At 39.6% G+C, this 72,089-nt stretch overlaps 2 protein-coding genes across 3 annotated transcripts; one reads left to right on the top strand and one right to left on the bottom strand.

The window, feature by feature from the left end:
- Positions 1-750: 750 nt before the first annotated feature.
- On the top strand, positions 751-4,230 carry LOC131225401 (dormancy-associated protein homolog 3). The gene is made up of 3 exons (XM_058220928.1): positions 751-922; positions 1,485-1,652; positions 3,807-4,230. The coding sequence occupies exons 1-3, from the start codon at positions 808-810 to the stop codon at positions 3,905-3,907; spliced, it is 384 nt and encodes a 127-aa protein (XP_058076911.1). The 5' UTR covers positions 751-807; the 3' UTR covers positions 3,908-4,230.
- Positions 4,231-19,088: 14,858 nt separating this feature from the next.
- Positions 19,089-42,136, bottom strand: LOC131224786 (proteasome subunit beta type-3-A). Of its 2 annotated transcripts, XM_058220152.1 has the most exons (7): positions 41,985-42,135; positions 41,695-41,876; positions 41,498-41,605; positions 26,286-26,375; positions 22,532-22,616; positions 20,244-20,338; positions 19,089-19,438 (listed from the first exon to the last, which is right to left on the bottom strand). In XM_058220152.1, the coding sequence occupies exons 1-7, from the start codon at positions 41,988-41,990 to the stop codon at positions 19,390-19,392; spliced, it is 615 nt and encodes a 204-aa protein (XP_058076135.1). In that variant the 5' UTR covers positions 41,991-42,135; the 3' UTR covers positions 19,089-19,389. The 2 variants fall into 2 exon arrangements, with proteins under 2 accessions (XP_058076135.1, XP_058076136.1); XM_058220153.1 differs by lacking the exon at positions 26,286-26,375 and having other exon boundaries at positions 41,985-42,136.
- Positions 42,137-72,089: the final 29,953 nt, after the last annotated feature.

The following is a 72,089-nucleotide window of genomic DNA, read 5'->3' as shown; positions in this document are numbered from 1 at the left end:
GATCCACAGTGAGTCGCCACCACTGTATCACATGCCGAGATGATCCTATGATTTGAACAGTCCACTTCTCAATACCACCGTAGATAAGCTACAAGCCCATAATCAAGCTTCAGTCCATCTCTCATTTTAGATCTGAAATCGGACCAGTGAGAATTTTATTTTCATTATTCTAAATCATCCACCGATAGTCATAATCAAAATCATCCATTCATAATAAAAATTTTAAAATAGATTTTATAGAATGTATTTAAAATTTTTTACGGTTTAGATCATCGTACCACTCATTATGTGGGGCCCAGCATAGGGAGACACACACTGGATACTGAGTCGCGACAGACGCAAAACGAGCTGTAGTTACACCCGCGCCAGAAAGCCGCGATAAAATATAAAAAACGGGCCCTTTGCGTTTGTCGTTATCTGGCGGCTAAGGACGTGTCATTTTCGTGATTACCCACACATCATACGGCAACCTGAATGTGGTTCGGATAAATACACAGGGGCAGTTCCGGAATCTTCTCTATATAGAACGGCCTCTTCACGTGACGCGCTCACGCTCCGTACTAATAGCGCCACGTGGCTTCGTTTCATAAATCTCGCATTCTCCTTTCACATCGACCTTATCCCAAGACCTGTTGTCCAACCATCCGCCACGTCACCCACCCGATCAAAATGAACGGAGTAGATCCTCGCTGCCTCGTCAGACCTGCTCGACGTTTAACGTCTATCCACTATAAATATTTCTACCAGAATAGTCCTTTACCCTTTGCGGATTTTCTTCATCTTCGGAGCGTAATTATTCCAAAAACCATGGGCCTTCTCGACAAGCTCTGGGACGACACCGTGGCTGGCCCTCGGCCTGAGAACGGCCTCAGCAAGCTCCGGAAGTACAACACCTTCGGTGGCCGGACGAGCGCAGCCAAAGGTACGTCTGCTGACCCGCAACGCAGATTGCCTGATGTCGATAACTAGGTGGGGTCCACTGATGTTTGTGTTTCAATCCACACCGTACATCGGCTTTGCCAGCTCATGTTAGGACATGAGGCCAGAAATTAGGCAGTTCCAATATTCAGCTGGGCCACACTACAGGAAACATTGGATCAGGGTAATGTTTTTGTGGTTTAAGTTCATCCCCGTGGGAATGACCTTATGAACGGTTTGGATGGCATATAAGTATCACAGGAGACACTGGGGAAGTTTCGACGGTAGGAATTTTCCTCCCTAGCTTTTCCTGTTGTGTGGCCCAGTTGAGTTTTGGATCCGCCTCTAGTTTGGGTTCATGTTCTACTATGATCATCTGTCAAAACGGATGGACGGAGTGGATTTCTCACGAACATCACGGTGGGCCCCACCTAGCTTCCGACCACAGGAGCTTCCTGCGGTCGGGGGTCGCAGGCAATCCGCGTCAACGCACCCGGCGCACGTTAGATCTGGTCAGGTGCCCTCCTTTCCGTTGATCTTGGAATCTGTGTTCTTTGACGTGGCAGAATCGGACGGTGGGAGCGGGAGATCGTACGGCGAGGATTTATCCGACGACGCCGTGAGGGTTACGAGGAGCATAATGATCGTTAAAGCCGCCGGAAATCCGTCGCCGGGGAACGGATCGCCGCCGTCTTCGCCGGCCGGATCTACCCCTCCTGTCTCTCCGTTTTCAGGTAAAGCGATAATCTTTTTCTTAAATGACGTAAATGCCCTCAGAGGAATATTTGGTTTCTCCGTTTAACGTGGAGGTTCTAGAAAGATCTGTGTGATTTGGAAAAAAAAAGGCTTGAGGGTATTTTGGTCATTATAGTCATAGGTTGATTTTTATTTTTTTTTCTGAAAATGACAAAGATGTCCTGCCTACGTAATTCTTGTCTCCTTTGTGCATGGAAGTATCGAAGTTGGAGCAAGGACTCTCTAATAGAAGTGGATCAAGATGATCTGAGCAGTTGGAAATTAATCCATCTCTGCTCAAAATGATTCGGCGGTTCAGGTTGCTCTGAGCGGGTAGAAGACATAATATCTGAGCCGTTAGTTTGGATCTGCTGCGATTGTAGTCGTGTCCACGTATAAATTGAGTCAGACCATCATCTGTCCATTGATTTGGACGGCGTAGAGCTCCTGGTTTGAGTCTACTCATCCTACCCTTTGATGCGTACACCCTCTCTCAAGGGTGGGTGCGCTGCAAGGCTTTGCAGGTTAAGTTTAAACGAATTGTGATGTGTTCATGACATCTGCTCCGTCCATCACGTGAGACTCTTTATGTTCTCATAGGTACTCAAAAAATAGGTGGACCCAAAACTTAGGTAGGCCACACCACATGGAACAAGGATGCGGATTGCATGGTGACCCTAACACCATGTAGATTAGAGGTGGTGGGACATGGCAGGATTTAATTAGGCGACCTTCGTTGTCTGAAATGAATTGGTTGAGTAAGATCTCAACCTAATAACTTTCAAACACGGTTCTTATGACCATGTTGTTTTACAGCAGCACACGGCACAATCAAATCCCGTGTTACGTCCCAGCACCAGTGTTGGGTCATCACATAATCTCAGTCCTGGGATAAGTTGGAATTGAGATACCCACCATAAGTAGCCTTCTAGATGTTATGTGGGTCCCACCATGTTTTTTTATGTCATCCAATCCATTAAGAAGATGCACCCCACACTCCAAAAAGCAGGCCATTCCAAGACTAAGGTTGACCACACTACTTGATTTTAAAAGTTCTAGGCATGATTTTAAACAATGTGACCCATAGAGTCTTAAACCAGCTGGTCTTTGGGGGGTGAAGGAGAACATGAGGAGCTGCACATGATGTACGATTGCATGTCAAGAACACATTGCCATGGGTTTCATACATCACATTGTAGCGTAAGCTTAACTAGAAAGCTTTGTGGTGGATCCGGCCTGTTTCTTAGATTTAAGATTGGAATACTACTATCCAAGAGCAGATAAAATAGGGGTGCATGCATTTGGAAGTAATGATAATAAGAGAAGAAGGATTTTTTTACATATAACATCCTTTTCTTTGTTATACATCAAATAGCTAGCTCACTCCTTTTTAAAAAAAAAATATTACCAAATAACACTTATTCCCATGCTTATATTTTGTTAGAGTTGATTATTAAAAAGGAGATAATTGAAAATTAAATTTGACCGTTGACTATATAAGAGGGTGGTTGTAGATAAAATAGGGGTGCATGCTTTAGAAATAATAATAATAAAAGAAGAAGATTTTTTTTTACATATAATATCCTTTTCTTTATAATACATCAAATAGCTCACTCCTTTTTTTTTTAACATTACCAAATAACACTTTTCCTTTCAACTATGGTCAAAAAACATCTTATGCTTATATTTTGTTAGAGTTGATTATTAAAAGGAGATAATTGAAAATTAAATTTGACTCTTGACCATATAAAATGGTGATTTTGCCTTTGACTTTGTAGAAGAGAAATTCTCATTTTCCCTCTACACAAATACAAAAAGATTATCCATACGGTTTTGATCCACCATTTGAATGGCCTATATCAAATGCCATAGATGACCGACCATTGGATGATGTGGAGCATATGGCTATGTTAGGGCCTACATGACCAAGTGATTTGTATCTCGCCTAAAATGTGGAGAACAGAGGTGCCTAAGGTTAATAAATTTATTACATGGTTTTTTACTACATTATATGGAAAAGGGAAGGGTTTATTTGAGAATACTAAAAAGGTAGGGACGTTTTGGAGTACAAGGGAGGGGGTAAACAAAAAAAAAAAACCGAGAGTATTGTGCCACCACCATTTTTCTCTCAGACAGTCTTCATCGTTGATCAGGTGGGGGGAGAGATCCGAACCGTTTTCGCAGAAAATCGACGTCTGATGCTTTTGCCAGAGAGAGTGGATCCAGAATCCCTTCTCCTCCTCATGACGTGTGACCTTTGAACTTTGTACTGCTAAATGCAGATAGCAGTTTGAGAAGAATACACAGAAAGAGTTAAGCATGATGTGAAAGAAGAAGAGTCAAATGGACGGTCAGAAGTGTTTGTTATTATACGTGCGTAAGTATGTACGTGTGCATGTATTTACGTAGTCATGTGTATATCTAAAGGTTGTGTTGTTTGACTTCTGTGATGGTGTTTCCCAAAAAAAGGTAGGGTATTTGTAGGGCATGCGCCAGTGGCTTTTTTGTAATATATACTATAACAGCTGCGGATTGGGTGTGTTTGGAAAATGGAATGGTTGAGATGTGTTTCTAAAATGGAATGGTTGAGATGTGTTTCCTTTTTTAGAGAGAACTGATCAACTTACAGTTGAAGCACCCCAACTTGTGGTACTATATCATCCATGCCAGCTTGTCTGTAGGCCCCACCATGAAGATTTACCCGGCTGCTTGTTCGATCATCAGGTGGGCCACACAGATGGAATGGATGGACAATTGACAGTTTGAGTGGATTTGCAAATGTGGCCCACCTAGTTAATGGATCAATCTGATTTTCCACAAGGGAACTTTTATGGTAAAGGCCTACCATTTTCATGGTGTTGATTTCTTACAAAAGTGGTTTTTGTATTTTGGTATTTTGGCGGGAAAGTGGTGAGTACCAGAAGTTGTGGTACTGTTGCTCGGTTGGTGGTCAGTTCTCTTCCTTTTGTTTAAGTGGGGTGGTCCACGTCGGATGATCCAAGCCGGTGATGTGATGGGTCATGACGTGGACTTGAAGGTCTCCATTCAATTGGATGTGGGTCGTGGTTGTATCTGTCTATTTGTTGGCATTGCAGATGAAGGGTCGGGATTTTCCCATCCCGGTGGGCCACGCTTGTTGGGAGTGAACCCAAAAATCAGGCCAATTTGCTCCTGAGGGGGCCACGATATTGTACGGACGGTTGTAAACCAATAGCTAATACATTTTTTTTTCTAGCCGTCCGGTTGTTTTGTATGTTGAGCCACCTAAGGTGGAAGACGTACGGCTTGATTTTTAGGTCATAATGTCTAAAGAGCTTCTCGTGTGAGAAAGCTTAGGTATCTCAGGGCTAACACGTGTGGCTGCGTGTGAAAGTGCAGGCCTTCCACACGCGTGTGGGATTAGTAAAGCCTCTTGTATTAATCGAGGAATCTGGGAGGACGCGGATCCTCCCATGTGGGCCGGATCTCCTTCCTTATTTTAATACTACAACTTATAAAACATTTTTTTATTCTTTTTTGGCGGTTTACTAAATGTTGTAGATCTATGAACATTTGTGCAAGGTTCTAGATTCCTGATGATGTTCTTTTTTGCATTGACAAATATAGGATACTTTGTTAGGGGAAAAAATAGATAAGTTGGATAGGTCGACCTATGGAATGGACCAACTCTACTAAACAGCATGAGCCCTTCAGCACCTGAACCCTGGGGGATATATGCATCTAAAAACAGACCGACCCCCCAGAGAAATGATGCAACTGTAAAGACACTCAAAGAGGAGGCAACCGTAAGTCTACTCAAATGACCAATTGTAGGTTGTCCATAAATCGGCTACATGTCCGTTATAGGTCAGCCATAGTCTGGCTAAAGCTTGACCAGAACTTGGTTATAGGTCGGGACAACCTCCGAGAGAAGGCATATGCCGGTTCCATAGAAAACTCGGTAAACAACCTATCCTCGAATCATAATCAGAAGATCCCTCCAACAGCCCGAAGATCTCTCCAAAGATCTTCGGATGATCAGATCGGATCCCAAGAAGTTTAGGATCCAATAGGAATCCTAAACGGATTTCTAAACAAGATTCATCTCCGACGTATCAAGGAAGACTCCCTACAACATACGTCTTCCCTCTCCTATAAATAGAGGTATTCTCAGCCGATGTAAGGTACGCGCTTCTACGCCCTAATATTCGACTGGTGACTCTTTTTCAAGAGAGACCATACCCTACTAAAGACCCAAAGTCCTGACTTAAGCATTGGAGGGTTCCCTTCACAAGCCAGGGTCTCCTTTGCTTTTTGTTCTTCTCTAGGCAGGCTTGAGTGGGTTAGATAGGAAGGGTCCGCCGGAAAACTGCATCAACATACTTCTTTCAAAGGGCTCATTCAAGACTTACTCAAACTATTATTCAATAGAAAATAAAAGTTTCAATGTCTACTCATCAGGAAAAGGCAGGAAAGAGAAATTTTTTATGGAATAATCCAGTCTTATAGAGATTTGTAGAGTAAATTTGAAATTGATGTACCGTATAACCGTATTTTTGGCCATTCGAGAAAGTCAATGGGATGGCAACATGTAGTATTGCACAAGAAATAGGAGGTATGAAAATATCTTTAAAATACTTGGAGCACTTTTTGCATACTTATAGCTAGTGTAAATTTATTTTTATATGTCAATGAATGGTCAATGAGTGAAATGGTTGAGTTATCCAAAAGTCTAATGAGTTAAGAGAGATGTAGTTGAGCAATTCAAGATATAGAAGACAATTAAGAAATGAGAAATGGAATAAAGCTTGGCTGACAGAAGAGGAACATTCACAAACTAGAAATATACAAAAGGAAAATATAACAAGAGAAGGATTTAGAAAGTCTTTTCGACTACTGTAACTGTTGGAGTAACAAAAGAAATCGGATTGCGTACTGAGTTACTTAGTACGCTTTTATCACACTGAGTAAACTCAGTTGGGCCCACTGTGAGTGTATGTAGTTTATCCAAGCCGTCCATTCGGTTTTTAAGATCATTTAAGGGGTTCAGCCCAAAATTTAATCATATCCAGAGCTAAAGTGGAGCATACCACAGGAAACAGTGGCAATAATGATTTCCACCGTTGAAACCTTTCTGCACCCCACAATGATGTTTACTTGTCATCAAAACTGTTCATAAGATCATACAGATATGGATGAAGGGAAAACACAAATATAAGCTTGATCCAAAACTTCTGCGGCCCCCAAGAATTTTTTAACGGTAAACATTCAATTCACACTGTTTCATGTGGTGTGGTCTATTTAAGCTTTGGATATACTTCATTTTGGGGATCGAGCACTAAAATTATATGGTAAAATGGATGTACGGAGGGGATAAATTACATAAATCATGGTGAATCTCACAGAGTTTACTTAGTACGCTTACTCAATATGCAATCCGCTTCCGTAACAGAAGAAGCATCTGAGAGAATTAGCTGCATAACAAAAATTTATAAATAGCAGGGAAAATCCAACAAAAATCATCTACCGGCCTCACATCAATGAAACCAAACAAATGTAATCAATTTACTTTATCTCAGCTTATCCTAAGAATAACAATAATCCAATAGCAGTAATTCTTAGCTATAGTCTTTAATTGTAGTCTAAATATAAGCTCATACGTTGGATTTGTCCTTTATCCAATATTACGTAGTTCTTTCAATAGATGCATTCTTACAGTCGCTTCTAGTGACGGATTATGAGTTTTTCCTTTTGTTTAATTGCACTGGTATTCTGAAAAGTCATTTCTTGTGGTAGGCAAAGCGTAACCCATTTTTGGAGGAATAAGCCCACCCTTCGATTATCGCCTGATCATTATAAAATTCTGCAAGTGGTTGAGTAAACGACCAGTCTTCTCAAAATCTGGTCATATATATTCATATTGAACGCATCTGCTTATTTCGGCGCTTGAGGTCAAAGTTGATCGGTTTGGATCGGGCTGCTTTATCGATTTTGGCACACCTGCACACATGTTACATGTGACAGGAAACAGATCAAGGGACAACAAAAACCACCATAGAATTGTATAAAGATCTTTGGGCATTTCCATGTTCTAGAGAATTTTGGTAGTTAATAGTATGAAAGAGTGTACAAATTTTCTATAGTGGTTTTGGTTGTTCAATAAATTATAGATGGCATAATCTAAGCATTGATGTATTGAGTTTAGAAAGCATAGTTGTATCTGAAAGTTATTCTTCAGGTTGAAATCCTTCCTTCTTAGTGCAAAATATTCATTCCCATTCCACTTAGAGCTGTACATCGAGCCGAGTTGTGCCATGCTCAGCTCAGCTCAGCTCTGCCCCCACTATAATCCCAACTCGAGCTCAACACGTTAGCTCGCCTTAGCCCAATGGTTTGAGCCGAGTCGAGCTTGGATCGAGTCGAGGCGAGCGAGCTGGTCGAGTCAAGCTGAGCTATCTTTAGTAACAATTAAAAGCTTAAAAAGAATATATAAACGATACATGTAGTTTAAAGAACAGTAAATCCAAAAGTATAATCCATTCAACACCATCAATATTTTAGAAATATATGTTTAATAAAATATAATAAATGGGGAGGGATTTTTTGCATGAAGAGACACAGAGAGAGGTTTCGAACTTTTTCGAGAGAGTGTGAGAGGGATGCGAGCTCTACTCACGTCTCAAGCGAGAGCAGGAGGTGATCTGAGTCATCCTTAATCCTTTCAATCCAATTGTTCTTGGAAAACGAGCGCAAATGGTGCGCAGATAAAATTTTCATATATATATATATATATATATATATATATATAAAGAGAGAGAGAGAGAGAGAGAGAGAGAGAGAGAGAGAGATAGCTAGTTGAGTCAAGCTTCGAGCTAAGACAAGCCGAACTGAGCTATTTGTTGCTCAACCTCGACTCTTTTTTTTAACGAGCTGAGTCAAACGAGCCTCGGCCCGTCTCGATTCCCCATTTCAAGTCGAGGCGATCCGAGCTAAGCCGAGTCGAGCTAAGTGAGCTTTTTGAGCTGGCTCGGCTCATGTACAGCTCTAATTCCACTCTCTTTTATTCTCTTCCAGTACAATTATTCTTGGTGTCTAAGCAAGTTAAAACTAGGTTGACTCAAACGAATACCACTGCATAAAATACTAAGGATTAGCAAGTTGAAACTAGGTTAACTCAAGCGAATACCACTGCATAAAATACTAAGGATGGCAAAGAAAATAACGTCAAAATGTTTGTTTAACCCCTCCATTTCTTCTTTGTTGGCTAGCTTCAATATGAAATGTCTTGTTTTGGGGTCATAAGATTCCAACCTAAAGTTTGGGCTAACCATAAGTGATTATAGTTATCCAATTGTTTTGGACACCTGCCCAAATGAGAAATGAAAGGGCCTGATCGCTATGGCATAAGATCTAAATAGGGCATCTATATTTTGCACACTTGTCACACTAGCATGTGTGATGAACTATAGATAGCCAGAGCTACACACGTGGGGGAGTGCAGTGAAATTGCACATGGTGTAGGATAACATGGCTACGCGCGGAAGCTTAGCAGAACTATGGAATGAAGGTTGTCCTAGAGAGGGGGTGATTAGGACCAAATAAAATTTTAGCCAATTACAACACAATTGCCTAGCTTTAGAAGGAAGAACTACATTATAGATCATAGCCACCCATCCTGAAGCAATTCGTATCTTTTGCTCCTAGATCAGAGCCTTCATTACTACTGCCATATGGTTAACCATCTGCTGGATTTTCATTTCCAAATTCTTTGAAGGAACACAACTCAGATATGGGAAGAAATCTCTCCAATCTACTTCGATGGCACCCATAATTGGATCAACCACTAACACAATAAAAAATTCCCTTTTTGATAGCTTTGTTCGGAGCCCTTTCGCGAAATGGAATCTTCTATATACTTACCCAAAGCCTGCAAAACCCATTTCATTTGAAGTACTCTAGTGTTTACCTTCTATATTTTCCGTAGAAGCCCAATTCAAAGATTGCTTCAAGAACTTGTTTTAGAGCTACGTGAAAATGTTCAGCCTGGAACATTTCTCTAAGGCTTACTGTGCGAAGAGGATTTTCCTTGACAGTTAGAGACGTTCTCTATCATGGTGTCTCCATAACTACAATTTCACTTCTAATCATATTGAAGAACATGGACATATGTCTTGATTCAATTTCAAGAATAAGAGAAACATATAATTCAATGAAGTGAAAAGGCAAATCAGCATGTTTCTCTAGTGTTCATGTGAAGTTCAAGTTGAGTAGCTCTTTAGCAAGAGGAAGAGAACTTTGTAGTACTAGACCTGAGCATATGCTCCCAAAACGCTCATTAGTATATATGGTTTCACTATCTTATGTTGCTCACTGTAGTCACTCATGGCAACCATGGATTTATCAGAGGTGAGTAATGTCAGTGCCTTTGAAAGCTTCCGTGTTGAAATAGATGAATATCCAGTCACCATGGCCTGTAAAATCCATAAAGGCAGATCATTATGACAAACAAGGCTGGTTGATTTTATAATCCGAAAATATTTCAAAAAAAAATGGGGGAATTTTTCATGATTTATTGTCAAGGAAACAAAGAAGTAGGAAAAAAAAATGGAGAGAATGTAGAAGCTATTCAAAATCATTTTGAGGTTTATTTTCACCCTTATGCAAAGCATAGTAACAAATCTTGTTCTCCAAGAATTTCTTGGCTTCAAATTGCAATTGCACTACTTTCAAGTTGGACTAGAAAGGAAATTAGCTACAATCTTAGGAATATTTTCTCATTGTGAATGATAGGAACATTGATGTGATTCAATCATTCCTTCTTAACTGAACTGAACCTTCACAAACTGATTTCAGTTTCGCATCCTAATGCAGCCTTAAGGCTGTATTTGGATGCGGAAGTGGATTGAATTGCTGACCTTCTAGTATTCTTTCATAACCCATTCTCTGCCTTGATTTTGTCAGTTTTTAAAACTTTAGACTCCAAAGCCTTCCTCCAAATCACCATTTTAGAATTTTCTACTCTCTAGTCTCATCAACCAAGAACATGTGATTTGCTGGCAAAAATGCAAAACACACAATGAACCTTATCATCCAGTTAATTCATCTCCAGAAAGTGAGGAAAGGCAAGGGCTCAATTCCAGCAAATCACATTCAAGACAGCTTCAATTAGGAAATAATAATAATGTTTACTATTAAAAGACTTCCTCCTTGGAGCAGCATATATACAATTTAGAACACTCAATAAATAAATAAACAAGTAAAAGTTATAAACACCATACCTAGATTAAGGCATCTAAAGCTAGACAATGAAGATAGAAAAAGTAAATAAATAAACAAGTTATGCTCTAGTCTTTTTTCTCTGACTAAGAAGAGGCATGATGATGAAATCTATGAACATTAACAACCCAGCACCCAGGATATCAAAATCTACCAAAATCTATTAACAAGCTTCCAATTTTCATTTTCAGCCACAAATCTGAATCTTGATTCCTTGCAGTGAATACAAGAAGCACGTCAAAGCCACGCAACAATCAGTGCCCAGTTACACAACTAAATCTGATCAAAATTTTGACAATTTTTCAACTGCAAAACATATGTACTCAACTGCAAAACATTTGTACAACTAGAAGCATTGGGGAAAAACATCTAAGAATTATTTTCAGCACTTTTTTCCTATGCTTTAACGACGCTTGCAGACCGTTGGTAATCTCAAGGTAATTCTAGTATGCCGCTAGAGACGGTTTTTGACCGTCGGAAATGGTCAATGCACCCCAAAATTTGATACTGAGATGGTTAATAAACGCCACAATGTAGTGGAGCCAAAGGATTTCTCCGACGGTCCATAACCGTCGCAAAACATGTCCTTTTTCATAAGTTTTACGAAATTTCAATGATATAACATGTGAAAAACTATAGAATCGTTAAGTTCCATAAGTGGTACACCCGTAAACCCTAATTGATCTTAAATAAATTATATTCCAAAAATGAGAGACCCAAGCTTAGAGAGCTCGGAAGCAACTTAAAAGTAAAAGTGGGAAGTATTAAAGAGATCTCCTCTCATCACTTGTCTCTATCACATGTGATGTGTGTGGTTTACTTGGTGTGGATGTGTCTCCAATGACCTTACATCTTAGTTTGACATGAGTAGCACTCAAGGAGAGACTTCCTTATTGAAAGATTGGCATTGACAAATGATTCACTTTTTACATCACGTGTGCTCTTCAATCAAGTAAAATCTAAATTGTTCGTGTTTAGATTTCAGGATTTTGAAATATGAATCATCAAAGATGGAGATTGTAAGACTTAAATAATAATTTTAAATTTTGAAAAATCTTTAATTCCGCTGCAATTTCAAAAAAATTTCCAATACAACTCTCGTAGAGGCATAAAGAAATAAATTTTACACTATAATAAAGTAGCAATAGATCTTTGAATGTTTCTATGTTCTAAAGAGTTTTGGTAGCCAGAGTATGAAAGAGTGTGTGACTTTTCCTTGGTGTTTTTTACATTTTGATGAAATACCACATTGTATAATCCAAGCCACTGATGCAGTGAGTTCAAAAAAATTTCTAGCGTGAACAAAGAAGAATGTCCCTCATTTGAGACTAATCAAAATGAAATCTTCCCTTATGTTTTCATTTCACTGTCTTGTGTTTTCTTGAATTCTCTTCCAAAGTAATTAGTTCTTGGCATCTAGCAAGTTGATACTAGGCCGATTCAAGCAACAACTACTGTAGAAATAAGCATACCAAAGAGTTAATGAATCCGTGTCAAAGAAGGTAACTTCAAAATTCTTGTTTCACCCCTCCATCTGTTCTGTTTTAGCTCACTTGAGTATGAAATGGCTTATTTTCGGACCATAAGATCAGGATCTAAAGTTTGGACTAATCACAAGTGTTTATAGCTGTCCATTTGTTTTGTACACTTAACCAATTGAGGAATGAAAGGGCTTAGATCTAAACAGGGCATCCATGTTTGCACGTGTCACAATAGCATGTGTGATAGACCACGGCCAGAGCTACATGCCTGTGGAGTAGCAAACCTCCATATCTTGTATCAATATCAGAGATTGCAATAATGAATTCTTTTAGTAATTAATCTTCAGCATCATATGTTATATTTTAATATTAGTTAGCTCAATATGATTAAATTGTAGTCGCCCACTCATCACTTAGAAATACTAATTGCATTAGCCTTTGAGATCAAATTTAGATAAACGTGTGCAAGATCACGCTCGCTTATCAGGTGATCTTGCTTCTGTGTAAAACCCATGTGTCTAAAATCAGGTAAATATAACTTTCAGGTGGGCCACGCATTTATGCAGAATTCAAACCATTCTTTGGATTTTCTTAGCTGTGGGTTGATGATTATATAGCACTAGGTTTTTAATTATGGCATCTACCATCAACCCAACATTGAATGGACTGGATATTCACCTTGTCAGGTATCAAATAAATGATGACCATGTTGTGGGGATCAAGTACAACCCGACATTGAATGGACTGGATATTCAACTTGTCAAGTATCAAATCAATGATGGATTCTATTTGGGAGGTGTATTCGCACCCGAATCCTGACAGAATTAGTTGTGGGGATCAAGTACCACCATGTTCTCATGTTGCAAATCTTGTTTATTGTTTCCCAATTTTTTTTGAATTTCACAAGGGGTTACCTATCATCAATCTGAGTCATTAATTCATTCATACAACTACGAGCAATCTATGGTGCAAGAATCGTGCCCATGGTATGATCTTAATCCTTTGAATGGAGCCAATTTGTTATATTTATGAGCCATAAATCACATGATTAGAATCATCGTATCAAGAATTACTTTAGAATTGTAAGAAATACAAAGTGGGGTCTATTTGGAAGATGTGCTAAGATGATGATTGGAACTAGTTTGATTCTCATATCAATCTTGATTGTCCATTTTCATGCTATTGATTAGAAGCTTAGGATCACCCAAGTAGCTTGAATTTTGCACCATGGCTTGCTTCTAGTACCAGTGATCGGACCGTTCCGATCAACAATTGCGTGTGTAACTCTAGCCAAAGAATCATGTTATTTTGGAAGCCACATACATTTATGATAGCCCAATTACACACCGTGCACATTTCGAAGTCACACGTGTGCGCAATAAAAAACTAGGTGGTCCAAACCATGCTCTAATTTGTCCTGGCCCAATTTGAAACCTAGATCAATAGGCCCGACAGATCGGATTCAGGTCTAAGTATTCAAGAATTGGAACCAGACCGGAAAGGACACGGAACCAGCAAGACGACAACCCGGTTAACCCATGAAGGGGGTACTATAGGACCCGACTATGATTTTTAGACCCAAAAGCTTTTGTTAATTTTTATAAGTATCTATTGAATCTATATTCTATTAAAGTATTCCAAGGAATGCAATTTTAGGAAGGAACAAATAAAATTTCATTTCAGATGGTCTCCACAAAAAGGTTTTTCCATTGAAGCAAATGCATATTGATTTTTTAAAAGTTTCTGATGAGTGAGCCTTTTTGCTCCTATTTCATTGAGTGGGGATCAAATAAAATGACTTTTACAAAAATATATCCAAATACACAATGCCAAAAGGGCTCAAAATGGTGTTTGGACATCAAAGGCTCCTTTTGAAGTTCCATCCAAACTAAGGTACAAATGGGTTGGGTCCATCTGAGGAGTCATTGGACCCCACCCAAGAATAAGATAAGTGGTATGTATTTGAAGTTGGACCCATTGGATGGGGCTACGACCACTGGTTTAATTACAGAGCCCACGTTAAACAAGGAACCAATAGTTAGACCATCCAACCCAACTTAAACCGGTTAGTTCCTTATTAGTCCAGACCCAATTATTGAGTGGATTAGATCTCAAGAATACCCACTGAGAGTTCATCACTCACCTGCACACCTGCGCATGTGTGCACCTTTTCACACATTTCATGGGTCCAAAATCCGAACGGTCCATGTGATGCAGCACCCCATGATACCCTTTAGGGACCAATTTTTACCTTGATCCAAAACTCTGGTGGGCCATAGCAAAGAGAGATGCAAATCAAGGGAGGAAACTGTTTTATTTTTTGATGCCCCATTAAAGATTTGGATTAGGGTGAAAGTTGGTCCCTAGGGTTTCATGGGGTGCTACATCAGGTGGACCGTTCAGATTTTGGACTTACACACGAGAACCCGTGAGAACCGATGTGGAGCTGAGCATTGGGTTTGAAACTTGTGTCTACTCTAACATACTTGTAATGAAACAGGAAAATTTCTGACGTGGCTAGATAGAGGATTATCCAAAAATCACATCGAGAAGATGATGGTGACCGTTGACCTTTTCCGTTGAATTTCGAGTACTCAATATTCTAGTTTTAACCGTCAATTTATATCCATCAATTGGATGGTCAGGATTTCTTGATCAGTGTAACTTTTGAACCGTTGCTCCATCCATGATGTGCCCAACAATTTGGATGGTCTGGACAGGCGTAGCCGTAAACGTGGGTGCCGGATTTGAGGGGGATAGGTTAAAGAGGTGATTTGGGGTCACGGTGCGGATGTGGGACGTGTATGGTGGGCCACCTGACGTGTATGTGGGCCTTGGGAGGATTTTATTGGTGGATATCCAATCACTATTGTTTTCCTGTGGTGTGGTCCACATGAGATTTATATCCCTCTCATTTTTTACCTAGAGGTCTTAAATGATATGTAAAAACGGATGAACGGAATGGATGAAACACATACATCATGGTGGGGTCCACATAGCACCGACCATCAGCCACCGGGCTGGTGGCAGGGGGAGTAGCCAATCCGTCTCCTTCGGCGAGTGCATGTTCTCAGTGGACCCACCACCTTATTAAGAACGCGGATGAGTACTGAGATGGCTACAGTGTACTTAGTAAACCTTGTGGGGCCCACAAGTGATGTATGTGTCTTATCCACGTCGTCCATCTGTTTTTCCGTATCATTTTAGGGTATGAGCTCAAAATCAAACCATATCCAAAGCTTAAATAGACCACACCATAGGAAACAATGGGGATAATGACATCCACCGTTGAAACCTTCCTTCGGCCTACAGTGATGTTTATTTGTCATCCAACCTGTTCATAAGGTCACATAGATGCATGAAGGAAAAAAAAACAATTATCAGCTTGATTCAAATTTTCTATGGCCCCAGGAAGTTTTCAACCATAGGTGTTCAATTCAAACTGTTTCCTGTGGTCTGGTCTATTTGAGCTTTGGATATGCCTCAATTTTGGGCACATACCCTAAAATGAGCTGAAAAAATGAATGAACGGCATGGATAAGACACATATATTACGGTGGGGCCCACAACGTACTGATTAATGGCCTGGTCTCGCACACGCACGACTCATTGGCACGTGTACCCGTGATCACCACTTCAAGCTGTTGATGCTAGTTGTAAATAAAAAAGACTGCGATTGAAAGTGCCCACATTGAATTTTCGGTGCAAATGACATCACAGCCGTCCAATACTATTCCCTTGGTCAGCAAATGGTGGGCCCCACAGCTAATCAACCATCAAGTGATTGTCTTGAAATGCTGCGATGTCGACTCATACCAAAAATCAGATTATCCATCATTTCTAAATGGAAGTCATCTTCAGGTAATTGTGACGTTTTTGACGTGAATGAGGAGGAGATGCATCTAGATACTAAGGTGGGCCCCACATTTTCAAAGCAGGGCCAAGCTATATAGTGTGCGTTTGTAAAAGCTCACTAAGTTGTGTTGCAATTCATAGAGCAGACAAGTCACATGAGCGACACATACCAATCTAGATTACCAAACAAGGGGCCCATTGTAGATGGAGCTTGGCCCAAAAATCACACTGATCAGACCATCCTAACCGTCCAATTGTTCTCCATAATGAATGGTTAAAAGAAAGCAACCAAAGAGATGAAATTGGACTGTTAAGATCGTGGAATGAGTCCGATCTAAGGGCTATGATTTAACCATGATTGGACCCACAATCTGGATGGCCAGGACTGGCAGAGATGGATGGCAGGATCGGTGGCAACTACTAAAGTAAATTGTGACTGAAGCAGATTTTAGAACATCCTAGTCAAGATATCTTTAATCATCTTGCTCCTAGTTATTGGGGGACTAGAATCCTGTGCTAGTTTATCACCATTTTAAAAATGGTGAACAATCCAGACGGTCGAAATGGCTGACCTAATCATGGATGGAACAAAACCCAAAGATTACATTGAGAAGAAAGTAACAATGTGATTTTTTTTTTCCTTTGGACCACTCACCAGTTTACTTTCAACCATCAATTTGATTATCAGCAATTGACAGCTACAAACTCTTGATCAGCGTCATTTTGGAAATACGGCCCATTGACAATGTACCCGACAATTTGGATGGTCTGGATAGCCGTATACGAGTGTAGCATGTGAGGTGGAAGAGTCACCACCATTTAAAAAACGGTGATGAACTTGCATAGGAGCGCCATTGGAATGGTTGGGTATGGATAGGAGAGATTTTCTTTGTCACTACGAAGTAATTGGAAGACTTCAATAATTGAAGGAGTCTTCGGTTGCAAGAGAATTGGGTGCAATGGAAATGAAGTAGTCTGCTAAAGAAAGGACATGAATCTTAGTGGGCCCAAAACGAAAGCAAGCTGAAGGGTTGTATAGTTACGATAGTGGCTTATATATCCTACATATAATGGTGGGCCTATCATGCCTTTTAAGATATGGGTTGTTCATTTGGTTATCTCTCATTGCATTTGGTGGGTCCCACTTTACCAATATCCTAACTCAGCGATCAAGTTCTTCTTTTTTTAAAAAAAAGTTGAAAATACCACCGGCCTAAATTCATCAGTATCGTCCTTAAAAATAAAATAAAAAATTTATCTATATATAAAATCCTGGAACCGATTTGATTTGATGGTTACGGTCTATCTATCAATTGCACTTGTGATACATTGGCCATATGCGAAATGTGGACAATCATTTCACCGTCTCCTATTAAACTCACGCACTCACTTTGTATCTCCTCTTTGATCACATGATTCTAGCCCAGCAACCACAGTACAGTGGAAAGGGAAACGAAACTCTTTTAACCTATTCATTTATACCCATTTTTTTTAATGAAAAATTACTACATATATTCAATGTGCACATGGCCCACCTTATGACTGGAGCATGTTAATTGTAGGTCCCACCAGATTAATGGCTGAGATCTCGAACATATGGGCCATGTTGGCACGTGTACCATTAATCTCCTATTCACTCTTCACCATGTGGTTGCCTTCGGATCTACATAACAAGTTGGGTCAGCATTGCCAGACTGGGTGAGGGCCGTCGAGCTTAAAACGACTTGAACCGGAGCCCGTGCCCAACCTGTAAATCGATCAGACCATACATGCTAGGCCCAATCCTGGCCCACGAGTAGATCCTAGCCCAGTCCAATGCCAGGACCGTTGCCATCCCTATCTCAAAGGGCAGACTGGCACAGTCCAAATCTGGGCAACTCAAACCCAATCATATCAGGCCACCCCAGGTCAGCACAGATCATTGCATACGAAAATCAGAACCGTTGATACAGAGAGGACCACCGCAAAGATGGAAAATAGACAAAATATCACCTGATTACGCGCCTCTCCCCTCTCACCAGTCAAGTGGTAAGCTACGCTGCTGGAACTATCGGCCAGTGCTCAGTTTCAAGCCAACCGCCCTATTGGTTGATTGGCTATTTGCTTTTATCGCTCATCGCTTCAGAGCTTTGTTTCAAAATCCCATCACGTTTTAAAGCAAGCAGGTAGGGGGAAGAAATTACAAGCTTTCAAGGAGCCTACTTTCAACTGGGGATGAGAAGGATTCACAGAAGAAAGTCTGAGCAATGCAAGGCCCTGTTTGGTACACGTCTACAAATGAGTTAAATCTCATTTAGTTAAAGAGCACTTTTGTGTTTGGCTCTCTAATACATAATTGAGCTTACGTTAACTGTAATTACATGTCAGAAATCAAGAACTCTAATACATAATTACTGTTAGCTAAAATAAGATGAACTCGTTTTTAGGTGTCTTACTAAACAGGGCCTAAGATTTGAATCACAATGACATGTTTATCAAGAGGCAATCCACCAATCAATGGGTACGAATTGCAAACCTACCCAGTCAGGATTCAGGAAGAACATGATCAAAACTAGGACGCTTTATATCCTTGGGCAACAGCACATAATCTAACAGGTAGAATTTCGTCTGGGAGAACCCTAGAACCCACTAGCATTTTTAAGTGTGCTTTGGACGACCACCATTGGATGGTCAGGATAATCAGATCGGTGTTATCTCAGGGAATGCTCCATCCCCAAATGATGCCATCATTTTGATGGTCTAAATTAATTTAGCCTCCATCCCTCCCAAAACTAATCTGATTTATCATGAAATTTCATAATCTTGCACCAAACACACCCTAAAATAATAATAATAAACAAAGCAGAAAGACGAGCTAATGGATTGAGCTACGAGATAAATCAATATAGTGCAGAGTTTCATGCGATGATGTGTTGACATCATCGTAAACTATGCTTCTGTGCTGAAACCAAACTCAAGCAGGGAAAAATAAAAAGCAAGGCAGCTGTAAGAAAGAAAGAACCTTCATCCCGAATATCTAGTATCCAATATCATATGGGCATGCCGATGACAGTTCAAGAAGCCAAGTTTTACAGGATTGGGAAATGAAGCTTGTGGACTAAAACCATACCCATTCAGGTAAAATTAGGAAGACCTTCAAACTCAGTTAATCCATCCGCCCCTTCAAGGTCTTCTCAATCACTTCCGTTGGTGTGCTGCAGCATAGCCAGCACAAAGATGTTAAAGAGTAATAACGATATTGAAAAATTAGGATGAACCTACAAATGAAAAGAGTTCACGGATTTTAAAAAGGCCGGTTTCTGCCCCTTGGGACATTGCACCCATAGTTTCAAAATCCGAAAACTCAATGTTCATTTAAGCCAGGTCAACTAGAAGACCTGATTCAACTGAATATTTAATAGTAGATTATTGTTATTGTATTTATAAAGAATTTAAAAAAAGTTAAATTTTATCGAAGTACTATAAAATAAGAGATCTAACAAAGTGCTGTCTAGCTCAGTGGTAGAGGTCATCACTACCTTGACAGCAGACATGAGTTTGACCCTAGATCCAGGCCCTTTTCTTTTAATAAAAACCAGTTTCAAGTTGACTCGACGAGTCTTACAAGTCCAAGTGAGTTGGTCTCAGGATCTCGCCGAATATGTTGACTGGGGCTGAGTTTGGAGGCAAGTCAGCGAGTTTTAGAACACTATGGTTGCACCACCAATACCCCAATTGGCTTTTTCCAAAAAAATAAAAGGAGGCACCACAAATCACAGGGCCAATGGTGTGGATGTTGGACACAAGCCCACAGGACACCCAACTTTTTCACAGCATTAAATGCTCATCAGGCATAGGTCTGTCGATTTGATGACTATGATTTACAAGTTATAGCATGGTATAATTCCAATACCAGAAATCTACACAAGATGAGCAATTTTCACAAAATACAGAAAATAACACCGTCAAATCCAGAAATGGAAGTATAAGGACAAAAGTAAAGTGATCTAAAGGACTTACACAACAAATACATGTCCTCCCCAACCACTCAAACAATCACGATCTACCGAAGCTAGCAGTGCTTGAGAGACTGTCTCAAACAGTTCATCTGATTCCTGAATAACATTTCAAATCAGGAGGTCATTTCATTATCCACCAGTACGTAGGGCAAAGAACAAGTGCAATTATAGTAATTAACAAAAAGTTAAAGTAACACGAGCAATTAAGGAGACAACTGAGTTTCTTAAATATCCGGGTGTGAATTTCAATATGACAAGGGGTGTTGGTTAAAAGCATGATAATTGGCCAATTTGATCAAGTTTGAGTAGATACCTCCCTCCCTCCTAGGCCTAACTATTTGTAATCCCAGGTCTTCTCAAAATATGAATTCTTTCACAGCCTCAAAACTAGAAACAGGTTTTGGCTGCAATCTGAAAAGAAAAAAGAAAGGACCTAGAACTCACAAACAGCTTGATGGCTGGTGTTCAGCAAGACTCGAAAAGGTTTTTCCAGTTCTGATCCTGCTTGCTTCTTGTTCCAACTCTAAAGCCTCACAGGCTACTTCCTCGAAACCAGCCATTTTTAGCCAATCTTCCTAAAATAGCCAAAGAATATCTCGAAACAGCTTGATGGCTACTGTTCGGCCAGACTCGAAAAGGTCTTTCCAGATCTGGTCCTACTTGCTTCTTGTTCCAACTCGAAAGCCTCACAGGCCACTTCCTAGAAGCCAGCCCATTTTTAGCCAATCCTCCTAAAATAGTCAAAGAATATCTCAAAACTCTGGCCAGGAAGTGTATTGTTGAAGGACGGACTCATCAGAGCAGGAAGTCCAGTATTTTTTTACTCAAAGCAGTTAGTGAACACAAAATCACTATTGTTGAGCGAGATTGAACATGATCCAAAATCACAGGATTGTAATTGCAGTAGTCTCCCTATATATTCAAGCTTTTCCTCCACTCCTCTTGAATGGGTCTTCCGCTTCTCCTTCACAGGGTGAGAGATATGGTTTAGCTGTGGTTCGCTATTCAGGACTTGATCTGAGTAGACAATCTGCTCGACTTACCATTTGACTCAGGTTCACAATATTATTCAATTCTATTTGTGCCGTGGAAGGAGATTTTGATTGATCGGGTTACTATTCAATTCTATCTTTTATGGTGTGATTAAAAGATAAATCCAGAATTTCTCGATGAAATCCCTACGTATGTTATTTAGTGGGGATGATGATTCGGCTGGGGTTTGTCCAATGTCGTTTATTTGGTGTTATGATGGTGCTCCCTCAAAGGTGGTGGTGTTTGTGTGGCTAGTGGGGAGAAACAAAGTTCTAACAGTGGACAGTCTCCATAGAAGAGGTCTCATCCTACTGAATGTCTGCCTGCTGTCTTCAGGCTGAGGAATCGGCGGGCCATCTGTTTACCAAATGTTTGTTCTCAAAGGAAATGTGGGATAACTTCTTCAAGTTATTTGGAGTGGAATGGGTAATGCCAGGCTCTATTGATGTGTTCTTTTTTATGTGGCATGGTGGGGGTATGGGGAAGATCGGAACGAAAATCAGGCACTTAAGTTTGCTAGCAGGTATATGGGCCATTTGGTTTGAGAGGAATGGTCGATGTTTTAGGAATCACAAGGGGCAGGTAATGGAGGTCGTCCAAAGGGCTAAATCCCATGTTCTGGAGTTGACGCAAGCTTTTAAGATTGCCTCCCATTTGCCGGAATCCCGGCGGGATCTGTAAATCTTTTTTGGGTTTCATACTAGGTAAATATTTGGCTTTGGCCTTTTCGTATAAAAATTTTCAATGTTCAAAAACAAAAAACTTTTATGCAACAAGGGTGCAGTTGAAACCGATACCTTGTACTCTTAAAGGAGGGAAGGGTTAAAGGATATTAGGCATCTACCAGAGGGAATCTCCACTACTGCCGGGTTGAATTTATCTAGTTGAGGCATTCTTGATTGAGAAAAAATGAATCCCTCCAGACAGAAAGAGACTCCTTCCTGTACTACTAGTGAAGAACTAAATGAGAGCTGGTTAGTTGGTTCTTTAACAGTATGGAATTTCAGCTGTGCGTACGTTTCCAATCAGAAACCGATTTGACACCCTCCCTCCCTCCCTCCTTGAATTTGTTTTCAACATCTAGGTTGTTTTTATGTATTTTTAATGGTAAAAGGAAAGATTCAAGAGACTCCCCCGGGTTGTGTCACATGCAGCAAATCAATTTGGAATTTGATGGGGTTGGGCAGTAGTCAGCCCCCAATACTAAGTCTCATAAGCCATGCAAGCAACAAAAGCCTAGCTGAAAACATCACGAACCATGTCAGGCTTGTACATCGATTCACAAGCACCATAAAGTGACTCTGCAGCAGTGCCAGCAACAACAAAGTCTTTCGCAAGTTCCCTGCATATCAGAAAAACACCCTGACAAGTGAGCAAGAAAATATTTTTTTAGCAAAAACTAAAAGTGTCATTAATTTCTGGCTCCATTTGAATAAAGTTGATAAGATGCATGTAGCAAGGCCTGAATTTAAAAAATTGATAGTTGATAGAACAAGGACAGCAATCCACCAAATATCATATTGTAGAAATACAGGACAATAGAAGAGTCTCTTTATAATGTCAGCAAATTAAACCACTTTGTACCTACCTAGTACATGATTGACTAATAGAAGGCCAGGGATATAATACTGAGTGCACATTGGGTAACGTTTCAAAGCATGCCACAGCAATCTTTCTTTCAAATGATCAGCACGATGAGGGAAAAAAATGACAAGAAAACCATCTCATAGCAGTAACAATCAATCATTGCTAGTGAGCAGAACAAAACAGTATTAATAAACTGGATCCATATGTGAATAATGGACAGCAAAAATATCCAGGATTAGCTAACTTGAAAGAACACATGTCAGGAATGAGTTGATAATGAATTCCGGTAATCCTAAAGTAGGAAAACTATGTGAAGAAAACATGTAAGGATCCTTTATTTGGTTTGAGAACAAGAACATAAACATGTAAAGACTCTTTTATGAGTAGTTACGATGGAACAAAAAAACATATATTTGCTTCCCTTTCGGCATTTGTTGCGTATGATGAAAGAAGAACGTGGGAAGTATGCAATTACTAGCATTGTGGCAAGTAGGTTGTTCAATATCGACCCACAGTCTTTTTTTTATTTCTTTTGCATTTCTGAAGAAACTTTACAGTTTGATCTTCAAGGAATGCATCCAAATCAAGATTCTCCCTTTCCGAGTTGCATCAATCGCCATATCAGAGAAAGTTCCTATCCTTGGGAATATTTTTTTTTGTATTTTTTGTTCTTTTCCTTTTCCTTTTTCTCAAAATCTACCTGCTCACCCGACTTTTGCTAAATCCCAAAAACCCTACTATAAACTTTCCCAATTTCCCTACCCAGCACCCCAATTTCTTCAAAACCCCTAAATTTTCCAAAACAAATCCTACTTTTCCCTTTAGCCCAAATTCTACCGTAGTAAGCCAACCCAGTCCTCAACATTGAGATGTCAGTCGGAGGCGGGCATATACGCATACACTCCATGAATTTATACCTACTCGGATTCCCATACTCATTGCAATTATTATCACCCATTTTCAAACTACCTAGAGACCCATGCCAATTACAACCAACCTGCCCATCACCCTAATATTGTCCCTCTATTTACAATCGTTATGGCAATCCCTTCACACCATTCTCATTGTTACCAAAGTCCACTGTCATACAATGACCATTTGGAAATGCCCCTATTGCGAGAAACCATCTGGGGAACCAAAGATGGTTGAAGAATTTAATGTAATAAGAACACTAAAGAAGTACAATCGAGCTCACATGGATTCCTTTTTTGGGGGGAACAGCAAAGTTTTATTTACTGAACAAAAGGGATAAATGCCCAAAAAAGAGGAAAGAATCCAACCCAACAAAACCAACTACACCAGTACACCGTCAGAGCCCAAACTCCCCTGAGGGAATCCCTCTTACGTAAAGCCTCACGTCCCAAGAAAAACAATGGATCTCACTTCATTGTATCTAAAGATTCGAGGAATGACGTGTCACTCAAAATCGACACAATCGAAGATGATACAGAACAAGAGTCCATCATTGCATTCTCTAATAAATCCATGGACAGATTTAGGAACATGACAATGGATCGACAAAAGAACCATTGAATGATTGCCGGCCAAATTGACGGAAAACATACCAGTTGGTCCATCAAAAAAAGTTGACAAGATAAAGGTCATTTTTGCAATACAGGAAAACATCAAAGATGGTAGAGAGAGTGCCTGGACCATGTTAAGCTGTAAATTTGACAGCGCCAGATTTGCAATGAAAGGAGTGGGTGCATAAGGGAAAGGGAAATGGTGTGGAAATTTTATGGTTTGATCTTCAAGAAAAAGAGTACATATCCAAATCAAGATTCTTCCTATTCGATTTGGTTGCATCAAAAAATTTATTTTAATAGAAGGGAATTTCTAACTAAACTGCCTGGATAAGGGTACCTCTAAAGCACTAAAAAGTTAAAACTTAAAAGCCAATTTGCTTGAATATATATATATATATATATATGAGAAGCTCTCAAGGCCAACCAGTTGGACCATATATTACAGTCCACCAAGCAGATAGCTTCCGACTTTTGATGTATGTACGACATCCAACCCATCTAACAGGTTGGCCCTGTCATGAGGATTGCCTTCGGAAAAATTCAGCCACATCGACTTTACAAGTGGGCCACAACTTTGCTATTTATCAATGGTTAGAAATTGTTTTCTATGCTGTGGTCTACTCAATAAGCAGATTGGGATAATGTTTGAACTAGGCAATTCTCATGGATGGGCCAACCCATTTAAGGGGTTGGATGTCACTTGAGAGTTACTAGCGAGCACACATGATTCGCACGGAAATTTACTCGCCGAAAAACGCCATAATTTCAATCCGAATGAAACAGAAGTGGTTCAGTTCCATTTTGATGATTGTCGATTGAACTGAAACCCCTCAGCCATCAAGCTAAATTAGTTGAAGCTTCTCTCCAACCCAACTTCTGTCCAAGACATCTCTACAATCATGACCAGAAAAAACTTGTAATTAACTAGAAGCAAAGAAAAAGGATGACAAGCACTCTAGCATGCACGTGAATACATGCCTGTCCATGTGCTCGTGTCATTTAGAATTCCCAGCGTACATATGTGCATTATTTTTGTAGAACTTAGCACACATACAGCACAAAATCACCAGTAAATTTTGTGTCATTTTTACAATTCTAGAAATACATTATATATATATGGGAAAAGGTACTATGCGCTCGACCTCACGATAAGCTCCTGTGAGGTCAAGCTGTGTGGGCCCCACCGTGATGTGTCGACCATCAACACCGTGCATTTGATGGGTCCCCTCTAAATTATGGGATATCCCAAAAATCAGCCGTATACGGAACTCAGGTGGGCCATACCATCTAAAATCATGTGAAGACACTGTTAAAACATATAAAAGCACTTGGTGGGGCCCACCTGAGTTTTGCATGCTGCTGAAACTTGGTCTGAACCCTCATCCAAGTGGGACACACATAATGGATGGGCTGGATTTGCAAACCACATCTCGGTGGGCCCAAAAAATGATTATGAATGTTTTAATGGTGCACGGCCCCTCCCCACTTCTATATGTGGTGTGGCCCTCACAAGTCACGGATTGACTTGATTTTTGAGACCTAGGCCCACGATGGAATGGTGCATCTGACTGATGGGGTAGATGTTCGAAACGCATCACGGTGGGGCCCACACAGCTCGACCTCATGGGACGGACTCATGAGGTCGAGCGCATAGTACCTTTTCCCTATATATATATATATATATATATATATATATATATATATATATATATATATATAAACCTTACTGCAGTAGATATAAAACTCAAACTAAGAATTTCAATAAAATGTGAATGTTTGTAGTAACAACATTTTTTAAGTTGTATGATACTAAATAAATAGAAATATGAACATTAAAAAATAAATAAATAAATAAGAGAGAGAGAGAGAGAGAGAGAGAGAGAGGAGAAATGGCATACTTAGCACCAATTGAGTCCATTGTACAAATGAATGGCTTGTCATCATCTCCAAGTCCAGCAATTACTGGCTGGCACAAGTATGGCCCAAATCTACAAAATCAAAAAGAATAACATTGCATTCTTTTTAGCTATGCTAACTTTATTATTTGAAACAACCATAGAATAGATACTAGCATTAGACGCAATGATTTAAAAAAGAAGTATAGGCGAAATTGTGGAATTAGAACTTGTAAACTCGGTTTCTCTATTCAGCATACTAAGCCAAGCCCCCCAAATTCTTACAAGCTCTCACCAAGTCGTAACGAGTCATGACAATTCCGACTGCATTGGAATGAATTATAAAGGTTCTGGTCCCTGAGCAATTCACACTCAAGAACGGGTTTTGATTCCTTGATGTAAAAGGCATCTGAAGCCACTTCAATGTCAGCTGTCACTACATGGATGTTTAGGCAAATTTGAGTTCGCATGAATTCAAACACTCACTGAGAAATGAGAATAATGCAAATAAACATAGACACGCACACGCACATTCAAGATCCCGAAAAAGAAAATGAAAATCATCAATAGAAAATCAAATAGAAGAACAAAGGATGAGTTCATAAAATTTAGTGATGACTGATGAGTAGAGCTCGCAAACCAATCAAGTTGAGGATAAAAGCATATTGAATGACTTCTACTCTTTTTTTCTTTTTTCTTTTCTTTTTTTTTTTTCTTTTTTTGGATCACTGACAAAGAAAGTTTATTCACAGAAAGAGAGGAAGACATGCTCATCCATTAAGGAAGTGGAAAACTGTTTCCAGTTACAAGAGATGGCTTAAAAATATCTTCTTTAGCACCAGCATCACTAAAGAATTAGCATCTCCAGAAACAAGAGAAAATATAGTAGGCCCAGAGGCAGACCTCGAAATGATCCGATTCAACATAAAGGCCTACTCCCACACTCTACTTGAGGCTGTTGTCCATGAAATATAACTTTTTGAACCGCCATGAGGACTTATCCTTTGTGAAACCACATCCAACTCTACATGTTTATTCATCTGCATCTTCGTCCAGCAAAGTCATGTGTGATGCTAGCTAAAAACTACACTTATAAATAGATTACAGGATCAAGGATTCAAGATTTTGAGGCTAAAATGCTATTTCCAAAGAGCATTTTTTAAACCTGTGGAGAGCGCATGAGCTTTCAAATCCAGCAAATGGCACAAAAACAGGACACGTCACAACTGTCCACTGATCCAGACCATTCTCCAAGAGGTCCTACCGTGGATAAGCAATAAATTGAAAAGCAAATGGATTGGACAACCTGTCCATCCACAATTTGTAGAACTTATCCCCTTCAACACTCAACAATTCTAGTATTCATTTCTACGATCCATTTCGGGTCGCTGGTTGAACTTCTAAGATACGTCAGCCAGAGAATTTCCTACCATTAGCCCATTGATGGACAGGCCCACCAGATGAACAGTTAAGACCCAAGACTACCATTCCACGTCTGCATGACCATCGGGCACACACCAGCTAGATTTTCCCCACAACTAAAAGGCAGTATACTTCACAGACTGTAAAATTCACGCTATAATACCCCGCACAAACATTGTTAGCTTCTTTTTTTTGTCTTATTAATTATTGCCTATTTCTTTAAAAAAATAAAAAATAAAATAATAATAATAATAATTATTATTATTATAGCTTATTTCTTTTTCTTCTGACTGATTTAAGCGAGCTTTCCTTGGTTTGGACAAAGAGGGAAGTGTCCCATTCTTTTCATTGATAACCATTGGTTTGGATTCTCTCAGGCTATTTTGTAGCTTATCTTTTGTGGTTTTTATGCAGCAAAAGGAAGAGCCACAGCCACCGCCAGAAGCAAGCAGCTATTCTTCGCACAGCTAGGAGGCTAGAAGCAAGGGTCAACCAGCAGTCTTCCATGGGTCAAGGAAATAAGAAGGGAACTGGAAGATAAATGTCTCCTTTGTCAACTAAATTTTCATGTTTATTCTATAGCATCAGTTTACATTTCTTTGTTGTAGTCCATTTTTTTCTATTTATATAAAATGACTGATTAACTTAATACCCTAGTTTTTCGAAAATGTTGGTGTTCTTTTGTCCTTATCTTCCATCATTGTCATGATTGTTGCTGATATTAGTACGGTTTTGTTATCATTGCTATTATTGTCACCATTATCAATAGAGCTATTTCATAGAAGGATATATTCTTTTTGATTTAATGACGTCAAAGGTAGTCCTAAACATATGAATCTTCTTTATTTACACTAGTAGCTAGCATGGGAAACTGATTGGGAATATGAGTGTTGTAAAGGCAAAAAATTAAAATTTGTTTCTATTGAGGGAGGGAGAGAGCCCCCATGAAGCCTTTTTTATCAACTAAAATGGCAGAAAGAGAATGTTGTTTGTTAATTCAAAATGTGTAAAGTGTTCTTTGGTAATTTAAAAACACTTTTTTGTCATTTCAGTCCCTTGCAGGGTTATTTGTACGCTGGTTCCTTAACGTATTTAGGTAGGATGTTTTGTCTTCCATTGACAGTTGTCTAAAACACCTCGATAGCAATCCAAGTAAAAACTTGAACAGATAATTAGAGTTGTACACGAGTCAAGTTAGCTTGGTCAACTCGCTCAACTCGACTTTGGAAAAGCTCAACTCACCTCGGCTCAAAATTGGATTCAGACCGAGTCGAGCTGGTTTTTGGAGCTCGAAAAAATTTCGATCCAAGTTCAAGCTTGCCTGAGCTCGAATCGAACCTCAACTCGAATCGGCTCAGTGACTCGATTATTTTGATATTGATGTTGCTCGCCGAGTGTTTGATGAAATGACTCAACGAAGTGTTGTTTCGGGTGCATACGTTCTCCGCAGGATCAGCTAGTGGCGAGGAAGGAATGGATACAAAACAAATCACTACCCAAAAAAAAAAAAAAAACTTTACATTATAAAACTTCCCTCATTTGTTGATTTTGATGTTGCCCGCCGAGTGTTTGATGAAATACCTGTAAATTGGTGTCACTGTTTTGCATTCTGTGAGAAATTGAAGATGCATTCTATGTGTTTGAGAAAATGTCGCACAGGCTCGAACTCGGAAGGCAATGATGCAATCAGGATTTTGATGGGAAAAACTTGAGACAAAATAACCTACCCACCTTAGGCCCACCTCTTGTTGCCTGTTTCTCTCAAAATTGATCGAATGACATAGGCATTGGATCAATCGCTAGAAAACATGGATGGTTCTTATTTATTATTCTAGAGAAGGTCTAGTCATCAATATGGCCCATCCATCATGTAGTTCTGCATCTTTGATTGCCCATCCTGGCAAAAGTCACCTTATCCATCATCTAATCGGTGGCCCGGAAAATTAGGGGTTCTTGTTCCGCATCTTTAATTGCACATCCTTCTCAAAAGTACTTGATCCATCATCCAATTAGTGGCCAGGAAAATGAGCAGCCCGTGCCCATCTCTCTCAAAAAGGCTTTGTTTTGATGGTATACTTGTATGATTAATGGATATGAAAATGGATTATCCATATTAACTAATACTTGAATAGTTTGATCATTAAAATGGACTGTAGATCCTCTCAAAATTCAATTTCATCGGCAGATAGGTGGCTAGGAAAGAAGGATGGTCTACATTGATTATACCATATTTGAATCATTTATATGGACCGTTCATCATGTAAGAGCCATCTTTGGTTGCACATCCCTCTCTGAAATAGCTGTGATCGGAGGGGATTGTATAGCCCATCTATCAATGGCCTGGAAAATCAGTTCTGTACTGCATAAGTTTTGAGCTTTGATCTACACTGTTTGGTGCACTGGCACCCGAGGAATGAACCAAGCCCTTCTAATGGAAAGCTCAGAACTCATACACGTGTTTTATTGGCATGTGCCACGTGTGTGGGTTGAGAAAACCTCTCATAAGGATAGATACTTCCTCATCCAAGATTAACTGTAAAATCTAGTCCAAATTGGAGCAACGAAAACCACTGAGTTGATGGGCCGCTTCAAATTTGTCCACTAAGAGCATGCATGAAAGCAGCAACTTGTCTTGTGTTCTGCAACTTCTTCTTTTTATGAAAAACAAAACATCCATCTCAGATCTCATCACTTTCGCAAATGGGACAGGCTGCCTCCATACAATGATCATATAAGGATCCACATCCAGGCCTGCCTCAACCCACTTAGAGACCAACAGCTTGGACCAGGTTAAGTGGCCAGCCTGTAAATACTAGAGCCAAAATGTGAATACGTCAGAACCGGGTTGGTCTACTTGCTAGGCCTTTACACAGATTCAAGTCAACATCCAGCCAAACTCAATTCTCACTGTTTCAATGCAAGAAAACTTTCTTTCTCACACAAGTTGTTTTGATAAGATAGACTATCCATAAGGTTGAGTGCTGGCGGCACGTTATTCGTCGGATGGTGAAGAAATTTTATAGGGAAATTGAATAAACAAAACCACAAGAAATTTATGTTCGAGCATTTCATTGTTGGAAGATCATGTGCTAGGATTGTGTGGGGCCCACTATGATGTTTGTGATAAATCCAACCCGTCCATCCGTTTTTCAAAATCATTTTAGGACATGCGAAAAAAAATGAGGAGGATCCAAAAATTAAATGGGACACATGAGAGGAAACAACGGGGATTTAGTGACCACCGTTGAAACATTCATATGGCTACAAAAGTTTTGTATTGGCTTATGTTTGTGATGTTTTCATTTCATATCAGTGAAAATGACCTTATAAACGGTTTGGATGGAATATAAACACCAAGGTGGAGCCTAGGAAGGTTTCAACGGTAAGCATTCCTTTCTGCAGTGTTTCATCTAGTATGGCCTACTTGAATTTTGGGTCCTCCTCATTTTCGATATAATGTCCGAAAATGATATGTAAAAACAAATGGATGGGTTAGATTTCACACAAAGATCACAGTGGGCCCTACACAGAATCCTTTCGCGAATCTCCATGGGAAAGGCTTTAGTAGGAAATCTGCGTCCCTGGGTTTGGGAAACGTACTGGCTACTCCCCCGCCACCGGCCAATGGCTGGTCGGTGCTATATGGGCCCCACCATACTATATGTGTTTCATCTATGCCATCTATGTTTTTTTCTAGATCATTTTATGGTAATGAGACCAAAAATGGGGTATATCCCAATCTCAAGTGGACCACATTACACGAAACAGTGTTGAATGGGCATCGACCATTAAATTTTTTTGGGGGGCCATAAAAGTTTTGGATCAAGTTGATCTTTGTTTTTTTCCTTCACATGGGTCTGTATGACCTAATCAATAGTTTGGATTTCAAATAAACAGTACAGTGGGCCTTAGGATGATTTTAAGCGTGAGCATCACTCTCCACACTTTTTTCTGTGGTGGGGCCCACTAGAGCTTTTGATCTGCCTCATTCTTTGGATAATGCCATAATATGATCTCTCAAAATGGATGAATCGGTGTGGATATAATACATACGTCATGTTGGGACCCACAGAAATTGGTGACGTGACTTCAGCTACTCAACCTCTCATGGTGGACCAGATATTGTATCAAGCTTACTTTTGGTCTCAAGTCCTAAAATGAGCTCAAAAAACGGATGAATGGTGTAGATTTTTCATAAACATCATGGTGGGCCCCACCTTAGTTTCCGGCGCGCTAACTTCCTACGAAAACTCAGAGCAGATTGCGTCTCGAGAATCTAGGAGTGAAGTGCGTATTACAGCGGGTTTCCTATGGACGCGAATTAGCTGCTGACGAGTTGAATAGCCAAACTCGCTGCAGAAGTCACGTCACCGAATTTTGTGGGCCCACCACAATATATGTGTTGTATCCACACCGCCCATCCATTTGGAGAGATCATTTTAGGGCATGATCCAAAGAATGAGGAAGATCCAAAGCTCGAGTTGACCCACCATAGAAAACAGTGGGGATAGTGACGACCACCGTTGAAACCTTCCTAAGGTCCATCATGATGTTTATTTGAGATCCAACATGTTCATGTGTTAACGCAGACATGAAATACAGAAAGCTCAAATATTAGCTTGATCTAAAACTTTTGTAACGCTTAGAAGTTTTTAACGGTGGGCGTCACTCTCTCCACTATTATTTGTGGTGGTCCACTTAAGCTTTTGATCTAACTCATTCTCTAGATCATGCCATAACATGATCTCTCCACATGGATGGATGGAGTGGATACATAATATACATCATGATGAGGCCCACAAAACTTGGTTATGTAACTTCAGTAACAAGTCCCGCTACCCAACCTTTCAGTAGCAAATCCGCGTCCGTTTCCTACCAAATTTCTTGCGGTTTTGTTTATTTAGTTTCCTTATAAAATATATTCACCATCCGACGAATAACGTGATGCCAGCACTCGACCTTATGGAAGGTATAATACGGTCGAGCGTATAGTACCTTTTCCATATATATATATATATATATAAAATGTTCCCAAAAGTTAAAATAAACAAGGGTTTAAAAAATGATAGAGTAAAGATGAAGAAAGCTTATCTCTAGCTCCCTGCATATGGGAACAATGTTACTTACAAGTGTCACATGTGCCAAATGTATCACATGTGTGACTATCAACGCTTAAGTGCCCCACATGAACCACATGTCCCACCAATATTTAAGTACCTTACCCACATGTGTTAATGTGCACATGTGCTATAAGTGCTACATGTGCTACCATCCATCTTAAGCTCCTCAAATATGCCCCAGGAGTCATAGTCCATTTCTACTACTTGCTGCAAAGTGTTTGACAAACAACCAATAAAATAGATTGCCTAAGACAACAAAACCTAGATAACATATCCAAGACAACACGACATAGACAAGCTGTTCTAGACACTACGCTTATGGCCCCTAAAATGAATATACATAAGCTAGAATCCATTTTCCTACTTGGCGACCCAAGATCACCACCATGTGTCACCCATTGGCCCCACAAGCTAAGATCGTCCAATGATTGGAACCGTGAATGATTCCGACCATCACCAAGTTCAGATGAACGGAGAGGATAGAAAATAAAACTTTCACCGGCTCGTGATTCAACTCTAGAAGTGCAAAATAAAATGTCAGCCTGGGAACAGCCAGGCCTATTCAAAATAATGGTTTTGCCTAGCCCAGGCGTGGACCATTGACAGCCGTAAGGTTGAGAACATCATCAATGCATGATTATTGGACCATAGCATATTCATTGTGTCATCGAGAACATGGATAGTTCAAATTGTTGCAATATCTCAGTATGTGGGCCCCACTGGGGAGTCACATGATAGTGATCCTGGGCCTAGACAGACAAAACGAACATTTACAACTATAGAGGCAGTGCTCAAAGCAGATCCTTGAAATGTGGTGCATAGTATGAGTGCACAGTGTGATTACATGGAAATCAAAGCAAGCAGTTGCAATGACGCAAATGATGATAATTACAAGCCTCGGTCACTTAGAAGCCACTTTTTCTTTGAGAGATCATTTAGAAACCCTTGAAAATTTAAGGCGCGATGTTCTTTGGCACGGTAAGATAAGAAGTTTCATCTTCTTAAATGGAAAGAGGTGTGCAAACATTCTAGAGATGGCGGAGCAGGAGTTAAGGACTTGAAGACTATGAATCGGGCCCTCCTCGGGAAGTGGATTTGGAGATTAGCGACGGAAAATGGGAAACTTTGGAATACTATGGAAAATCAGCGGGTGGTTGGTGGACCAAGGACTTTTCATCCTATAAGGCGTCGGCTATTTGGAAGGGCATTTTAAAGCAGGAGAAGGAAGTCCTCAAAGGAGTCGCTTTCGATTTTGGTTAGGGCTCCAATATTCTTTTTTGGGCTGATATATGGGTGGGCAACTCTCCCCTTAAAGACAGATTCCCAAACATTTATCTCCTCGTTCCTTCCAAGGATATCTCTGTCGCCGATTGTTATTCTCTCATCAGGGACAAAATTGTGTGGAATCTGATTTGCAGAAGAAACCTGCAAGACTGGGAAATCAGCGAATATGCGGATATCATGGATTGTATCCTCGCAGCCTCCCCAAACCAATTTTCTAAAGATTCCTTAATATGGAAGCTGGATAAGAACAGCAGATTCTCCGTCAAATCTCTGTACGACATGCTCATTAGCAACCCGGTGGTCCCTGTTTCTCAGTGGCCTTGTTATATCTGGAAATATTCGGCCCCTCCAAAGTATGTGGTTTTCGGTTGGTTAGTGAGTAAGAAGAAAATCCTTACAGTTGAGAATCTGAGAAAAAGAGGGCTGGCCATCATGAATATCTGCCTCTGATGCATGCACAATGAAGAGTCAGTCAATCATCTCCTTCTCCATTGCCCTTTCATTTATTCATTTTGGTCTAAGTTTTGTTCAAGGTTCAATATCTGTTGTTGTGCCCCTAGTGCGGCAGATCTTTTCCTTCAAGCTTGGCATGGGGTCACTATAGGCAAGCTCAAAACCAAATTATGGAGGATGGCCATTCTCGCAATCTGGTGGTCAGTCTGGGAGGAAAGAAATGGGAGATGCTTCTCGGACGTCTCAAATTCTGTCCATGTTGTGATTTCTAAAGTCAAACGTCTCTTGATAGAATGGGCGTCCCAAGTTGATATGTTTAAGGGCTATAACCTCTGTTTCATTGGTGTTTAGTTGAGTCTGCCCTCTCAGCGGACTCTCTTCCTTTTTGTAATCTTTTTCTTCTTAATATATCGTCATCTTTCAAAAAAAAAAAAAAACGCTGAAAATGCGAGATTTCACGATGGCGAAGGAATGGCTAGTGAAGTCAGCAAGATTTTAAAGCAACACAGCTACAGAGCAAACAGCAGGTAAAGGAAAGGCAATAATAGTGCAGGACTCAGGAAATGTGACAGAGGAAGGGAACGCAGACATGCAAGGAGAGTGGACTGTAGTGAAAAGGAAAAGGGAGTTGGTGGCTGAAAAGAATACGCTGTCGACAAAACTCTCGGAATATCCAATGCTGTTCGTTGTTGGATTTCCAGAAGGATGGTTTCTAGTAAACTTTGAGAGAGTTTTTAGCAAAGCTGGAAAGGTCATGGAGGTGGTGGTGCCTCGCTCTCATACTTCAACAGATTAAAAACTTTACGCTTTTTGTTAGAATGGAGTTGGAGAGGGAGGTGGAGAAAGCTGTGCAAATTTTGAACGGGGTTAATTTTGGAGGTCGGAAGCTTTCAATGGAGACGGCACGGTTTGGTCCAGAAAAAAAATATAAAAAAGGTTTAGAAGATTATAGACCAGTTCTTTCTCACAGTTCATCTCTATAAAGATGAGACAGTCAGGGGCATTCAGAGATGGGAAACCCCGTCCATCTTCAGATATGAAGAAATATGGGTGCAGATATGGAACCTGCCTTTAGAATTTTGGATAAACAAAGATTTTACGGCAATAGGGGGGTGTATCAGCTCAGTCGTGATGATAGATCCGAGGTCCAAAGGAAGCGATAATATTCGATTCGCAAGGGTGCTGATTAGAAAGAAAAAATTACAGCCATTGCCTGATGAAATCCCTCTCAGAGTTGGAGAGTTCAGAGTATTTGTGAAACTAGTGAAAGAAGGAGAGACTCCTAGGGTGGAAGACGAACATTTCCCGAGTTCTACGAAATTGAAAATGGAGGACAATGAGGATGAAGGTTCACCAACTCGGTGCTCCTTTGAGGCGCAGGAGTCATTTCCAGATGCATGCAATGAATTAAATGCAAATCTCAGGCTTCAGATTACGTCTCCTTCGAAAAGGATGACACGTGGAGAAGAGCCTCGAGGTTTTAAAGATGGACGGTTTTCATTAGAGGGCGTGTGGCTAGATACAGGGTTTCATGAAGCTTCTTTGAAGCTTGGAAAGACTCATGTATAGAGTGACGTCTCCAACATTAAAGGCTTGAAAGGAGTAGCCGATATGTCTCCACGTGAAGAAGATTGCAAGGAAACATCGATGGGATCCGATTGGATGGTGTAGGGAGTTTCGGGTGTAAGTGGGATTTCCAATGGGCATTGGGTACTAGATGGACCTGATGCGTCATTTCAACATCCTGTTTTCGTGAGTTGTATGTGGCATGTGCGGAATACCCTTTAAATCCTGCACATGTATCAGGGCTTAAGTTACATAGCACGTGGGGGGAGCCGTATTCTCAAAACAGTCTCCCGACGACTTATGAAGAAGAAACAGTCAGCGGGTATGCGATTTTTGGGGAGTAACAACCTAGTTCTCACCGAAAGTGCCAGAATTCATTGCACAGAATTTCGAAGCCATGCGGAAGTTGATTCTATAGATCCCAAGGCTAGTTATGACGGAGAATTTGAATCGGAACTGCAGGTACGATCTTCTGAGCAGGAGATTTCGGAAATCAGACCAACCGAAAGGTCGCCGCAACTAGTTATTTTGAGTATATATGCAGGGTATAACTCCAATACATTTGCAAATGCGCATTCAGCTGCAGGGTCAGGCAGACCTCAGCAGGAAGTCATTCCAGTGGAGCATGGACATATATCCTATTTAGGCGCTGATCTAGCAGAGGAATTAGAGGCAGTGCCGTTGGCTGTTCAGGACCAGATACAAACTCAGAGACATCAAATGCCAGAGAAAAGAGGCATAGTACAGGTGCCAGGTGCTTCCTTGGATGTGGTTCAAGTTCGGATCAGCAGAGTGTCGATGGCACGGGGGTTGAAACAGATCAAAGTAAGGACATTACATGTGGCTAGGCTGGTTGGTGTATCATTTGGAGATAGACCAGAAGATTATGTGGATCTCTTTGACTTTGTTGAAAAGAGGGGGGAGACAGCTGACTATTCATTCTGGGATCAGTCAAGTCCCAGAAGGGAGTAGAGATGATAGACAGTCTCGCATGTCAGGAAAATTTAATGCTGCAGCAGTTGGTTCTTCTCCCAGGCTTGCAGCATGGCTAATCAGGGCAGGAATTGTTCTCAATGAAGATAATCTGTTGGAACATGAGAGGTCTGGGATGCCTGCAGAAGAGTTGTCAAATCAGGGATTTGTGTAAGAAATACAAGGCACAAATGGTTGCATTTCAGGAGACGAAACTTCAGTCGGTAGATCAATCGCTAGTTAACTCTCTACAGAGTGGGAATTCGAAAGACTGGATGGTGCGAGAGGCAGATGGTTCAGCAGGTGGAATTCTAGTTATTTAGGACAAATATCTGGGCAAAAGCGGACAGTTGGATAGGGGATTTCTCAGTGTCGGTGGTGTTTCGCGAGTTATCATCAGCTTATCGGTGGGTATTTATGTCAGTGTATGGTCCGTCAACTCCAAGGAACACGTCCCTTCTATGGGACGAGTTGTTGGCATATTAGAATAAATGGAGCTTACCATCGGTTGTGGGAGGTGACTTTAATGTTGTCGGATTTTCGTTCAAGGAGTCTAATGGGGGTTGGATTGCTCACAATATGAAAGATTTCTCAGGATGAGTATCGCGAAACGAATTGGTAGATTTACCGATGGGAGAGGTGAGGTTTACATGGTCAAATGGTCATAGCATTGCACTTAAATCTAAACTGGATAGATTTCTTGTTTCTTCGGATTGGTTAGATAAATTCCCCTTGGTGCATCAAAGAGGCTTGCCTAAACCAGTATCCAATCATCATCTGATCATCCTAGAGGTGGAAGAGGAGGACTGGGGTCCCCGTCCTTTTAGATTTTAGCTGGCATGGTTATCAATAAAAGGATTTTCTAAAAAAGGTAGGGAGTGGTGGTTCTCTTTTAAAGTGGAAGGATTTACGGGATTTCGGCTTTTTCATAAACGTAAGTTGCTTAAAAAGAAGTTGTTATCATGGAAAAATGAGGTTTGGAAGGCCCAAGAAGAGGAATCCACGAAATTGTTATAAGATATCCAAGATCTTTATATTAAGGAAGAAAGCGGAGATTTGTCAGAAGCGGAGAGAGGTTGGAGGGAAGTTTCCAAAGCAAAGTATAATGCGAGGCTTAGAGAAGAGGAAATTAAACGGGGGCAAAAATCCAAGGCAGTTTGGCTAAAATAAGGCGACAAAAATACGAAGTTCTTCCATTCAGTGGCAAGCGCACGAGCTCGGGTCAATAAAATATCAAGTCTGGTAGTGAATGGAGAAAGAATCGAAGGCAAAGATAAAGTATGTTCATCGATTGTCAATTTTTATAGAGATCTGCTCCAAAAGGAAGATTAGGTGAGACACTCCATTGACAACCTCCCTTTTTCGACATTTTCTTTAGCGTCTTTAGATCTATTAGAAGCACCAATTTCAGAGGAGGAAATTAGAAAGGCAGACTGTAAGTTAGGTAAGGACAAAGCCACGAGTCCAGATGGTTTTCCGCTCGCCTTCTTCCAAAAGTTCTGGGAGATGCTAAAACATGATGTGGTCAGGTTTGTTCAGGATTTCTTTAAATCGGGTCATTTAGCTATAGAATTCAGCTCAACTTTTATTGTTCTAATTCCGAAGAACGAGAGGGCAAAAAGTCTAAAAGATTACAAGCATATCAGTTTGCTAGGAGGCCCTTACAAGATCATAGCAAAGATTTTGGCGTCCAGATTTAGATTGGTCCTCAACGAGGTGATCTCCAACTCACAAGGGACTTTTGTGAAAGGTAGGCAAATTGGATATAGTGCACTTATCGCTCATGAGTGCATTGATTCTTGCAAAAGGAAAGGTAATGAGGGCATTGTATGCAAATTGGACATTGAAAAAGTTTATGACCATGTTGATTGGCAATTTCTTGATTATATGTTGATGCGGTTGGGGTGTAGGGAAAAATGGAGAAAATAGATTCAAATATGCATCCGTTCAGCAAAATTCTTTCTTATGGTTAATGTGGCTCCTAAAGGATTTTTTCCTCATCTAGAGGTCTATGACGAAGCGACCCGTTATCTCCATATTTGTTTGTGGTGGTGATGGAAGCGTTTGGAAGAATGATTGATCAAGGGGTGGCTTTGGACCTAGTGGAAGGATTCAAGGTGGATAACTCAGATTTCCAAATATCTCATTTGCATTATGTGAGCGACACGTTGCTCTTGTGCACAGCAGAGGAAAGGCAAGTAGATATTCTGCGGATAATTAGAAATTGCTTTAAGGTAGTGTTTGGGCTGCAAATCAATATTGTTAAGAGCGAAATGTCAAAGGTGGGTCTAGCTAAAGAGGAGCTCGAGGTATTTGCAACAAGTCTTGGATGTAGGGCTGGCTCCTTCCCATCCTCTTATTTGGGGCTTCCTCCATGTATTGGGAAGCCAGCAAAACATCTATGGGATAAAGTGATCGATGGGTTCAAAAGAAAGTTATCATCATGGACAAGGAAAACTTTTTCTTTGGGGGGGAAGTTGATTTTGATTAAGTTAGCTATGTCAAATCTTCCAGTGTATTTCGTGTCATTATTTAAATACCTGAAATCGGTTATTGCGAAACTAGAAAGGATCAGGCGAGATTTCATTTGTAGTGATTCGGCAAAAAAACATTAGTTCCGCTTAATCAAGTGGGAAGAAGTGTATAAACCAACAACCTAGGGCAGTGTAGGAGTTCACAATCTGGAAGTTCTGAACATGGCTCTGTTAGGAAAATGGGTTTGGAGATTCAGGGGTGAGGATAGTAGTTTGTGGAGAGAGCTAGTGGAGAGAAAATGCAGTGTTGAAGAAGGGGTAGACAAAAGCATCGTCTTTATATAGAGCATCCCCATTATGAAAATCGATAAATCTTTTGAAAGATGAGGTTCTGGAGAATGTGGGCTATTCTCTAGGGAATGGTAAGAAAATCCATTTATGGGAAGACATATGGGTTGGGTTCCACAAGTTGAGTGCATCATTTCCTAGATTGGCAGGAATTGCATTGGATCCTAATATATTGGTTGAGAGGTGTGTCTTTTAGCCGCAATTAAGTGGTTTGGATTCCTCCGTGTAGAAGAAATCTATATGATGAAGAGATGGAAGAGCTTGTGAGGTTGTTGCAGCTCCTTGCAAGTCAGATCCCTAATCCTTCCGAAGAAGACTCCATGGTTTGGCTCTTGGATAAGTTTGGTAGATTTTCGTTTAAGTCTTTTGATATGAAACTAGTGGGGTGGCAAGGTTCACAGGAGGTTTGTCTCACTAGTCATGTACGGCATTATGGAGCTCCATCCAAGGTGGGGGCTTTTGCTTGGCTAGTGGGTAGAAAAAAGGTTCTAACAGTGGATAATCTTCAAAGGCGAGGCATGATAATTCCAAACATATGCCTACATTGCTATAAAGATGAGGAGTCAATGGATCACTATTCATACATTGTTCTGCTGCATCTGCAATCTGGCACGGTTTCTTTTCTTCATTTGGCACGTCTTGGGTCAACCCTGCCTCTATTGATCAGTTTCTTTCAGCATGGCACAGAAGGGGTATAAATAAAATCAGGAAACGAATCTGGCACTTGAGTTTACTAGCAGGTCTTTGGAGATTTGGATTGAGAGGAATAATCGATGCTTTAAGAATCAGGAGAGTTAGCATATGGAGGTGTTTAAAAGGACAAATCAGCTCCCGACTGATTGGGCTGTAGCAGCAAATTTTCTATCCGCTGATCAACTTCCAGTCAGTTGGTCAGTCTTGTAAGGTGGTGTACAGTTTTGTATTTTTCTGTTTTGTTTTTGCTGGCATTTGGCCTTTTATTAATATTCTTTATCATCATTTCAGGAAAAAAAAAAAACCCGCTTAACGCTGCTTTGAATTGGAGATGAACAGACAAAATATTATTCACTCAGCAGACATGTTCAGATGCTCTATAAAATCGGATTGCAATTATTAGCCTAGTAAAGGGTTCGTAGCCAATATTATGAAACATCACCGAGCCATTTAACAGGGTGTTGAATTGGATATAAACAGATAGAATATTCTTTCAAATAGAAAGTTTACTTGTTCCTCAATGTTTGTGAATGACCACAGTATCTAGCTGGTTATTCACTCAGCGGGTGCGTTTGGATGCTTTATCAAATTGGATTGCGTCATTAGCATGGTAAAGGGCATGTAACCAATGTAATGAAACATCCCCAATTTTCGTCATTTCCTCTTGATTAAATTGAGTGTTTGCAGTTCAATCTGCTCAAGCATCCAAACACAGGCTAAACTAAGTGCGAAAAAAATGCATTTTGTGTATTTCACTTTGTCACGACTTAAATATTGCAGTCTAAGTCGATTCTACATCCAAACACACCACAAAGAACTAAAGAAGCTCCCGAGAGAATCGCAACAATTATTTTCAGCAAAAGAAAAGCAAAACAAGACATACCTTTTCTCATAGAGGATAGCAGAAACAACGCTGGCGAAGGTTTCAGGCTTCATATCCCTTTCTTCTCGCAGCTGATAAAGCTTGTGCCGGAAGACGAGCCGCTGATACCTAACAAATGGAGAAAGGGGGAGGAGAAGGGGTTAGAGAGAGAATGGAATCGAAGGGAACACAAGCTTCTCGATTTCCCCTTTCCTTACAGCGTCTGCACGTCGGTAGCAAGGCCGGAGAGGCCGATGTAGAGTTTGTCGTGGATCTTGTGGATCCTCTGGAAATCGGTGGCAATAGTCTGGAGCTGGACCCCAAGCCGACGGTCGCTGGCGATTGCGAAGCAGTTCTTGCCTACCATCGCTACCAGAGCGCTGCCATTGTATTCGAAGATCTGAGAAATAAACGAGGACAAAGAACTCAGAGAAAAAGACAGATTCTTCAAGATTAGAGAGAGAGAGAGTTCTGAGGGAGATCGTTTTGAGATTGAAGGAAAACCTACCGACATCGCGATTTGCCGGAGAGAGAGAGAGAGAGAGAGTTGCAGGAGGGGGCGGTCAGTACAGCAGAGAGCCCCCCATGTTATTATTTTCTTTCTTTTCTCTCAAGCAAGCAACCTGTGTCCGGAAGAAAGTTCCTGTAGTCGTAAGCTGTGTGGGGTCCACATGGCCGGTATCAAAATCCACTCCGTCCATCAGTTTTGCAAGATCGCAATAGCTTACGATGTGACATTCAGGCACTGCAAAACTCCTGTAGGCCACACCACACGAAAAGGGGGGATTGAACGCCCACCATAGGAGAATTTGTGAGGGGCTATAGTAGTTTTGTATTCAGGATTATATTCGTGAATACAGTTTATGTCAGCGATAATAACACTATGAACGGTTTGGATAGCATATAAAGACCATGATAAGCTCCAGGAAGGTTTCCACGGTGGACATTTCTCACTTTTCGTGTGGTGTGGCTTGCATGATTTTTGGATATGCATGGTTTCTAGTATCCTGTCCCATTGAGGTCTGAACAAAAATTATGGACAGTTTGGATTTGTCACGGAATCTCCGTGTGACCCCACACAGCTTCCGACTACAGGTGCCCCTGGGCACAGGCAATCCGCATGCTATTTCTTTCGGATGCGGCTTCGGTCCATCTCCACCGAGATGGATGGATCCCTGGCTGTTGGCCGCACGTTGATGTATGTTCCTTACATCCAAGCCGTACATCTGTTTTCCCGGACGATCCCAAAAAATGAAGCAGATCGAAATCTCCGGTAAACCACGCCACAGGAAACAATGGTAATTGACCATTAAAAACCTCTCGTAGGACAAAATTTTTAAAACAAGCTAACATTGTGTGGTCCTTTAATACGTGTCATTTTGACCTCATCAAAAGGTCGGATGTCAGATAGACATTGCGGTGGCCCCCGAGAAATTTTTAATGGTCCATATTCAATCACCACTATTTCCTTTGGTGTGGTCCACTTGAGATTTCCATCTTCTTCATTTTTTAATCATGACCTAAAACGAACTATGTATCAAAATGGATGGACATCATGGGTGTAAGGAACATGCATCCAACATGAGATCCGCATAACATACATCAAGGTGGATCAGCTGAAGCGAGCTTTTTTCTTCCTTTGCTTTTAGTCGAAAATCACAAACTTAGCATGAAATGAAATTAAATCAAACCAAGTTGTGTAACCTACTGTGAGTGAATCATGGTCCAAAAATTAGATGGTTTGAGGAATATTGATATCTGATTGGTGGACACTAGTATGTTGAAGTAGGATTATTGGATAATTTTTCATTTTCTCATCCTCAGTCCCATGGTCAGATAATCAAATAAATGTAAAATTTTTGTTCTGGCATATGCCAATTAAGATCCTTAATTGGGACTGTTTAATATAAATTAGCCATGCTCGAATTATGCAGTTTTTAAGTTATTCCTAAGTATTTATTTATCCATGGCATTGGGCCAGTGAACCAAAGTTTTTAATTTTTTTCTTCTCCCATGTGCGAGTTTGGAACACAGGCCGGTTGCATGAAATGGGATGAACATTTATTTGGGTGCGAAGTAGGGTGCGACTTATATTGTGTAAACCCCGATGCAGTAAGCTTAATCTGAACTTTGGACCATATTGGATTAAGGCCGGGTTGAGTTTGGTGTGAAAATCCTCAATCCATTGGCTACTCCCCCTGACACCAGCCCCGGAGCTGGTGGTCGGTGCTTTGTGGGCCCACCATGATGTATGTGTTTCATCCATTCCGTCCATCTATTTTTCTAGATCAATTTATGGTAATGCACAAAAAATGAGGTATATCCCAGTCTCAAGTGGAACACATTACAGGAAACTGTGTTGAATGAACTTCGACCGTTAAAAACTTTTTGGGAGCCATAAAAGTATTGGATCAAGTTGATCTTTTCTTTATCCCTTCATCTGGGTCTTTATGACCTAATCAACGGATTGGATGTCAAATAAACAATACAAAGGGCCTTAGGAGGATTTAAATGATGGATATCCAATCACTATTGTTTTCCTGTGGTGTGATCCACTTGAGATTTATATCCCTCTCATTTTTGGAATCAAGAAATAAAATGATATTTAAAAATAGATGAACTGAACGGATGAAACATATACATCATGATGGGGCCCACAGAGCACCGAGGACCATATTGGATTAAGGCCGGGTTGAGTTTGGTGTGAAAATCCTCAATCCAACTCGCACTTGTATTTAGGAAGTAAATTGCCTTTTTCTTGATTTTTACTGTTTCTAGAACAACATCTTAGCCATATCAGTGATCAATCCACGGAATCTATTTTAGAAATGTAGGACAAGTCTCCCCAACTCAACACAATACCCCAAAAGAGTCATGAAATAATTGGTCAACTTAGTTTTTTTATTTGGGTTGACATTTAATGCAATTCGGTCCTGGTTGAACTTGACCTTTTAATTTACAATGCACATGAATTATAACTTGAATAAGAGTGTGTTTGGATTGACATGAATATGTTCAATTATTATGATTCTTTTTATTTATCTTTGAAAATATTTGCATTTGATTAAGGATTGTCATGTTTTTTGTTTTTTTTTTTAACGAGAGATAGTATGTTTAGTTTTATCCACATTAAAATCATAATGATAACACTTTTTTTGCTATCTTAATGTCAAATCATCAAATTCTATTTATTTGAATTAAAAAAATTTTATGGCAATACAATTGAAAATTGCAATGGTTACATGTTCATATACCTTTCTTATAAGCATTTGTATTTGATTGACATTTATTATGTTTGGCTTTACAATGGTAAAATCTCAATGATGACATTTTTCATTATATTGATAAATCCTAATCCAAGTAGCTCAAGCAATTTGTGTTCTCATACGAGCATATGGCTTGTGCAAAGGGAGATAAATAGCCACATATTTAGAGGGAACTCTTGGCTAAAAGAAGTGGTCCAATCATGTATGCTTAGCATATTTATTAATCTCATCCCTTACACTCACCCACCCAAAATCTGCATTGGACCTTTTCCATTGCTCTTGTTTGAGTCCATAGGCCTTTGCTTCTTAGGGCCTGTTTGATTGTTGTGTATAAGGGAAATACCCTTGAAAAAGGTCATTATTACCTTTTCACTCTATTTGAAATTTCAAATGTATTTTCATCTCAAAAATTAGTCCAAAAAAGCTGACTTAAATTTGTGGACCGCACTGTGATGTGCGTGACATATCCACACTATCCATCTGTTTTATCAAAAGATTTTAGGGCCTAAGTCCAAAATTGAGAGAGATGCGTGGCCCATACTACAGGAAACAATGACCTTTAACGTCCACTATTAAAAGTTATTTTGTTTATTGGACCCACATTAATGTTTATTTGTCATCTAACCTGTTCATGAAGTCATAAAAACATTGATAAGGGGTAAACACAAATATCAGCTTCATTCAAAACTTCTGAGGGCCACATAAATTTTTATACGGTAAGCATCCAAATTCCATTATTTCCTATGGTGTGGTCCATTGGAACTCTAGATCTGCCTTGCTTTTGGATTCATGCCCTAAATGAAGCCGACATATAGGATGAACAGTGTTGATACATCACGTACATCACAGTGGGCCCTACATTCATTTGGCAACCATCCTCAGTTCTAGCACCAAAAAGTTAAGCCGTCAACGTCGGCGTAAGAAACGACGCATTAATTACCTGGTAAGTAATTATTACCCATTTATCAGGTAATTACCTCTTACCTGAAAATTCAAACAAGCCCCTAGGGTTGTTTGGCTAATATGTTAGTTGCTTGAGAATATTGTTTAATGAGTACACTCTTACACTAGCTCCCAACTCATTTACTCTATGTTCGATTTTATTTGCTACAACTTCTAGTCTCATTATGCTATAGGCAGGAAGGTTTAACCTCTATTTGTTTTGATGTATACAATCTAGAAACAATCAAGGCCATTAGCAACCCCCATCTACTCCCTTAGAGCTGGTCCGCAAGCAAAAGGTTATTCAACCTTGATTGTACAAAATTCAAATAAATATGAGATTAGCTTCCACTCGTATATAGAAGCCAGCTATTGTTGTTTTTGAAGTCTTAAATCATTCAAAATAGGGTGGTAATTGCTGTTTTTGAAGTATCAAATTATTTAGAACAGGGCTAGATTTGTTTCTTATTATGATTGTGATTCTTTCATAGGCTATATATTTAGGCGTAATCGAAAATGTGAGAAAATTCCAAGGCTTTTTAATTTGTTATTTGATTTCAAAGGTGTAGCTTTGGTTGATATTTGTTTATAATTGATGAGTAAGTCAGATAGTTTCGTGGGAGGAGTAGGAGATTCAGAATATTTGTTATGTGTACCTTTACTCATGACAACGAGTGTATTTATAGGTTTTTGAGGGCAGTGGCATATATGGCAATGACTCTTGGAGTGTGATTGCATAGTACGGAAGACATCTTCTTCCAAATGTGTCGTGGTTATCTCCATGATATTCACAGCGAAGATGTCAAGAAGATCTTATCTCAATATATTCTATGTATATTGGTATTCTAAGTTGGTGGTCGATATCCGAGGCGAGGTTGGTACTCGAGGCAGAGGTCGATATCCAAGGCCAACCTCCGAAGTCAAAGTCTTTAGTCGAGGCCGATCTCTGAGGCCGAGGTGGATACCCAAGGCTGAAGTCGGTATCTGAGGCTGAGGTGATTTTTCGACCCTCAAGCAATTCATGATCTTCGAGTCTGCACATGTGGTCAATTCATTTTTACCCATACACAATATTTGTCGCTTTGTGCCATGGTCTTTTCCCGAAAGGGTTTTTTCACATTAAAATTCAGAGTGTTTGCGTTGTGCTTTCTTGGTACGATTGGATTACTCTCTTAGATTAATCTTTGTGTGCTTCCATGGTCCCCCAATAGTTATTGAGATGCGAGCTACCTAATATTTTGCGAGTGGCTTTTGGGCTTGGAGAGTTGCAATATTACATTTTTTCACTATTCGACAATTGAGTTTGTCTTATTTTTAATCCTTATTTGAATATCTCTCTCAATATTTGCTATTTCAATGTGCCTTGATGAGCTGTTTGAAAATCCCTTTTTTCATACCCCATTGATTGCAACTCGTTAAATTTCACTTGTTGTTTTTGCATAATTAGTTGATATCGACATGCGCTTTAGCCGCCCTTCCTATAGCTCTGGTTACAGGTTGAGTCATCGTTTGTTGGAAACGATATGCAACTTACATTATAGGGCCGTTTGAATGTCTGTAAAATTTTAAGTTGTAAAGTGTTTACGAATAGTTGCTAGCTACGACTACATAGAGAGAGAGAGAGAGAGAGAGAGAGAGAGAATAGTACCTGCAAACTTTTTTTAAAAAGATTTTTAGATTTGTATTTGGATTACCTGTAATATGAAACACAATAAAGGCTCTCATAACTTATAAATGATTCAAATACAATTACAAGCATCCAAATAGCTCTTATAATATTTTCATTGGTAAATCATTTATAACTATAAGATTTTATAGGCATCAAAACGACCCTTATAATAAAAGAAAAATAAAAGAATTGGAATTCTTTTAATTATTTTGTGATACTTGGTAGGTTACTTTTGTTATCCACAAGTAACATGGTTGAAACTTTAATAAGATCCACCTATCCATTAGGCACACTGCCTCGTGTTCACCATGACACTCAAAAGCTGTGCTTGGATGCTCACATGGCAAAAACATTTGAGATGGGGCACTTAGGCCCATTTGATATGGTGAATTTCCCGCACACCATAGTAAAATTTTTTCTTTTTCTTTTTTAAAGGTTATCTTATTAGTACAAACCACTATCATTAGACACTCCACTATTAGCCACCCCCACCAGGGAATTGATACCAAGACCTCAGTGTTGAAACGAGAGTATCATCACTCAATCTACCACTTGAACTATGGATCAGGGTGTCACACCATGGTAAACTTATAATCATTAATTGCTTCGGAGTTGTAGCGGTGGTTCCCTAGACAAATTCAAAATTTTAATATATTATATCATTTAGTACTTCATTTACATGATGAACCTTGATTTGTGATTTGTACCATTCATCTCGGGGCCACATCATAAATGAACCATAGGCCTAAACATTTTATTAATGAAACAATCCATGAACTTCCATTGTGATATAAAAATAAATGGTTAATGACCAAATATAAGAATGGACATCTCATTCAATCCGAAGAAAGCTAGGATGGGATGGCCTGGATGTTCCAAAATGTAACAAATTTCGAACATGGTATTTTCCTTGGGGGGCCATGTTACCAATGGCCCGAATGACAAAATCATGGGAGATGATTATATTTATATTGGGTTGAGAATGACATTGTTAGTTTACATGGAAAAAATGTAAATCAAACAATGTGTTTCATTTCCCATTACAACTAAGGCAATTGACTTTCAAGTAAATCAATAATAATTACAAATTTAACCCTATTAAAGGAAAATTCCACCAAATCAAACAACCTCTAAGTGTTGGATCAGCATGAATTTTCCCATCAAGGGCAAAGAAATGGTGGGGTACCTGAATAACAGGGCATGTTTCATTCACTTTTCTCTCACTATATGGAAAATGATTTTGTTATTCCCTATAAGTTGTGGTGGGTCAATCAGAGTTATGACAACGGGCACAAGTTGAGTTGAGCTTGGGTCCAACCTAGCTTAACTGAACTTAATATAGCATATCAAAATTTTAATACTATTGAAATTTAAGTTATTCAAGCCAAGACAAATTTACATAACTAGTAAACTAACAAATAAGATAAAATATATAATTATTAAAGAATAATATCAAACATAACTATCAAAATAACACCGTAGATAATATATATGACATTTGCTCAACTCAATCCAACCAGTCCAAACGGTGGATCTAACTTGATACGAAGTAATTAAAAAGTCCAAGGTGATGGACTAGCTGGTTAATCGGTTGACATACAATGGAATGGTGAGATTGAAAAATATTAACAGTTCAAATTAAATAATATCTATCCATTAAACAACCGGTAGTGTTGCTGATCAAATCTAATTTTTGGGACTATGACCTAGTGCAGAGTGGATCCCACATTGGACTATTCAATTCGTACGGACGCGGATTAGCTACTAACAAGTTGAGTAGCGAGACTCGCTAACGAAGTGACGTCACCAAGTTATGTGGGCCCCACCATGATGTATGTGTTGTATCCACACTATCCATTCATTTTTAAAGATCATTTTAGGACATGAGCAAAAGAATGAGGCAGATTGAAAGTTGGAGTAGACCCCACCACATAAAACAATGGGGAGAGTGACGCCCACCATTGAAACCTTACTAAGGTCCACCGTGATGTTTATTTGAGATCCAATCCGTTCACAAGTTAACACAAACATTAAAGAAGGGAAAACACTAATATCAGCTTGATGGGATCCTTACTCTTGCTCTGATGGCAGACTCTCAAGAGTTTCAACACCCGGTCAAGGGTTCGAGTATCCATAAGTGGTGAAATCCCACTATGGCGTGAGTGTGTGTTCATATGTTTTTTTGTTTAAATATATTTATTAAGCTTGATCAAAAACTTTTATGGCCCTTAAAGTTTTTAATGGTGAGCGTCACTCTCTCCACTTTTTTTATGTGGTGGGGTCTACTAAAGCTTTGGATCTAAAATGGATGGACAGCGTGGATATCAAATCGGATTCACAGGAATCCCGATCGCCGAATCCGGTGCTGATAGCCTCCGTAGTACCATATTCTCAGCTCCTGGCGTCCATACGCCAGATTCCGATCCTGGGATCCTACAAGGAGAATTTTTTTTTTAATTTTTTTTTGTGTACATTTAACTCATAATAAGCATAACCACAAGATTACCCAATTGACAAAGGCAACATCATCATCACATATCCACTAATATAATCATTTGAGTACAATGCTAAAAGGAAAATACATCAATCGAAATCGAAGCTCCAAAAGACAACTGCACACTTCAAGCTCAATGTTGCTACGACCCAACGCCACCTGCACGCATCTATCGTGCATAAGCTTATAGAAAGCTTAGAGGGTGGTGTAAGTGTGTGCACAAGGTAAGTGCCAAGTATTCAATACAATGCCATTATCATACAAACCGGAGGTACTGGTAATCCATAAATCGTACAATAACGGAATAAGCAAAGATACTAGCAAGATCATGAATTACCTGAGTAAGCAGAAATACTGACAAGAGCAGGAATTATCAGAGTAAACAGAAATACTCACAAGATCATAGATCATACGATAACAGAGTAAGCGGAAATACGAGCAAGTCCATGAGCCAATCAATATCAGAATACGCAATATATAACAGCTACGCAAACGAGGAGTCATAAAGAACCAAATATCAAATGCCGAGAATGCAATGGGGTATATAATTCCTTATGTGTTCACAAATATGTCAGCCATATCTAGACCATATAAATGCAGAAATAGCATCAACCATACCATATGCCGCGGATGTAATGCAATATGCGGTGCGAATGGAATGACCATGCTGGAGTGTGAAGTCGGGATGGTAGTATGTAGTATCGCAGGCTATGGGGTCCATCACAAGGGACTTCTATCCAAACCAGTCCCATACCTAAATTTGGATAGTCAGACTCAATGTGGTAAACTCCTGATCTCAGGTTAGTCGCGCGCCCCAACCGAAATCTTGGCCATTGCGAAGGCACACGTAACAACTAGTTGCATACCACCAACCCGAGTAGATAGTGAATGAATGAATGCATGAATGAGTATGCAACTCCTGCTCACTAAATCCACATATCAGTACGGTTCATCTCTGGGATCATCACCGGGGTTTAGTACACTCCAAATGGCACTGCCGCTCTCCCAGCCGCACAGTCCAAGTGAGCATAAGAAACCTCACTATCCGCCTTGCCAATAGTCTGTCAATACCTATCCGGCACGTCGATAGCGGACCCATTCACGAGCTGGTCAAACTCAGCCTAGTATTGCCCCCTACCCTCGGGCGGGTAAGGCCACACCCCCTCCCAACCGACCACGACACAGTGGGAGACGCGGCCTCCTGGTATTCGGCACTCGGGCGCTCATGTATCCACTCGGTCTCGACGTTGGGGCGTCTCCTAGCAATGGAGGTTTAGAGATTTTCACTCGGGGACATCTATGGCACCTCGATGCTAGTAACAGATTTTCGGTATCCTATCTGGTCATCCACACCTATGGAGGCTACGGCCCGATGTCGCTAGGGCATACAAGAATCATAATGCGAGATGCATGAGTCATACAATCCAGTCATGCATCGATCCCCGCACATACCGCGTGCTCATGTGAGATAACCTCCACCTATCAGGGAGTCTCATGACAACATGCTCAATGACATATGCAATGATCAACCACCTCTCATAACAAACATGCAGATGATGCGTATGGGCATGTATCATGATGCTATGCTGTCACCTACTCATAACCGGTATCCACAACCAGCATCGATAATCGACCCCGACCATGTGGACATTTAACCAACATTGCCCCCAAGGAATGGCCTACATAGAGTCAAACATATAATGGGCCCACGGCCTCACACAAGGGCCTAATATACAACACAATGGGTCTTACTCAAGGCCACATATACACAACAGGTGGACCCTGCTCATGGGCCTAATACATATCACAATGGGCCTCAACTACGGGTCACATATACATCATATAGGTCTCGACAATCGGCCTTGGCAATCGAATTCGATACTCAGAATCGGCCTCGACAAATCGACACCGATAATCTACATCGATAATTGGCACCGACAATCAGCATCGATAATCAATACCGACGACCGGTCACATAGACACGACTGGGTTCATAGATGAACATCTGATCAACCATAGTATAAAGATCAGCCCTCGGCCGTGATTATATCAAATCTGGTAGCATTGAGCCATCCGTCCATGGTAAATGGGGTCCACTTATTTGGGTTAACCCACTAAGAAAATGATGAGAATGGGCCTAATAAGGCCTAAGGAAGGGTCACAATGTGGACATCTAACCATCACTGCCCAGCAATGTGGACATTTAACCAACATTGCTCCCAAGGAGTGGTCCATATAGAGTCAACCATAAGGTGGGCCCAAATATCCAACAAGTGGGCCTCAAACAGTCATCACAGGTGGGCCTTACACATACAGCATGTGGGCCTACACATCACGGTGGGTCGATACATAGGGCCTTACCATTGGGCCTAATATACACATCACGGTGGGTCGCATCATTGGGCCGCACCAATGGGCCTCATGCAATTCAAGTCGGGCCTCAATAAATGGGTCGGAAACATATCACAATAGGCCACGACATACGGGCCAGAAATACATCGCAATGGGCCTCACTAATACATCAATGTGGGCCTCTTTATATGCGCCGCACCAAAAATCATTTCAATAGTTGTAGGTTTAACATGTGTATCACTACACCCATGACCCACGTATGATGATCAGCACTGGTACAAACATATCCATGTAAATTGGCACCAACCGAACATTGTCCAGCACAATCCCAACATTATGGACGGGGTGGATACCAAATACGAACATCTAGGCGGGCCGCACAAGTGGACGGTGTGGGTGAAGTACACACAGCATGGTGGACCTGTACAGTGAAGGCAGGCCTAGCACATGCAGCAAGCGGCCCTGCGCCATCAAGACGGGTAGATGGTGCAGATATACAATACATTTATCATGGCGGAATCACACATTGAAAAGGGCCTTATATACATCATATTGGGCCTCGACCCATGAGCCCCAAATACATCTAATGGGCCGCATCACAGGGACCTCATATATAACAAGGTGGGCCTTAAATATGGTAAGTGGGCCACACCACATAGCCACGTGTATATCAAATGAGCCACACTCAAATATAGATGGTGATAATGATTTCCACTACTAAAATTTCCAAGGCCCGCCATAACATTTATTTCTCATCCAATTTAATCATAAGATCTCAAAGATTACAAAGATAGCCGTTCAATCCTCACCGTGCACTATGGTCTACTTGATAAATACATCTGTCTTATTTTCGTCCCAAACCTAAAAATCATTTTCCAAAAATGGTTGGACGGTTGGATGAAACACGTGCATTATGGTGGGTCCCATAGGGATGGAAGGTATAGATAGGTCACATATTCCGTGATGGAGGTCCACAATTGTGGACACAACACATACATAAATGGGTCTTAGGTAAGACCCACCAAAATGTTTACTTTCCACCAACCTAGGGCCCAACATACTGTCCATCCAAACTAGGGCCAACATGATGTTTATTTTTATTTATTTATTTTTTTCATCCAAACTGGTCATAGGGTCACATGGGCCTAGGGCCCACTGCAATATTTATTTGCATCCAACCTGTTGATAAGGTCATATATACCTGGGGCCCACCATAATGTTTATTTCCATTCAAACCTGTTGATAAGGTCATACAGACATGGGGCCCACTACAGCATTTATTTTTCTCCCAACCTGATGATAGGGTCACACGATCATGGGACCCACTGAAATGTTTACTTGCATCCAATCTATTGATAAAGTCGTATGGGCCAGGGGCCCACTGCAATGTTTACTTACCATATAACGAGTTTATAAGGTCACGTGGGCCTTTGGCCCACTGTAATATTTATTTGTCCACCAAACTTTTGGTATGGTTATGTGGTCCTGGGGTCCACCGTGATGTAGTTCACAAATCCAACCCATTCATTGTGTGTGTCCCACCAATTTAAGGGTCCAAACCGAGTTTCAGGTGGATCCAAGCTGCATGTGGACCCCAGCAGTTGACTCCAGGTGGATTGGCACACCACTGCATGAAAGGTGATGGTGTGGGCCATCCTAAAACTTTTTATGACTGATTTTTTTGGAACCAACGCATCAAAAAAGGAGACCTATTAAATGAACGGCATAGATGTAGATTATACATCATAGTAGTGTCCACAATTGAGGCCAAGGGGGCCCTCCCCATTTCACGTTGGACGTCCAGACTCCTCTGGACGTCAATGCATATACATGCATACTTATTGTCATTTTTTTTTTCCTAGGTGTGACCCTCATTAACAAGATCTACTCCGTCCATTATATGTGTCCCATAAAATTAGGGGTCCAAACCAAGTTTCAATCACATCCAACTCTCAGGTAGACCCTACCAAATGATTTTATATGTTTAGGCATGTTTCCACATGACTTTAGATGGTGTGGCCCACATGAGTCCCGTATGTGGCTGATTTTTGGGGTGGACAGCTATTCCATGGGGACCCATCAAATGCATGGGGTAGATGTTCGAAACACATCACGGTGGGGCCCACAGCTGGGGCCGTGAGCCCCAGCCCGTCCGTCCGTCGTTGGGTGCAGACAGCGCCTGTGGCGCTCTGACAGGGATTTGTCTTGTTTTTTTTTTTTTTTTGAAAACCAAATTCCCGTGGTTTTTCACAGGTGGGGCCCACATTAGGTGGATCCACTCCACCCATTAGATTTCATAGCTCAACACAAGTCAAAAGAGTCCAATATCCAATATATTTATGCATGTAGAAAAATTAAAGTGAATTTAAACGGTGAAAATTACTGTTTCCACTGGTATGGCCCGTCTGATAAGCGGATTATCTTCATTTTTCGGCTCAACGCCTAAAATGAGATAGGGAAAGGAATGGATGGCTTGGATTAAAATCATACACCAAGGTGGGGCCTGTAAGAGTGGCACATCCCAAACCTTAATATATATATATATATATGAAAATTACCGCTAGCACGCCACTGTCTTCACGGTGAAACAACGTCCAGCGTCCCTGGACGCTGGACGGACGGCCTGGGTATATGTATCATCAAGGTGGGTCCCACGAGTGGGGACCATGGCTGGTGGGTCCTATGTGGACGTGGTCCACTTGATTTGAATCAATCTAATAAATACGTTTTCCCATCATCCAGGGGGTAGGGCCCACATGGCTTGGATGGTTTGAATAAAACATTCATCAAGATGGGGTTCATTCGAGTGGGCCACACAGCCACATCATCACACCAAAATATTGAAAGAGAAAGGGGGGAGAGAGAAGGAAGCACCCACTATGATCCAAAGGTCAAGATCTACACAAAAGAAAAACCCACCTCGAGATTTCTTCTTCCTTCTTCCATCAACGCGTTCTATAGCTCCAAAGAACGTTATCCATCGGTTGAGATGACGCTTTGATGGTAGAGATGAGAGGTATGAAGGTGGGCCACACATGGCATTCTCTCATGGAGGTGGACGTGAGTTGCTTGGGAGGAAAATGAGAGAGAGAGAATGGAAGAGAGAGAGAGAGAGTGATGGGATGAGTGATGGGGGTGTGTAAGAGATGAGATGGGAAAGTTGACTTTGGGGATGGTGTTGTGTACTTGGGGATGGGATGGGTACTTGATTTGATGAGTTGTGTACTTTGATTGATTGATGGGATTGATTTGACATTTGGTAGAGATTCTCTCGAAGTTCGCAACGCGCGGTGTTTTTTCTCGAATTGAACGCAGGCCGACATTTTTTAGCCTGGGTATCGGGTCGGTGCATGAGTCGCGGCGTCGAAACCGTGGCGACGGCGCGGTCACACTGGTACAAGTCTCGGGTCGAGCCGACTCTGGAATAGAAAATACGAATCGGGGTTGCGCGCAACTGCCGATAAAAGATCGCGGGTCGCCGTTATTCGACCGGAAAGACCGCGGAAGCCTACGGAACGGTACGAGCTAGGACACGGGTCTTACAGATCTCAAAATGATCTCTAAAATGGATGGACAGCGTGGATACAACACTTACATCATAGTGGGGCCCACATAATTAGGTGACTCACTTGCGTAACGAGTCTCGCTATAATCGTTTTTGGGAAGATATCTGGGTGAGAGAAACAACTCTCGAAGAAGATTTTCCAAGGTATCGGATTCGATATAGCGAAGGGAGATAACATTCAGTTTTGGGAAGATATTTGGGTGGGAGATGTGGTCTTGAAAGAAGATTTTCCAAATATATTCCTTCTCGCCCCTAATCACGCTATTTCATTAGCTAGCTGCTATAATGTTTTCGGCGGGAAAATAGAGTGGAACATGGTGCGCTAAGAGTCCTGGGGGTGCCAAATTAAAAAATTAAATGCAGAATTAAACAAATATAAATAAAGATAGCACTTAAACAATCCTACAAAGTAGAAATGAATAACAACCTCAAATGTACAGGTATTGAGAAGTTGATACAAATGTTGTTCTAAGGACAACGTTATACCAAAAACCAATGACTTATGGTAGGACAACCTGATTTCTAGAATGGTTTGTATATTAAAATCTCAAACTGATACAGAGGAATAAAGAATAAAATAACAAAGAAAATAACTAAGCTATTACAGTATTCTCACACTTGCATAAAAAGATTACAACATTCTCTATAATGTATAAAAAGAAAATTACAATATCCACACAATCCCACAATCAATCAATCACTACAAGACTAGAAATTATAGTGGTTCGCTTGTGTGTACACCAACTGTTTAGAAAAACAGCCACACAACTACTCCACTCCCAATATCCTCACATAGTGGATATTGGCGTTCACTATGAAATAGGTTTTTCAAGGTTCACCTAAAACCTTCACAATTGTGTCTTTCAAGTGGGCTTACACAATTTAAAAACCCCACACTCTGAGTTTTCTGGATCACCTCAGACAAACCAAAAAGAAAGAGATTTTTCCTGGCACAATCTCAAAGAAACCAAAAGAATATATTTACATAATTATAAAATACTTATCTGGATATTCTCCTTTGATGCAGCCCGGTAGAACCAATTCAGAGTAGAAGTTCAGCGTAGATGTTCAATGTTCACACTCACTTATAAAATGGTTCTAAGTTCTAAATGATTTTTAGATTATATCACTTTGGGCTAGCTTAATTGGATTTTGATTCCAAGAAATGGGAAAACTTCAATCCCTTCTTTAAATAAGATTGAAATATAGAATACAAAATCAAATGCAAAAAAGTTAATTAAAGAGAATATTAAATGAGCACTAAATAGCTTAAGAATATTACTAACTTATCTCTCAGAGTAGTGTCTTGATTTCGCTTGAATTGAATGAAAAACTCTGAAAATCATGCTCTATTTATAAGTGCAAAAACTGCTCACTCGATTGGCCCAGAAGTTAGCTCGACTGGTCGAAGGACCAACAAACTTTTAAAAATTTGGGCGGGATAAGATAAGGCCGTTCCACGACTGGTCGAAGGGCATGCACGAACTGTTGAGTGGCCTTCATGGCCGGTCGAGACCTGCCCACGATTGGTTGTATGGGACCTAATTTATTTGCTGGACTTTGAGTCGAGCACTGTTCACTAGACTGGTCAAGCAGTCTCTAAGACTGGTTAAGGCAATAACAGAAAATCTCGAAAGTTAGTAACAAACCTTGGACCGGTCGAGCCAGTACTAGGACTAGTCGAACATACTCTAAGACTAGTCGAGAAACAGTTTATACACTTATGTATTGACCCAATTAAAGTATGCAATAAAAAATGACCTAACCTATGGTCAATCTAAAGTCATTCATACCTTATAAGTGATGTTTGAACATTGAAACATCTTTTGCTTCAGTTGATTGTTGATATTTGACGTTCACGAAACTTGATATCTTGACATATGTTGAAGCTTGAACTTGAAACATTTTGAAGCTTGAACTCGACATACTTGAGTTGCATTTCACCTTGAACTTTAAGCACCAAAGTAAAGCATTTTGTCTTGACTTAGATGAAGCTTTGAAAGCTTGAACTATCAGTTGATGTTGTACTTGAACTTGTGAATCTCTCATACTTATGATACTTGAATCTTGAAATGAATCATCTTGAACTTGTACTTGAATCTTAAAATGGAACTTATTTAACTTGAAGATGAACTAAACAAGATACAGATTCCAAGAGGTTTTGGCATTACAAAATTTGACAATCATAGGAGCTAGAAAACATAATACTTATAATCTCTCCCTTTGTTAAATTTGTGACAAAACACACTTCATTAAAATAAGATAAGCATAACCCGTACAATAAAGAATCACGCACCATATATGCAGAACAAAGAATTATGCACCGGTTACATAATCCTGGTTAAACCAATAAGCATTATCAATCAATATTCATCAATACTCCCCCTTACTTACTCCCCCTTACTATCAACTTCATACAATGAAAAATTTGTAAAATTTGCTTACCTATCTACAATCGCATATTATCATAATGAAATAATCATGATAGAATAGATTCTCCCCCCTTTTGTCACAATATGACAAAGAAAATAACGATAATGAAAATAGATAAATAAGGAAGTAAATAGAAGAGTAATGAGAAATAAGAGATTATATGATCAAGAAAAGTTCATAAGCATGTTAACCAAGTTCATAAGCAAGTATGTCCAAGCACACAAAACATGAGAAGTTCAAGTGGTATAAAAGTTATTACAAAACACATATTCAAATACTAATCTGAACCCGATGAAGAAGCAAGGATGGAAGGATCAATTTGATGAAATCCCTTGTTAATGTGCTTCAGATACTTGTGCATATATTTAAATTACATTTCATGGGACACATTTATACTTTCAACCTTTTCCTCAAGTGAGTGCAAGCGCGCATCAAAGTTAGATGGCTCATAATTAGGATCAGCGGTAGAATCAAATTCAATTTCATCAAAAAGGTCATCCATATTGATATCATCTGGAGGCAAATCACCCTCATCTTCATTTGCGGCAACAGCTCCACCAGCACCCACATTAACTTGGCTTGGGGCCAACTTCAAATTCATCTTGTCAATATTAGAATTGTTGAAGGTTAGGTGTTGAATGAGAGCTTCTCCAACAGGCATAGCCACTAAACTATGGGTGGCTAACACATTCATAAGATAAGCAAAGGATATGTTACTGTGTCTTGGGTGGAGACGAAACTGAATAATGCTATGACAAATTAGAGAAGGAAAATATACAGAGGTTTCAAAAACAATGGAATGAAGAATACGAACTATGAATGTAGTAAGTTCAGTTTTGTTACCAGATCAAGGATAAACATTTGAAATGAAAATCCTATAGAGGATTTTGTAAGCGCATCACTAGTACTCCATTCCGCATCTATATTATATAAATCTCTAGTGAGCATTCGCTTCTCAGTTTCAGAAGGTTTTGCCACTAGAGAACAAATGGGAATACCTTCGTCATTGACAGGTATAGCCATTAACCCATAAATAAGGTGACGGCCCACATCAACTGGACCCTCTCTGGTTGGAATAGTAAATGTTAGATTTTTAGTAGAAAAATCAGAAATGCATACATACATAGCCTGTGCAATGGAGCGGTATGTCGGCCCACCCCAATGTAGTATGTTATCCCATCCTACAGACTAAAGGAAATTAAGGATATCAAAAGGAGCCAAATGATCAACATTGACAGTTCGTTCTACTATCACATTGCGCAATCGAATATCCTTCACATAACTAGGATCTTCCTCGGGCGACCGAAGGTGGCGCACCATGATAAGAGCCGAACGAGATGAAGATAGACCACGAGATCCTATCTTCTTGTTTCTACATTCCATTTGCAATAAAGAAAGCATGGAATAGAGAGATTACAAAAGAAGCAAAGCGGGTTTCTAGTAGATCAGATTTTTTAATAGAAAACCCCAAAAAATAATATAAAACATGAAATAAACTTTACAAATGAAGAAAAGGAAGTGCAAAGGACTTGAATCTACAAGAAAAATGAAAACAATGCACTAACCATAAAGGAATTGAAGATGGGTTCGACCGGTCGACGTAGGGCTCGTTGGAGAAGACAACTCAAATGAAAAAAAAGTGATTTTTCTTAAATAAAAAGGGCAAATCCATGTTTCACGACGGGTCAAGTACATGCTCGATCGATCGTGCCACGACTGGTCGAGTATGTACTCGACTGGTCATGCACAGCCCAAAATGTGCAATTTTTCATAAAATTTGAATTTTAAAATTTTAAAATAACTAATATATACATTATAATACAGAAAGACTTGAATCATCAATTCATATTGCACATACAAAGATCAAATTTTAATTTAGCAAACCTGCTTTTATCGAGCGGTTTTGTGAATATGTTAGCAAGTTGAGTCTCGGTCGGAATATAATCCAAAGAAATTGTCTTGTCTTCCACTAATTCACCAATATAGTGATATCTAATGTCAATATGCTTGGTTCGTGGATGCTGGATTGGATTTTTGGAGATATTTATTGCACTTGAATTATCATAATATAAAATCATAGTATCTTGCATAATTCCGTAATCGCTTAGCATTCTTTTCATCTATACAAGTTGAGTACATGCATTACCTGCAGCAATATATTCAGCCTCAGTTGTTGAGAGCGATACGGAACTTTGTTTCTTACTTAGCCAAGAAACTAAATAGTTCCCTACATAGAAACAACCACCACTAGTTGATTTTCAATCATTAATATTATCAGCCCAATCAGCATCCGTGTAACTAGATAATTGCACACTAGTATCAGGTGGATACCAGAGACCAAGATTTGTTGAACTATCGACATATCGCATAATCCACTTAACAGCAATTAGATGTAACTCTTTAGGGTCAGATTGATATCTAGCCTAAATTCCAATGCTAAATGCAATATCAGGCTGGATCGCAGTTAAATAAAGCAAACTACCTATCATATTGTGATACAACTTAAGATCCACAATCTTACCTGTAGAGTCCTTTGAGAGTTTTAAAGTAGTACTCATTGGAGTATCAAATTTTTTCTCACTCTTAAATCTGAACTTTTTAACTAAGTTCAGACAATTTTTGGTTTGAGAGATAAAGAAACCATCACGGAGCTGTTTGACTTGCAACCCTAGAAAATAGTTTAGTTCTCCAACCATGCTTATTTCAAATTTAGACTTCATAAGATCTGCAAATTCAACAATCATTTTAGCACAGGTAAATCTATAAATAATATCATCAACATAGATTTTCACTATTAGTATGTGATTATATGTTTCTTTACAAACAATGTCTTATCAACACTTCTCATTATAAAGTTATGGCTTAGTAGAAACTTAGTCAACTTTTTGTACTATGCCTTGGGAGCTTGTTTCAAACCGCAAAGTGCCTTTTTTAGGCGGTAGACATGATTAGCATTCTTAGGGTCTTCAAAACCCGTTGGTTGTTCAACATATACTTCTTCATACAAATCGTCATTTAAGAATACATTCTTTACATCCATTTGGTATATTTTGAACTTTTTGAAGCATGCAATAGATATAAATAGTTTGATTGATTCAAGACGAGCTACTGGGGAAAAGATCTTATCATAATCGATGCCTTCAATTTGAGTGTACCCTTGTATAACCAGCCTAGCCTTGTTTCTAATAATATTATTAAGTTCATCAGACTTATTTTTGAAAATCCATTTTATTTCAATAATGTGTTTATCTTTCGATCTTGGAACTAAGTACCAAACATCATTTCTAACAAATTGATTGAGCTCTTCTTGCATCACAACAATCTAGTTTTCGTCAGTAAGAGCTTTTTTTACGTTAGCCGGTTCTATCTGAGATATAAAGCATGCGTAGTTACGCATATCTTCAAGTTGTTTACGAGTGCGTACACCAATGAGAGGGTTTCTAAGGATTTGATTAGTTGGATGGTCTTTAACTGTCCTCAGTTCAGTATTATTTTGACTTGATGAAGAGTTTGGTTTTTCAATTAAAAAAACTTCATCATTTTCTAAACTCGAGGCTGGTGTATTTAAATGATTGTCTATAACTACATTAATGGACTCTTGAATTACACCAGTCCTTTTGTTAAGAACCTGATACGCTCGACTATTTAGAGCATATCTTAAAAATATCCCTTCATCACTTTTGGTGTCAAATTTTCACGGCCACGTAAAATGTAGCACTTGCTGCCAAAAACTTGAAGTATTTGACAATAGGCTTCTTATCAAACCACATTTTATAAGCTATTTTACCATTTGATTTTCTAGTATAAATGCGGTTAATTATATAACAAACAATATTTACGGCTTCAGCCTAAAAGTTTTTAGGAAGGTTCATACTATTTACTATAACATTTGTGATTTCTTGAAGCACTCTATTTTTTCTTTCTACGACATCATTTTGTTGTGGTGTTTTGGGCGTAAAAAATTCATGTGATATTCCTCGATAACTGCAAAATTTCTCAAAACTGTTATTTTCAAATTCTGAACCATAATCATTACGGATCTTAGAAACTTATGATTCTTTTTCCGTTTGGATACGTTTAAGTACCCTTTTTACTTCATCGAGAGTTTCTGATTTGTCTCTTAAAAAGACTACCTAGGTGTATCTGGTAAAGTCATCAACAATTATCATATTGTACTTCTTGCCACCTCGACTCTCCGTTCTAGTTGGTCCAATGAGATCCATCTGGAGAAGTTCGAGTGGTTTAGATGTAGTATTGGAGTTAACCTTTTTGTGAGTCATCTTCGTTTGTTTGCCAATCTGGCATTCGCCGCATATTTTATCTATTTTCTATATTTTGGGTAAATCTCTTACCAACTCTCTTTGCTCAATTTATACAAGTTGCGGTAGTGTACATGTCCAAGGCGCTTATGCCATAATTCAATCTCATCGGTATGGACCATATAACACGATAGATTAAATGAGCTAGAATCACTCATAATATAGCAATTTCAGAAGTTCTGTGACCAGTTAATATTATATAACCATTTTTATTTAGAATTTCACATCCTTAGTAAATTTTACACTATAATTATTATCACATATTTAAGAGATGCTTAGTAAATTATGTTTTAACCCTTCAACATATAAAACATTCTCAGATAAAGGGAGGTTAAAAAGTTGAACCATACCTTGGCCAATAATTCTGCAGTTGCTACCATCACCGAATGTAACTGAAACATCAGTCATGTCTTTAAGATTGGTGAACAGACCCTTGTCGCCTGTCATATGTCTAGAGCATCAACTATTTAGGTACCACTTTGAATGACTCAAAGCTTTGATGCGGTGTAGGCAACCAAACAAGTAACCTTAGGGACCCATTTCATTATAGTTTTGAGTTTAGAAGTAAAGTTGGTCTTCTTGTATTTGTAGATGTTATAAGATCGACCCGCTGAGTTAGATTTTAAGAGCTTCTTAAGTAAATCAACAATTTTCTCAGCTAAAGGATAACGATTATGATTTTTATAGTTGATAGCATTTTTAGAATAATTTTGATTCAGACTTTTTCCTTTTGAGCTGGAAGACTCCCCTTTCACAAATTTGGGTGGAGTATGCTTATGTTTGGGAGGAATACTTTTGTCGTAGCCCAATCCAGATTGATCGTCATATTTTTTAGATCTAGATGAGAGTTTTTCTAACTTAGGATCACCTTGGGCATACCTCCATGTGTCTTTTAAACTCATAAGTGAAGAGACTTTTAGTTTTAGCTTTTCATTTTTAGATTTTAGATTCTCAAGTTGGGAGGTTTTAAAATCTAAGTCACACTTAGTTTTTTCAAAACAGTCTAAAATGTGAGATTTTTCTAAGACTAGATTATCAAAATTTTCTTTAAGTTTTGAAAACTTTTCTTTTTGAAGTTTTAGTTTTACAGCAATTTTGTAACTTTCCTTGTATAGGGCATTATAAGCATCTTGAAGATCTTCTTCATTTTCATAATCACTATTTTGATTTTCTTCACTAGTTGAATTATCACTATCTGAAAAAGTGAACTTACCTAGAGTCATAAGGCTTTAACTTCATTACCCGACTCGATTTCAGAATCTTCTGACTCAGAAGAGGCTTTAGAGCAGGAAGATTCATCCCAAGTAGCCAACATACCTTTCTTTTTAAGTTTGTCATTTTTAGAACATTTGTTTGCTAGATGCCCATATTCATGATAGTTGTAACATTGACTGTCTTTTAAAGATTTTCAACTTTTAGATTTAGACTTTTTCTTTTCATTAGGTTTTTGAAAATCAACCCTCTTTTTACTTTTGAAAATCTTATAAAACTTTTTAGCTAAAAGGGTCATATCATCTTCAGAATTTTCTAAATCAAAATTGTTATTTTCTTGATAAATACTTTTAGAAGATTTAAGGGCGATGGATTTACCTTTAGGAACTTTAAAGGTTAACTCATAGGTCTGTAAGGACCAACCAATTCTTCTACCCTCATATTATCCATATCACAAAGTTCCTGGATCGCGGTCACCTTTGAAGTGAACCGTTCAGGCAATGAGCGTAGTATCTTTGCACAAACTGTACTTTTTAGGATTCTATCACCAAGACCTCATATAGAGTTAACAATGTCATTCAATCTTATATAGAAGTCCATGAAAGTTTCACTTTCTTCCATATGTATTTCCTCAAATTTGGTTGTGAGGATTTGGACTTTAGATTTCTTGACAATTGTTGTTCCCTCGTGTATCATTTCCAAAACATCTTAGGCTTGCTTTGCAGTATCACAAGATATAATTCTCTTAAATTCATCCAGTGATTGCGCAAATAATAGCATTTAATGCCTTTGCATTGGCATTACTCTCACTTTTCTGAAGATCGGTCCAAGTAAAATAAAGTGTTACTTTTACAATTACAGATCCATCGGTACCAGTCACTTTAGTGCCAGGAGGGGTCCAATTGGTCACCGTGACTTGTCACACGCTCTCATTCATTGATTTTAAGAAAATTCGCATTCTAGCTTTTCAATAGGCATAATTGGAGCCATTAAATGGTGGAGGCCTAGTGACTGAAAGGCTATCAAAATTTGACATCTTAAAAAGCTCAGATCAATTTGCTCAAGAAATTAATACAAAAAATAATTAATGCAAGCTGTTAGGCTCTGATACCACTTGAAAAGGCCAAGCTAAGAGTCCTAAAGAGGGAGGGGGGGTGAATACGACTATGCCAAATTAAAAAATTAAATACGGAATTAAACAAATATAAACAAAGATAGCACTTAAACAATCCTACAAAGAAGAAATGAATAACAACCTCAAATGTACATGTATGGAGAGGTTTATACAAATATTGTTCTAAGGACAACCTTACACTAAAAACCAATGGCTTATGGTAGGACAACCTGATTTCTAGAACGGTTTGTATATTAAAATCTCAAACTGATACAGAGGAATAAAGAATAAAATAGCAAAGAAAATAACTAAGCTATTACAGTATTCTCACACTTGCATAAAAAGATTACAACATTCTCTATAATGTGTAAAAAGAAAATTACAATATCCACACAATCCCACAATCAATTAATCACTACAAGACTAGAAATTATAGTGGTTCGCTTGTGTGTATATCAACTGTTTAGAAAAACAGCTACACAACTACTCCACTCCCAATATCCTTACATAGTGGATATCGGCGTTCACTATGAAATAGGTTTTTCAAGGTTCACCTAAAACCTTCACAATTGTGTCTTTCAAGTGGGTTTACACAATTCAAAAACCCCACACTCTGAGTTTTCTGGATCACCTTAGACAAACCAAAAAGAAATAGATTTTTCCTGGCACAATCTCAAAGAAACCAAAAGAATAGAATGATACTTTGAAGCCTGATAGAACCTACTTGGAGTAAAAGTTCAATGTAAATGTTCAATGTCCACACTCACTTATGAAATGGTTCTAAGTTTTAAATGATTTTTTATATTAAATCACTTTGGGCTAGCTTGATTTGATTTTGATTCCAATAATTGAGAAAACTTCAATCCCTTCTTCAAATAAGATCGGAATGTAGGATATAAAATCAAATGCAAAAAAAAAAACAACTAATTAAATAGAATATTAAATGTGCACTAAATAGCTTAAAAATATTGCTAACTTATCTCTCAGAGTGGTGTCTTGATTTTGCTTGAATGGTATATGAAACTCTGAAAATCATACTTTATTTATAAGTGGAGAAATTGCTTACTCAACTGGCCCAGAGGTCAGCTCGACTGGTCAAAGGACCAACAAACTTTTCAAAATATGAGCGCGATAAGATAAGGCTATTCCATGACTGGTCGAAGGGCCTGCACGACCGGTTGAGTGGCCTTCACGACTGGTACAACTGATCGTGTGGGACCCAATTTAGTTGCTAGACTTTGAGTCGAGCAGTCTCTAGGACTGGTCGAAGCAATAACAGAAAATCTCAAAAATTAATAACAAACCTAGGACTGGTCGAGGATTTTCTTGGACAGGTCGAGGCAGTACTAGGACTAGTCGAACACACTCTAAGACTAGTCGAGAAACAATCTATATACTTATGTATTGACCCAATTAAAGTATGCAATAAAAAATGACCTAACCTATGGTCAATTTAAGGTCATTCATACCTTATAAGCGATGTTTGAACATTGAAACATCTTTTGTTTTGGTTGATTGTTGATATTTGACGTTCACGAAGCTTGATATCTTGATATATGTTGAAGCTTGAACTTGTCATACTTGAGTTGCATTTCACCTTGAACTTTAAGTACTAAAGTAAAACATTTTATCTTGACTTAGATGAAGCTTTGAAAGCTTGAACTATCAATTGATGTTGTACTTGAACTTGTGAATCTCTTATACTTGTGATGCTTGAATCTTGAAATGAATAATCTTGAACTTGTACTTGAATCTTAAAATGGAACTTCTTGAACTTGAAGACGAACTAAACAAGATACAGATTCTAAGAGGTTTTGACACTACAAAATTTGATAATCATAGGAGCTAGAAAACATAGCACTTACAGAATCTCTCCTGTAGAAGAAATCTCCATGATAGTGAGATCGAAGAGAAAACGACTCTCTTAAAGCGCATTAGTAGTGAGAAACTTAAACGGTCCAGTTCAGGTAAGCTGACATGGAGATACGACAAATCTGGCACCCTCATGGTCAAAGCCTTCTACAACTTCATATGTAGTAAATCTGATGCTACATTAGAGATAATTAATGACAAATAAAGTTTGGAAATATAAGCTTCCTCCAAAGATTGCAGCAATCGGCTGGTTAGTTGGTAAAAGGAAGGTATTAATTGTCGATAATTTGAGAAAAAAGGGAATGATTATCACCAATATATGCCTTTGTTGAATGACTGATGAAGAATTGGTGGATCATTTATTCATACATTGCCCTTTTATCAATCAGATCTGGCCAATTATCTTTTCCTGGTTCAAAATGTCCTGATCTTTTCCGGTCTCGACAGGTTGATTGCTCAAAGCTTGGCATAGAGTTACTCTTTAAAAGCAAAGAACTTTAGCATGAAGAATGACCCTTTTAGCCGTTTGGTGGTCGGTATGGGAAGAAAGGAATGACAGATGCTTTAATGGTGATTCCAATGCGGTCCATAATGAAAAAAATACAACATTATATCATAGTGGACCTCTGATGTAGTTCAGTTAAAGGACTGTAATCTGTTTTTGTCTGAAGGGTAATTGATCCGCTATCTCAATGGGTTGATTTACTCCTTGTAATTTACCCCCTTATTAATGTAAGTATATGTTATCGTTCAAAAAAGAAAAAAGAAAAAGCGGTTAGTAGCTAATCTACGTCCAATACGTACACAAGTTTAAGTGGACGCAGATTAGCTACTGAACGCTTCATTAGCGACATCATTACTAAAGTGATGTGGCCGTATTACATTAGTGCAAAAGTTGGGGCCCACTTGGAAGCATTTAATGCTCCTCCGTCACAACAAAGAAATGCTATTTACCTGCAGCGTTTGTACACGACCACGGAAAACTCTTATTTTCTTTCATTTTCTCCCACATCGGTATTATCTCTTCCTCTCTCTCTTTGCTTTACTTACGATGGACACATCTCGAGCTTCGGTGTTTCTCATTATGCCGTTTCCTATATATGCATTCGTGGTTTGTCCACCAATAAAATAATATAATAAAGCCCCTTCCGCAAGTTGATGATAGATGTGGCTGATTAGTCATGATGTTCCTAGTGGCCCTAGCTTCTAAATCATACATAAGCTTGAAATTCCAATCTCAAACAGAGCAAATTCGAAGTACTAGAAAATCATGACCCTAATCATCACAAGAAAATCTCGACTCTTGAAAGATTCGGGAAAAAAAAAAAAGAGAATTGGGATTTACTATGTGCTGCCAGCAGGAAAATAGAGAGAGAAAAAGAGAGCCATGTTGCAAGGGGAAAATGAAGAAATTGGATTGCATACTGAGTTACTCAATACGCTTTTATTGTATTGAGCAAACTTTCTTGGCCCCACCCTGAATGGTATGTGGTTTATCCATGCCATCCATCCGTTTTTATAGCTGATTAGAGGGGTTAAGCCCAAAATTGAAGTATATCCAAAGCTCAAGTGGACCATACCACAAAAAACAACTGGAATAATGATTTCCACTGTTGAAACCTTTTTAGGGCCCACAGTGATGTTTATTTTTCATCCAAACTATTCAAAAGATCACACAGATATGGATCAAAGGAAATCATAAATATTAGCTTGATCCAAAAAAGTGCCACGCGAGTCCTCCTTCAAGAGACTCTCTCTTGCGCAAGTCTCTTGAATCCCAGACGATGAAGGGATCTAACGGCTGATAACCAAGCTCTCATTTAAGGTCGGTGCGGCCTTGTGCGCAGGAGACCGGGACTCTATATGTATATATATAACCATGGGGTCTAAGGAATTTACTTAGTATGTGGCATACTAAGTCACTCAGTACGCAGTCCGCTTTTGAAAATAAAAGGAAATGAGGATGTTTATGTGGTTGAGTACAAACATGGCTAGTAAATGGCGTTTCTTTTTTGTGACGGAGGAGCATTAAATGCTTTCAAGTGAGCACCAACTTTTGTGCTAATAAAATGTGACCACATCAGGTCAGCAACAATATCGTTATTGAAGTGTTCAGTAGCTAATCTAAATCTGTTATTAGCTACCTATGAGATGGGCGCGGATTAGCTATTGAACGCTTCAGTAGCGACATCACTGCTGAAGTGATGTGGTCATATTTCATTGACGTAAAAGTTGGGGTCCACTTGAAAGCATTTAATGCTCATCCATCTCTAAAACGAAGAGCCTTCTACTGGCCACGTTTGTACTTAGCCATGGAAACATTCTCATCTCCTTTGATTTTTGAAAGTGGATTGCGTACCGCTGACCCAGTATGTAACATACTAAGTAAACTCTTTGGGCCCCACAGTAATATATGTTTTTTATCTATTCCATCAATCCATTTTACTATAATTTTAAGATAATGAGACAAAAAATGCAGCAAATACAAATCTCAAGTGGACCACACCACTGGAAACATTGTGAATTGAATGTCTACCATTGAAAATTTATTGGGGGCAACAAAAGTTTTAGATTAAGTTGATATTCATATTTTCCTTTAATCCATGTCTGTGTGATCTTCTGAACATGTTGGATGACAAATAAACATCACTTTGGGCCCCAAAATGGTTTCAATGGTGGAAATCATTATTCCCATTATTTCTTGTGGTATGGTCCACTTGAGCTTTGGATATACTTCAATTTTGAGCTTAACCCCTCCAACTAGCTGTAAAAATGGATGGACGACATGGATTTGGGATTGTATGATTTAGAAGATAGGGTCACTTGGAACATCATGGCTGATCGGTCACATTTGTCTTCAACTTGTGGAAGGGACTTTGTTGTATTCTCATGTTGGTGGACAAATAAAAATGCATCAGTAGGAAATGACATCAGAAGAAATACCGAAGCTCGATATGTGTCCAGTGCAAGGAAAACAAATAGAAGAAGAAATAGTGCAGTTGTAGAGGAAAAATTATCACGCCCTAAACTCGGGAACCGAGCTCACAAAATTTCCGATCATCGAATCTAGTGCTGATAGCTTTCTTAGTACCCTATTCTCGGCTCCTAGCACCCATACGCCAGAAACCACAAGAGTACCTAAATCACAAGAACAACATCATCACCACACATCCAATAATATAAACATTAGATTACAGTACTGAAAGAAAAATGCATAAATAACAAAATCTCCAGAGTGATTTACTACATGCTCCTGCCTCAATGCTGCTGCGACTTAATGTCACTTGCATGCAACGGTTGTGTATAAGCTTACTAAGAAGCTTAGAGGGTGGTGCGTGTGTGCGCAATATATATGCTAAGCACACAAATATCATAGTAAGCAAAAATAATAGCAAGTCTACGAATACTATTAACCATATCAAGGCTCTGTAATACAAGACACAATATGTCAAATGTCATATGCTGAAGATGCGATGCAATGTACAAATCTTGACAAGTACATAAATACCATCAACCTTATCCAAGCCATGTAATGCAGAAACATAGTAAACCAAATGTCATATATAAAGGATGCAATGCAATATGCAGTACAAAAGAAATGACAAAACTAGAGTGTATAGTCGAGATTATAGTACGTGGTATCGCAAGCTGTGGGGTTCATCACAGGGGACTTCCATCCAAACTAGTCTCATACCTAAATTTGGATAGTTAGACTTGATATGATAAAGTCTTGATCTCAGGTTAGTCGTGCGCCCAACCGAAATCCTGGCCATTACGAAGGTACACATAATGATCTGGTTGCGCACCACTAGCTCGAGTGGATAGTGAATGAATGAATGAATAAGTCAAGTGCTGAGTACGCAACTTCTACTCAGCAAGTCCACATATGATCGCCACAGCACTTCCGATGTGAGACAAGGTTTCGCCTCGCTATATGCACAGTAGCCTGCCAACCACTGGTAGCTCACCCAGGCCCTTAGGCCCCACCCACATCAGCATTTACCCACATGTGCAACAGTAATGGGACGTCACGATATTAGTACCGTACATCTCTAGGATATTATCAGGGTCTAGTGTACTCCACACTGGCTGCCGCCTCCCTAGCCGCACAACTAGCAAGTGGAAGAGACCTCATTACCCACCTAGCTAGTAGTTTGTTAATACCTACCTGTCACGTTAATAGCAAACTCATTTACGAGCTGGTCATACTCAGCCTAGGTTATAGCCCCCTCAGTTGGGCGAATAAGGTCATACTCCTTTCCAACTGATCACGACACAGTGGGAGACGTCGGAAGTGACCTACCAGTTTTCGTCACTCGTGCGCTCATATATTCACTCGGTCTAAACGTTGGATATCCCCTGACCAAGGAGGTTTAGGGATTTTCACTCACAGACATTCAAAGTGCTCATATGCTCAGTCCCAAACATTTTCGGTGTCCCATTTAGTCATCCACAATATGCCTGTGAAGGCCACCCTCGTGTCGCTAGGGCGCACAGTGATCATGTCATACAAAATGTGAGATGCATGAGTCATGCCATCCAGTCATGCATCAAACCTGCCCGTACTGCGCGATCATGTGGGATAACTTCGTCTCACAAGGAGTCCCATAAACATCTCAGCCTAATGCTATGATCAATCACTCCTCATAACATGTATACAAATGACGCGTATGTACATGTATCATAATCTTATACTAAGCATGTTCTTAGTGTGTTCTACTAGACTAAGTATAATAGCATGTTATCAACTATATCAGACAATAATTGACTTTAACCAGTATATCATATACGAAGAGTGGGAGCTTAACGACATGCCCCATTGGACATGTAGAAGTCCTTGTGGAATGTCCCATGTTAGACTAACATTAGCTACTCAAGACACTAATATAACATATATCCTAAGGCGAGGTCCACTGGAAGGATGACGGATCTAATCCATACATCGAGATTGGCTCTATACGGTGGATATACCCAATCTGATACCACATATTCTTTCATCTACAATAAGGGGTGATGATGTTCTAATGTTAATGATGGGCCTCGCACTTGTCCCAAGTAAGTAAATGGATGGTGTGGATGATATATATGCGACACCGAGGTCCTAGCAACTGGATGCAGGGGTAGGATATGCCTCATGGGGTGAGTCAAGTAGGTATGCAACAAGGTGAGTCCATAGGGCGAGTTAATAGGGTGAATAGGTGGGCTTTCTCAATTCTATATCATAAATAAATTAGGCTTTCCCATGGGAAGCCCAACATGAATACGAGGTGGGCTTAAGTGGGGTCCAAACATCTAGGACTATATGTCCTTCCACACGGATTGGGTAGCCCGGTCGACGTCTAAGTGGGCCTTGGGTATGGTCACTAATCTTTGGC

This window comes from Magnolia sinica, chromosome 14 (genome assembly GCF_029962835.1).
Source record: "Magnolia sinica isolate HGM2019 chromosome 14, MsV1, whole genome shotgun sequence".
Taxonomy (NCBI): domain Eukaryota; kingdom Viridiplantae; phylum Streptophyta; class Magnoliopsida; order Magnoliales; family Magnoliaceae; genus Magnolia; species Magnolia sinica.
Note: the sequence above shows the minus strand (reverse complement) of the source record. Positions and strands in the feature narration are given on the sequence as shown.

What these genes read in the sequence shown, in the direction of transcription:
- LOC131225401 (XM_058220928.1), top strand. Translation starts at nt 808, where the DNA reads ATGGGCCTTCTCGACAAGCTCTGGGACGACACCGTGGCTGGCCCTCGG. An exon ending in CCGGACGAGCGCAGCCAAAG is followed by an intron (nt 923 to 1,484) that starts GTACGTCTGCTG and finishes TTGACGTGGCAG; the next exon opens with AATCGGACGGTGGGAGCGGG. An exon ending in TCCTGTCTCTCCGTTTTCAG is followed by an intron (nt 1,653 to 3,806) that starts GTAAAGCGATAA and finishes ATCGTTGATCAG; the next exon opens with GTGGGGGGAGAGATCCGAAC.
- LOC131224786 (XM_058220152.1), bottom strand. An exon ending in CGATGTACAAGCCTGACATG is followed by an intron (nt 20,339 to 22,531) that starts GTTCGTGATGTT and finishes AATGTTATTCAG; the next exon opens with GAATCAGATGAACTGTTTGA. An exon ending in GGAGGACATGTATTTGTTGT is followed by an intron (nt 19,439 to 20,243) that starts GTAAGTCCTTTA and finishes GCTATGCTGCAG; the next exon opens with CACACCAACGGAAGTGATTG.